The sequence below is a fragment of the Mercurialis annua genome, linkage group LG3 (assembly GCF_937616625.2).
Source record: "Mercurialis annua linkage group LG3, ddMerAnnu1.2, whole genome shotgun sequence".
Classification (NCBI taxonomy): Eukaryota; Viridiplantae; Streptophyta; class Magnoliopsida; order Malpighiales; family Euphorbiaceae; genus Mercurialis; species Mercurialis annua.
The window spans coordinates 69,062,710-69,129,967 of NC_065572.1; the positions used below are offsets into that span (position 1 = coordinate 69,062,710).

The window sequence follows — 67,258 nt, forward strand, 5'->3', positions numbered from 1 at the left end:
CGGCAAACCACTCCGACGGTCTAATTAGTAACAGCTTTACTGAGAGAAAGAATAAGAAGTGAAAAGAGGCTAAGAGTTTTAGAGAGAGAAAGAGAATTAACCTTTTTACCTACTTTTTCCTAGCCTTTTATACTATGTGTGTTGTTCCTCTTTGTCTGGCCGACAGACCTGATTTTGTTCTCTTTGTCTTGTGCAGATGTTGTCTAGAATGTCAGGGTACGTTCTGACAAGTTTGTCGTTGTGTCTGGTTGAGGGTAAACTCGGATGGCACCGAGGCGGTGTACATGGTGTTCGGTTCGGCCGAGATGGTACCTTTACGTGTGGCGTTCGGTGACCGAGATGGTATATATGGTGTTCAGTTCGGCCGATATGGTACTTTTACGTATGGCGTTCGGTGACCGAGATGGTATGTATGGTGCTCGGTATGACCGAGGTGGTAACTTTACATATCTTGTTCGGTGGCCGAGATGGTATATGGTGTTCTGGTTGATTTAGTTGGATTGGTTTCTTGTCGTGATCTGCCCGGTTTGTGTGCTATTTCGGGTTTGTTCCTTTGTGTTGTTATCACAAGTCCCCCCCTGCTTGTTCGGATATTTATGTCCGAGACTGGTATGGGTTAGTTGGGTCTTTTTGGTTTGCTTTCTTCCTTAGTACGCTTTTTGGACACGTGTCCTCTCTTTAATGACGTTGCTTGACATCTGGTATCCACTAGCACATTTATTGAGGTGTCGTTTCAGTTGCCCTGTTTCGGTTCTTATAAAAAGCCTTTTCTTTTATTTGCTGATTTTCTTTTCTCTCCTTTTGCTCTCGTTTGTCTTTCCTTCGTTGGTGTCTACTTTCGTGTTTTTGAAGATATTCATTAGTAAGTTGCCTATTTTCTTTGGTTTTGATCTTGTTTATTGCTATTTCTTCATCTTTTTTCTGTTTGTTCTTCGCGTTCTTGAGTGTTCTTTCTTCTGGGTTAGTATAGGTGGGTTGTTGATTGTTTGATTTTGTGTTTATACTTTTTCAAATAATGTCTTCTGTGGAGGATTCCCAGAATGATTTTGTGGAGATTGTTGATGAGGAGTGTAACTCGGACGGGTGTACTTCGGGGGGAAATAAATCAGAGGCCGAGCCTTCTGACTCGGCCAAGGAGGAGTCCGTTGAGATCCTTCGTAAGGTAGAGGATGTAGGTTGTTCGGAAGCGACCTCCTTTGTTAAACCGAGACGAGCTAGGCCTAGGAGTAGTAAGACTGCTGAGTCTCGGAGAGTTAGGATGGAAAATGCTTTTGCCGAGCTGAACCAGGGGTATTTAGATTATCTCGTTTCTCAAATAAACCTTCGTGAGGGGTATCGGTTTGAACTGTCCCCTCCTGGTCTAACAATAAATGATCTGGCTGGGCCAGATTATATAGTGGTGAGTGTGGAACACCTTCATTCGGGTGTTCGTATTCCTCTTCAAACCGATTTAGTGGCCTTTTTAAAATTTTATAATATGCCTCTTAGTCAGTTTCACCCGAATGGTATTAGGCATTTCTTGTGTCTTCGTCGGTTATGCCGACGTCGTAGGATTCCTTTCTCGGTAGAGCTGTTTGCCAGTATTTATGGTCTTATTTTTGGCGGTGCCTATGATTTTTCTACTTTCAAGATTCTTAAATCGGAACCTAGGCATGTAATAGAGAAAGTGTCTACTTCGGTTAAGAGGATTAGGGAGGATTGGTTTCGGATCTATCATCCCACCGCCTTTGCCGACTTGCCGCAGCGGTGGTTATGTGCCTCTCCCGTGACTCTGTTGAGGCGGGATGCTGCGGGGAATGAGAACCATAGGCTTCTCCAGGACGTTTTGAAGACGACTGGTCCCATAAATACTTACTCCCTTATACCGAAACTGCCTATTGTTAAATTTGACCCGAAGCGGGAAGGTTGTTCTCGGTTTTCTGTCTTGCTTTATTTTGGTGTGTTGTTTTTTATTGGTGTGCTAATACTTGTATATATTTTTTGTGTTTGCCAGTGTTTAACATGAGTGCTTTTAACGCTGCTCGGCGGAAGGGTGGTGGTGCTGCTGCTAAAGGTTCTACTGCTAAAGGCAAGGATGAGCCAAAACCGGTGGGAAAAACCATAACCCCGGCTATTCCTTTGGCTTCCGTGCCTCCTCCTGCCAAACCGCTGAAGCGAAAAATTTTGGATAAGGGGAAGGGGCCCTCCTTGGCTGTGCCAGTGAAGGATGATGTGGCCTTCGTCGGCGGCACTGACGTTGTTGTGGGTTTGAGTGCACCCGAGAAGGAGAAGACGCTGTCTCCTTCGAATAAAAAAGCCAAACTGGTTGAATCGGGGGCTACTCCTGCTGCTCAGGATGAAGTGAGGCTGTCTCCTCGGTTTCTTGCCCGTTATCTGAAGTCTAAGTCGATGGAAGATTCTGTTGATTCTTTATCGACTTCGGTTTTTCTGGGGAAGATGGTATCTCTTCCTCGGGACCGGGAGGCGCTGGCGGCCACTTCGCCCAAGGATTTTCTTGACACCAGCGTGTCCCTTTCTTTTCAGGTATGTCTTTTCTGATAATAATTTTGGGTTTTATTTTAAGAAATTTTATTAACTTTTTGGTCGGTTTATGTAGTTGATAAACCATCTTCTGGGCGCACGGTCCTTTCAAGAAGACTTGACTGCTCAAGCTTCCTTGGATCGGGAGAAGCTGACCACGGCTGTTGCTGATTTGGAGAAAGAGCAGATTCAGAGGGCTAATGTTGAGTCCGTCTTGACGAGCAACACCGAGAACTTCAATGCTAAGATTGAGAAGCTGAGCGAGGAGGTCTCTCTTTTGAAGAAGGAAAAAGCCGAGCTTGCTCTTGCGAAGGAGGCTTTTGATAAGGAGAAAGAGCAGCTTCGGGAGCAGCTAACCGAGGCTTTTGACAAGGAGAAGGCTGCCTTTCAGGAAACGATAGAGGGTCATCATAAAAGTTACATGCGTTTGCATGACATTCTCGATGATACCACCAAAATCGTGGAAACTCAACGGGACGATATGATGAGGGAGTTTGCTCATCTAACAGATGCCATGGAGGATGACCTGAAGGAGCGTGTTGGGCCGCTTCTCCGAGCTGATGTTGATCCTATTTGCCTGTATCTTGACATGGAGGGCATGTATCAGAAGATTCAGGATGAACGAAATCTTGCGAAGGCAAATGAGGTGGCTGATGCCGAACGATGTGCTGAAGAGTTTGCTGCTGAGCTGAGGAGAGAGCTTGAAGATGGTGCCCCTCTTGTTAGGGATGATTTGCCGACTCGTGGTGCTGATGATGGTCTGACCGAGAAGACAGATGTTGTTTTGATTGAGTCGGCTGATGTTGTTGTTCCGCAGAGGGATGCTGAGAAAAATGATGATGTTGTTATTACCTCGTCTCCGACTGTGCAGCTTGAAGTTCGTCATTATGAGGAAGCTGGTTTAAGCGAGAATGATGGGACTTCCTCCGGGGCTGGCTTGTCGGTTCCGGAGCATGTTAGTAATGCTGTAATAGATTAGGATCTTTGTTTTGTAACGAATTTTTGCAAAGTAATATATCGGTTTATTTTTTGTGAAGTGTGGTGTTTCTTTTCTTGACAAGTAATAGATCGGTTTCCCTGTTTGTTTTGAGTTGTGTCTTAGTCTGGTTTTAAGCACTATCCTTTAAAATATGGTCCTACTCGGTTTTGATTTATAGTTTTGAATTTTGTTAAACTGTGATCTAATTCGGTTTTAAGCGATAGCTTTGAATTTTGTTAAGTTATGACTTAACTCGGTTTTAAGCCATAGCTTTGAATTCTGTTAAGTTATGACTTAACTCGGTTTTAAGCCATAGCTTTGAATTCTGTTAAGTTATGACTTAACTCGGTTTTAAGCAATAGCTTTGAATTCTGTTAAGTTATGACTTAACTCGGTTTTAAGCAATAGCTTTGAATTCTGTTAAGTTATGACTTAACTCGGTTTTAAGCAATAGCTTTGAATTCTGTTAAGTTATGACTTAACTCGGTTTTAAGCAATAGCTTTGAATTCTGTTAAGTTATGACTTAACTCGGTTTTAAGCAATAGCTTTGAATTTTGTTAAGTTATGACTTAACTCGGTTTTAAGCAATAGCTTTGAATTCTGTTAAGTTATGACTTAACTCGGTTTTATGCAATAGCTTTGAATTTTGTTAAGTTATGACTTAACTCGGTTTTAAGCAATAGCTTTGAATTCTGTTAAGTTATGACTTAACTCGGTTTTAAGCAATAGCTTTGAATTTTGTTAAGTTATGCTATGGTTTGACTCAGCTTTTTCTTTTCTTTTTTGTTTTTTATTAATAGGGGAAAAACTTGCATTTTGGGCCTACAGCCGACTTTGACCTAAATGCAAGTGAAAAAACCCCTGACAGACTCGATTAACTGAATGTTGTCTACTGGTAGAATCTTTTGAGAACTCTGGCATTCCAGGTTCTTGGTAGGTCTCTTCCGGACATGTAGGTTAAGTGATAGGCTCCACCTTTTCCCACTTTCTTTACTTGGTAAGGCCCTTCCCAATTAGCTCCGAGCTTGGAGATGCCTGCGTTTCCTTTTGCTATATCAGCTCGTCGTAGTACCAGGTCGCCTACTTCGAATGTCAAAGGTTTGACTCGTTTGTTATGATATGTTGCCATCCTTTGTTTGTATGCTTCGATGTGCATTAATGCTTGATCTCTTCTTTCTTCTAGCAGATCGAGGCAAATTTTGGTGTTTTCTTCGTTTTGTTGTTCATCGAAGTATTGTACTCTGATGGTGGGCATGCCGATTTCGACTGGTACCATTGCTTCGCACCCATAGGTCAAACTGTATGGTGTTCTTCCTGTCCCAGCTTTTGGGGTGGTTCTGTATGACCATAGTACATTGTGTAGCTCGTCGGCCCATCGACCTTTAGCTTCGTCGAGGCGTTTTTTCAGGCCATTAACAATGGTCCGATTGGTGACTTCTGTCATTCCGTTGCTTTGTGGGTGGGTGACCGAAGTGAACCTTAGGTCAATTCCTTTTTCCTTGCAGAACTCTCTGAAGTTTTTGTTGTCGAACTGCTTTCCATTGTCGGTTATGATGGTTTTTGGGATCCCAAAACGACAGACGATTTCTCTTCGGACGAAGCTTCGAACTCGCGCTTCTGTTATGGTGGACACAGCTTCGGCCTCTACCCATTTTGAGAAGTGGTCAACTGCTACTATCAGGAATTTTCGTTGTCCACTTGCCGTTGGAAAAGGCCCGACAATGTCTATTCCCCACATGCTGAATGGCCAAGGGCTTACTATTGGGTTTTGTTCCGCTGTTGGCTGATGGTGGACGTTTTGGTGGTACTGACATTTTTCGCATTTTTGTACCAGGTTTGCTGCGTCTTGTGCCAGTGTCGGCCAGTAGTAACCTTGTAAAACAGCTTTTCGGCAGAGAGCTAGATGCGAGATGTGACTCCCACATATACCTTCGTGTATCTCAGCCAATACATATTTCCCTTCTTCTACTGTGAGGCATCTGGACCAGGGGTGTGAGAAGGATTTTTTGTACAGAGTCCCGTCTCGGTATGAGAAGTGTGGTGCTTGGCGTTTTACTTTCTTTGCTGCTTTGTTATCTTCGGGCAGATTCCCATTCTCGATGTATGAAATGATGTGTTCCATCCACTGATCTAAAGGGTTTATGAGGAATGTGGCTTCAGGATTTTGGATACTGCTGAAGTTTTGAACTGAGCATGGTATGCTCGGCATTATCTCTCTGGATGCTCCTGCCTTTGCTAGTGTGTCTGCTTCGGTGTTTTCTTCCCTGGGGATTTGCTCCAACTCCCATTTCCCGCCTTCTTCGGTAATTTTTGTAAGTAGCTCTTTCACCCGGTCTACGTATTTTTTCATTTCTGGGTCCTTCACCTCGTATGTCCCGAGTACCTGATTAACCACTAGCTGAGAGTCACTCTGGATTTTGACATATTCAGTCTTCACTACTGTAGCCATCCTTAGCCCATTTATCAAAGCCTCATACTCTGCTGCATTGTTGGTTGCTGGGAAATTTAGGTGGATTGAGTGTTGCATTTTGATTTTGTGTGGTCCTCTTAGTATTATGCCTGCTCCGGCTCCGGTTATATTTGATGCCCCATCGACCTGTAGTGTCCAGCTGGTAAGACCCTTGTCTACTTCGGTGGGTTGGTCGTGTGTTGTTGTTTCGGCTACAAAGTCGGCTAAGATCTGGGCTTTCATTGCTGTTCGCGGCTCGTATTTGATGTCGTACGATCCTATCATGACTGACCAATTGATTAGCCGTCCTGATGTTTCCGGTCTTGCCAGTGCTTTTCGTAGGGGTTGGTTTGTTCGGACTACGACAGTGTGAGCTTGAAAGTATCTTTTTAGCTTTTCCACTGTTAGAACCAATGCGAGTGCAAACTTCTCAATTTTACTGTATCGGATCTCGGGACCTTTCAACACCTTGCTCGTGTAGTATACCGGCTTTTGCTCAGTCAATTCCTCCTTCACCAGTACCGATGCCACTGTTTCATTAGTGACACTTAAGTATAGGTATAGTACTTCTCCGGTTTCCGGCCTTCCGAGCAATGGTGGTGAACTCAGGAATTTCTTGAGTTCTTCGAAAGATTGTTGACATTCATCGGTCCACTCGAACTTTTTTGCATTTCTCAATGTTTTAAAGAATGGGAGACATCTTTTGGCCGAGTTGGACACGAATCGACCAAGGGCTGTGATTTTTCCATTTAGCTTCTGAACTTCTTTAGCTGATTTTGGCGCCTTCATATCTAGGATTGCTTTTGTTTTTTCTGGGTTTACCTCGATACCCTTCTGGGAGATGAGATATCCTAGGAATTTTCCTGCTGGGACTCCGAAGGCGCACTTGTCTGGATTTAGCTTGAGTTTGTATTTTTTTAGCTTTGTAAAGACTTCTTCCAAGTCTCTCGCATGATCTTCTACTTTTTTGGACTTGACGATGATGTCGTCTACGTAAACTTCCATATTGCGACCGATCTGGTCTTTGAACACGAAATTCATTAGACGCTGATAAGTTGCCCCTGCATTTTTTAGTCCGAATGGCATTTGTTTGTAGCAGTATGTGCCGTTGTCGGTAACAAAGCTTGTTTTTTCTTCATCGTCTTTGTGCATCGGGATTTGGTGGTATCCTTGGGCTGCGTCTATGAACGAGTACACTTCGTAGCCGCTGGTTGAGTCGACCAACTGGTCGATGTTTGGCAAGGGGTAGCTGTCTTTTGGGCATGCTCGGTTTAGATCTGTGAAATCTATGCACAGTCTCCACTTTCCGTTCGGCTTTTTTATGAGCACGACATTGGATAGCCACTCCGGATAGTATACTCTTCTGATGAAACCTGCCGCTAGCAGTTTGTCTACCTCGGCTCTGATGGCGATCTATCTGTCTATTGCGAAAGCTCTTTTCTTTTGTTTGACTGGTTTGTGTTTTGGGTCGACATTGAGTTTATGTGATATTATGGCCGGGTCGACTCCCTCTATTTCGCCTGGCGTATTGACAAATTCGACTTCGTTTCTGATCAGCATGTCGGTTATCTCCTGTTTTACTGGCTTAGGTAGTTCTGCGCCTAATTGGACCGATCTTGGTGTTATACCTGCCAGGCTAACTCTTTCTATCTTTCCGTGTGGTTCGAGCTTTCCTTCATCCGAGTCTGGTATCTCCATTGTTTCAATGGCTAGTGTCTCTGATACTGCTTCCATCGATACCAAGTAACACTGCTTGGCTATGTCCTGCCTTCCCCTGACTGTTACCACTCCTTCCTCGGTTGGTATCTTCATACACAAGTATTTAATGCATGTGACCGCTCCTGTGCTGTACAACATAGGTCGGCCGAGTATGATGTTGTAAGCAAGTGGCATGTCAACAACCATGAACAGTGTTTTAAATTTCTTAGTGATGCCGACCAGGCCTCCTTCTTTGGATCCGTTTTCTTTCCCCAGCTCTACCGTTAATTCTGCTACTCCTTCGGCTTGTACCGGTGTTCCCCCTAGGCCAACTAAGGGGGTTTTGACTGGTTTAAGATTCAGTATTGAGCAGCCGATTCCGAGGTATGCCTGTTTCGTGATTAGGTTAACTGAGCTTCCTTCGTCTACCAATTGTCTCATCACCCAAAAATTTTCTATCAAACCCGAGATTACCAGCGGGTCCTGGTGAGGAAAATCTATTCCTTCCCCGTCAGTTGGACCGAAGCTCACTTCTGGCATAGTTTTCGCCATTGATATGTTCATTACCATCTTCTGCCTTTTTCGTCTTCCTCGTTTATATTCTGGGTCCGTCATTCCGCCTGCTATTGTGTTGATTATTCCTGACACGTTTTGTCTTTTTGGTGGCGGTGCTTCCTCTCTTTTTCCATTGTTATCCCTTTGGTTTCTTCCTCCCGAGTTGTAATTTTTGCTCTGTGCTACAAAGTCTTTTAACCGACCGACTTGTACCAAACGGTCGATTTCTTTTTTCAAGCTTCCGCATTCGTCGGTAACATGGCCGTGACCGTCATGGAACTGACAATATTTTTTCCTGTCTCCTTCATATTGTAGTTTGGGTGGGTATCTCACTGGCTCATTGTTATTTTGTATCCACATCAAGATGTGTGATCTCGGGGTATTGAGTGGAATGAAAGCTTGGTCTTCTACTTTTACTGGTCGGTGTGGGTCTGCTCGCGGCGGACCGGCTTGTTGTTGGTTCCTTGGTCCGAATCTATCGTGCCTGGCACTTTGATCGAAGTTAGGCCTCGGTGTTCGGAACGATGTTGTAGTTTGTGCGGCTTTTCGCCGCTGTTCTTCGTCTAAATTTATGTAGTTCCAGGCTCGGTCCATCAGCTGGGAGTAAGTTTGTACCGGGTTTGTTATCAGGTTATCCCTGAAGGCCATCATTGTTGTGTTGTCTTTCATTGCGTCTATCACAGTATCATCATTCAAATTTCCCACTTCGACCGCTTCTGCGTTGAATCGGCCGATGTAACTCTGCAGACTTTCTCCTGGCTTCTGGTAGCAGAGTTTTAAGTCACTGGACTTTTTCTTTCGTTGTATGCTCGGTGCGAAATGTGTTCGGAAAGCTCTTGCCAGCTCGTCGAAGCTTCGGATGGAGCCTTCTTTTAGGCTTTGATACCAGATGGCAGCTGGTCCTTTTAGGGTAGTCGGGAAAAGTTTGCAGACAGCCGCTTCGGACAAACATTGTACCATCATGACCACTTGGAAACAACTCAAGTGCGTGATCGGGTCCCCTGTTCCATTGTAATCGTCTAACTGCGGTGTTTTGTAGTTTAAGGGGAAGGGTTCTTCTCGTATTTCTGCCGACAGAGGGTTTCCGATGTTCAGGAAGCTTGTGTTTCTCGGCTCTTTTCTTCTAAATTTCTCCATCTCGGTTCTGACCCTTTCGGTGATTTCCTGCTCCAGGTTCTTTTTCTTTGGGGAATCAGCACCCGAGCTGTGCACGCTCTCCTCGATCTCCACCCGTTTTAGTGTTTTTTTATGCCCCTCTGGAGTTTTATGTCCGGTCTGTGTTGGTTCTGGGTTTTGTTCTCGTGGATTTTTCTCGCGGTTTGCTTCCTCGGGTGTTTTTTGGCCTTGGTAGAATTCCTGTGGGTAAGGTGGTGCGGTTGGTATGTACGGCGGAGTGGTAGTGTTATCCTGGGTTGCAGTTGGGGCTGTTGGTCGAGTATGGACCTGTTGTACCTGTTGAAGGAAAGCTAGCTGCCGCGTATGAAATTCGATGTATTCTTGGATTTGTGCTGGCGTAGGATTTTGGACTTCTGGGGTGGTTTGCCCAGGTGTGGGGGTGGCGTTTGGGGTGAATGTGAGGTTGATGGGGGTTACGCCTGGTCGTAAGAAGGTTTGAGTGGTTTGGTGCGTAGGGGTGGAGTATGATGTTGGAGGAACGTTACTCGACGATGGCATTCCCCACGGATAATAAGTGGTAATCCCCGACACAGGGCTCGGGTGAACGCCCGCCATCGATGTAGTGACTGGGCAAAACGAGCTTTCGCCACCAGCTCTTCTCGGTGGAGCGTTGAGTCCCTCTCCCGTTCTACTGCTTTGCGTATTATTATCTCCGACTGCAGGATCATCTCCTTCTACTCTACTCATCCTATTAGTTTCCAAAAGGATAGAAAGGGGTAAGCTTTCTTATTTTCTTTCCCACAGACGGCGCCAAATGATAACTTGTAACCTTGAATCGTAGCTATCTCTGATGAACACTTCTAGGCCGTACCTACAAGGTACAAAACAACCGTGAGAAGGGTGCCGGAAGGGGATTCCGGCAAACCACTCCGACGGTCTAATTAGTAACAGCTTTAGTGAGAGAAAGAATAAGAAGTGAAAAGAGGCTAAGAGTTTTAGAGAGAGAAAGAGAATTAACCTTTTTACCTACTTTTTCCTAGCCTTTTATACTATGTGTGTTGTTCCTCTTTGTCTGACCGACAGACCTGATTTTGTTCTCTTTGTCTTGTGCAGATGTTGTCTAGAATGTCAGGGTACGTTCTGACAAGTTTGTCGTTGTGTCTGGTTGAGGGTAAACTCGGATGGCACCGAGGCGGTGTACATGGTGTTCGGTTCGGCCGAGATGGTACCTTTACGTGTGGCGTTCGGTGACCGAGATGGTATATATGGTGTTCAGTTCGGCCGATATGGTACTTTTACGTATGGCGTTCGGTGACCGAGATGGTATGTATGGTGCTCGGTATGACCGAGGTGGTAACTTTACATATCTTGTTCGGTGGCCGAGATGGTATATGGTGTTCTGGTTGATTTAGTTGGATTGGTTTCTTGTCGTGATCTGCCCGGTTTGTGTGCTATTTCGGGTTTGTTCCTTTGTGTTGTTATCAGATATCTTATTTTACTATCTGAGGAAGAAAGGCGAATATAACAGTAGCATACAAATGAAGTTCACAACAACCGACAATTATTTCGATCAAACTTTTCAATCTTTTGTGAGGCTTTTCATGGATACCGGAGACCGAGACCTGATTTATGAAGATCATCCAATTTCTCAGTATATACGTGGCAAACGTATGCTTGCGAATACTCCATGGGTTGAGTGTGAATTTGTGCTGATCCCTTTCCATGTGTCTTCAAATAATCATTGGGCCCTTGCATTACTGGATTTTAAGCTCAGGACGATCACAATCTATATAATTCCATGCGTTCAACTTTGAGTGCTTCGTCAACTAGACTGATTGGGATGAATTATGCCTCTTATCTTTCTTTATTTCTTTCCAAGTTTGATGTATTCAAAGATAATCCCTTTTATGATTTGCATTCACCGTTCTATACAAGTCAAGGATTAGAAGATTCTTTTCAGTTGATTGTTAAATATGACCTGCCAGAACAACAGTTCAAGTAAGTATAGTTTTTGTAATCTTATTTATTTTACATATATGTTGTATCTGACATGTATTTTATGTTTTTTTATGCAGTGATTGTGGAGTTTTTGCATTCTCTTTTGCTGAATATATTGTGCATGGGAGAGAGCAGGAGCTTACAAAAGAATTTGATGTGAATTCCCATCGAAAGCGTTTCTCTTTTGGTCTTTATAAGTATGGAAAATGGAAGAATATGTTTAATGTTGTCAGTGAATCAAGAGTTATCAGGACAAGGACCAGATGGAAGGGAATGTGAAAGCAAAAAGATACAAGATTCGAGCTGGAAAACTGAAACTGTAGTTGTTATTTTGAATGAACAATGTTTTTTTATGCTTTTTGTGTGTTTATTTTTTTAGGTTTGTTTGAACACTGTTTTTTGTTTGAATTAATGAAGTAAACAATGTTTTTTGTTTGAATTAATGAAGTAATCTTTTACTTTAATTATTCCTTTTTATTCACACTTGCATTTTTTTTAAGTTGAATGTATCATTTATGTATCTTACAGGTATAATATATGTATCTGAATTTAACATGCTACCAGATATACATATGTAATTGTTTTTGTGATGCTGTATGTAATATTTTGTGTATTATGTATGTATCAAACCTGTATAATATATGTATCTGACATTTAATATAATATCAGATATGTATGTTCTACGCAATTAGAAATTGACATACATCACTCTTTAATGTATCAGAATTGTATATAATACTTGGAAGTTTAAAATAGAATAAAAAACACTGAAAGAAATGAATAATCTAGGTATCTTTTGGCCTGTTTCGGCATGTCTTTCTATTATGTCCAGCGTGTCCTCATTTTTCACATTGCCCTTGATTCGGATCGTTTTTCGGATTTTCCCACTTTGACTGGTACCTACCCTTTTTAGGCCTTCCAGTTCGTGTTCTATGTTGGGGTGGTTTGACAATCATGTTCTTGATATGTTCTGGAATAATCCATTCTTCTTCTTTCTCCAATGGATATACAGTTTCAGAATATGTCGCTAACATAGCTGCATTTGTATAGTATCTTGAGCAGTACGCATAAGGTTCAATCTTCTTGTCGGCTAGAAATGTTATGGCATGTTTACAAGGAATTTCATCGATATCAAACTTTTTGCATGTACATGTTCTCTCGACTATGTTGACTGTGTACTTTTTACCATTCTCGAGAACTGTTATGATATCATCTGAAGATGGTTTCACCTAGTATAATAAAAACAATAGCAAGATACCGTTTATATACATATTTGATACATTGAAAAAGACAGAAATTTATGAACTTCACAGAAAAGCAGATATATAATATATACAACATAAAATAGTGTTGTACTTTCTAATATGAGTTTTACATACCTGTAGTTTCAGTGAATTAATGTAATTTTGCAGAAGTAAATCTTCATGGATGATTGAAAGTGTTGTGACTGTATCGACAGCGATTTTTCTGTGTTTGTATGAGTACTCTTGTTGGAGGTCATGTAGGTGCATAAATAAGGCTGTGATCGGGAGTTCTCTTACATGTAGTATTGCTGCGTTTAATGATTCAGCTAAATTAGATGTCATAGTTTTATACCTGTTTTTGAGAGAATGTACCCTTGACCACCTTTCATATTTGATTTGCTGAAGAAATGGTCTTACTCGAGCATTTAAGCTGTCCAACACTTTCATGTGGTAGTCAAATTCAACCTCGGTGTATGCTCTTGTTGCTGCAAAGAAAGGTTCTTTAAGTTTCTTGGCATTTCTCTTGAAATTTGTCTTGAGGTTATTGAGAAGGTGAAACGTGCATACGCCATGAGTAGCTTCAGGATAAATCCTTTTAATAGCTGACTCTATGCTGAGATGTCTATCTGATACAATGCAGATACCTTCTCTTGTTTGAAAGGCCTGTTTTATTTTAGTGAAGAAATAATGCCATGAGTCATCATTTTCTGAATCCACAACAGAAAATGCTAGAGGAAACAGCTTTCCAGCTGCATCTTGAGCTGTTGCAACAAGAAGTGTGCCACCAAATGTTGCCTTCAAGAATGTAGCATCAACTACAATTACTGGTTTGCAATACTGCCATCCTGTAATTGAAGCTTTTAATGCTGTAAATACATACAAAAATGTGTTGTCATCTCTCAATTGTATGTCTATGCTAAATCTCGGGTTTCTAGTTCCAAGCATATATAAAAAGGTAGGCAGCGATTTGTAAGATTCACAAGGCTTTCCTCTTAACATTTCAAATGCCAATTCTCTTGATCTCCAAGCCATCATATAACTGATCTTGACTCCATGTAAAATCTGCATATCATTCCTTATATCTACTAGTGTGTATGTTGCTTTGACATTGAGATACTTCATTTTGATGGATGCCGCTATGTGTGATGCTGATGCTTGTTTTTGATTGCTGAATCTGGTCTCTATCGGGCATGTGTGGTTCATGTCTTGTTTATGAATGATGAACTGTTTTGTATGCACATTAATTGACGCTTTCAGATACCATTGACATGTATCATCGATACATTTTACAAAAATGTTCTTTTGGCATGATTTAACTGTCTTTTGTTGGTAGTGATTATTGATTGCATGAAGTCGTAAGCATGCTTGAAGAGTAGCTTTATCTTTGAAAGATTTTCCAACTGTCAGATCTATATCTTATAGTGGATCTGATACTGATTCTTGATTTTGATCATCGTTACAGTCTATTGTATCAATTGCAAGAAGTTTTGTATACTGACCTATTTCGTCGAATGTATCAGACATGTATCTATCGTGTATCGATATGGTATCTTGGTCTCTGTTTGATTCTGAAATAGCTGTTGAAATACTTGCTGATGCATCTGGAAGAATTGTCTGTATCTGGCTAGTATCACTGATAACTACTATGCAGAGAGGATACATAGTGAAGTCGATTTCCTTTTTCTTGATTTCTAAGTAAAATCTGAAGCTTGAATCATCACTGATTTTGAGTGGTAGATACTGAATCTTTACTTGATATTTTATCTCAATATTCTGTTTTTCTAAATTTACTTGTATTTCTTGTGCTATTATATGTAAAATATCCAAATATGTAGAATTTTGAGGAATCATGACACCAATAACTTCAAAATCTGCATATTGATTTGCTTCAATCCAATTGCCTTTGTATTGTATCATCACTGGAATAGATTCCATGATGATATAATATTTGAGATAAAAGATGTAGAGCAATATTTTCTGGTAATTAGATTGGGGAAGAAGACGATGCTATTTTTTAGGAAGATGACGATGATATATTTTGTGTATTTGTGATGTGTTTTTGATTTGATATCTTTTAAAAAGGAAAAAATCAAGTGTTATTTGAAGCAGCTAGGAAAGAAATCCGTGTTTTAAGAGAATGCAACAATAAATAAGACGCGGATTCCGTGGTAATTATGTGATTTTCTCTTATTTTAACGGTAGTGTGAAATAAAGTTAATTAGTACTTTTTTTTTGTCAAAGAGTTAATTATTTTTATTAGTATTATTATCATTATTTTAATGATAGTGTGAATTACGATTGGCTAATGCATACCTGCCATCACCAGCTCACAGCCCGCACGTCAATGCTAATTTGCATCTCCGTGCCAAATTTTAAATAAAGTTTTCGAATACAGACAATTAAGAGTTCTTCAATGTTAACAATATACATATTGATCTCTTGAAATACAAATAATTAAGAGGTCTTGAAAATGGGTGTATCATTTCTTGTTTCTTCATTATCCCAGATCGATCAGTCCATGGTCATTATCATCATAATCCCATTTGTTTTTCTTGCAAGTTCATTGTTTTTCTACTTCATCAGCAACCCTTTGGTACGAGCAAAGAAGCTCCCACCAGGTCCCAAAAGGCTTCCAATCATTGGAAACTTGTACCAGCTACCGAATCCAATCCATAAATCACTTCACCACTTAGCAGAAAAACATGGACCTCTTATGTACCTCCAGCTTGGTTCAGTACCTACTGTAATAATTTCCTCCGCCGACATGGTCAGAGATATCTTTAGAACACATGATACTGTCTTTTCCGGCAGACCCGCTTCATACGCCGCCAAGAAATTGTGTTACAATTGTTCCGACATTGCTTTTGCTCCATACGGTCAACAGTGGAAGGAGATGAGGAAAATTGCGAGTTCAGAACTGTTAAGTACAAACAGAGTGCAATCTTTTAAGACAGTCCGAGAAGAAGAAGTGAGTCGTATGATTGATTCTATAACTAACTCGTCTGGTCCGATTAATCTGAGCGAATTAATTCTTTTGGTATCGAATAGAGTGGTATGTCGCGCCGCTTTTGGAAGGAATTATGAATCTGGAATTAGTGGAGGACGAGGACTGGATTATCTGCTTGGTGAAGCGCAGGAAATTCTTGGAGGATTTTGCATAGCGGATTTTTTTCCACGGATGGAATGGGTTTGTAAGTTCAATGGCTTAGAAGCTCGAGCGGAGAAGACTTTCGGACAACTAGACAAATTCTATGATAAAATACTAGAGGAGCATCTTGATCCGGACAGACCTGAACCTGAACATGAAGATCTTGTTGATGTACTGCTGCGACTGCAGAGAGATGATAGTCGAAACACTTCACTCAGCAACGATTCCATCAAGGGCGTTCTCAATGTAAAACTCTCATCGTCTCTAATCTTAAAATAAAAAAACTTAAAATGCTGCATATCAATTTAGAAATGTCTAGCTATGAGTCAAAATAATGGACGTATAAATTATTTTGCCTTGATTTTTCTATATTTTGTCCTTAATAAAACTAATTAATGTCAGGACATGTTTATTGCCGGAACGGACACATCGGCAGCAACTATAGTTTGGACTATGACAGAGCTAATCAGAAATCCCCAGGTAATGAAAAAAGTGCAAGAAGAAGTGAGAGAACTACTTAAATCCAAAACCAAGGTTGAAGAAAGCGATATTCCAGGACTTGGTTACCTAAAAGCAGTACTAAAAGAATCATTCAGAATCCACCCACCAACTCCATTGATGGTTCCACGAGAAACTATACAAGATTGCAGAGTCGGAGACTATGACATTCCAGCTAAAACAAGGGTGTTTATAAATGGATCGTCGATATTCATGGACCCTAAAAACTGGGAAAATCCAAGTGAATTTCGACCTGAGCGATTTCTGAATAATTCGGTTGATTTTAGCGGACAGCATTTTGAGTTAACAGCGTTTGGAGTGGGACGACGAGGATGTCCTGGAATGAATTTTGCTGTGATAGTGGTGGAGCTAGCTCTGGCTAATCTGCTGTATCACTTCGACTGGGGATTGCCTGATGGAGTTGCAGTAGATGATATTGACATGGAGGAAGCATTTGGCATTACTATGCATAAAAAATCTCATTTATACCTAGTGGCTACTCCTGCGAATAATGATGTCTAGCCTGTTTAATTAATGCCATCTTCATTAATGGATGATTTTAAGTCAATTATGAATTATGATTCATAATCTTCTGAGGTAAATTTAGTTCATTTAAATGTTTCTTCTATTGTGGAGGTTGGAATGGATCAGTTTCTTTTTCTTTAATTCGTACTCTGCATATAAGCCAATTTTAATATTTTTTTTAAAATGAATTTATCGCTTTAACAAGTTTTCTTTTGATTGATCATTAATTGAAGTAGTGACTCCTGACATAATACTTGTACTTAAATAAATCCTTCTATGTGTAACAACTAATGGGCATTGTTTGGATCGAAGAAGTTCAGTTGATCAAAATTTATAAATTTTATACAATTTATGAATTTTAACAAAATTCACATTTTGTACGATAATAAGTGACAGAAATATATGGATTTTAGATATTTATTGTCCTTCAATTAGTGTAACAATCTCATTCAATGTATATTCAAAGATTATTTGGGCAGCGTCGTTTCATTTTCTCATGGAAGCGTCGGCTGCGGGTGGGTGAAGAAGAACATGTCCGGGAGTTGTTAGTGCAGCTGCAGAACTGCCTTTCTGCTTGTTCCAGGTCTAATTAATATAGCCGTCTGGTTCGGCAAGAATGAGTTCGGACCTGCTGCAATGGTGCAGCTGCTTACCCCTATGAGCAGAGCTGAGAATTTGGAGCTTATCGACAGGTTTTGAAGACGAAAAATTCCTCCTAGTATCTTCTTCTTTATGTGGCTTTTGGTTAGAGATAGAATTTCTTCAAATGCTTTGTTGATTAGAAGGGAAGTTTTGAGTAATGACCAATTTTCTTCTTGTTTGATTTGCATCGAGGAGAAAACTAACATTCACATATTTCTTCATCGTCATTTTGCTACTCAAGCTTAGAATTCGATTCTTTGGCGATATCAACTTCCATGGGCAGCCCTTCCATCTACGCTATGTTTTCTTTGATTATTGGTGCTCTTTACCGGTTAAAAGATATCGTCGTTTATGGATAACTATTTGATTCTATGTAATTTGGAAACTTCGAAAAGCGAAAAATAGTAGAATTTTCAAGCATGAGTATATAATTCAGAGTGTGGTTTACAATGTTTTTTGCAAAGGCGGTGACATACTACAAAGACTTGAACTCAGGTTTTTATTACTCGGGCAATGATGTTTTCCATATGCATTTCTTTTGTCATTTTTTATAATCATTTTACTATTTTCTGAAAAGGTTTTTTTGTCTTCCATTTCTTCATGGTTGAGCTAATATATTGATCATTTATCAAAAAAAAAAAAAATAATGAAAAATGACAAGTGGCGTTTTGCTGACATGCACCATGACACATGTCACTTCCATCGGTGTCTAAATTAACAAAATTTTACCTAAAAATATGTTCATGTTGCTTTTAAAAAGAAATAAAAGGCTATGCCTTGAATTGACATGTTTTAAAGGTGGTATTATTTTTGAGATTTCGTGTAAAGATGGTAATTTTATATGTGCTTAACTCAATTGTTTATTTTCATTTTTTTATTCGCTAGACAAACCGAAACATCTTAATTGGAAGCATTAGATAGCTTTCTCCGTGTGTACGATATCCGGACTTCACAGTCCTATATTACGAGTGACACTGTACACTTGCATTATTTTGCCAACAATTATGAAATGGAAAAGTCATTTTTTAAAATTATTTTGAAAAAAGACTAGATAAATAAAAAGATAAAAATACAAGGGCTTCAAATTGAGTTGGTTTTTTAATATTTTTCTTTAAAATTACCATAAATGATAATCATTTTAATTTATTGTTTAATTTTAAAAAATTAATAAAAATATAATTAGAAATATAATTCCACAATATTATGTCACAAATAGATTTAAATATATATTGAAAATAAATTATTTTCTTCATCTTATAATTATATTTACTTTTTTTTTTATTTTAAAGGGTTAATCCAAATAAAATATCAAACATTTGCCGATTTTATCAGCCATGGTCGAACTTTTCAAAATCGGCTAGTTTAACTTATTTTGGGATATTTGAAACTTTTTCTAGCCATTCGTTAATCAAACCAAAAAATTAAGTCCATTTTTGGTAACATTCATCCCGAAATTTTAGGTTTGATTCACGAATGGGTAAAAAAAAATCTAAAATATACTAAACTAACTGATTTAAAGATTTGACTATATAACTGACAAAACCCGCAAGTATTTATAATTTTATTGAGATTAATCCTATTTAGAATAGTGAACATTTTCTGTTTCTAGGCTATATAATTAATTTATTCATGAACGTACTTATTTGCATTGTTATTATAAAGTAAAGATCCTTCAAGTGTACGTAAATATTCTTGCCAATTAGAATGGGACAAAACCAATATAATTTGTATTCTTTAAATTAATTATAATTCAACTTGATGAACTGAGGGGATAATTTATTTTTAAAGGATAGTTGGTATATTTTATTAAAATTTATTTGAATACTAGAAGATTTAAATATCCTTTCAGATTTAAGAAATCCCTAACACATTTAATAATAATAACATTAGAACCACTTGATTCAATTCCTGTGTATAAATAAATTGCACAATTCTCATTATTCATAACCCACCACCATTTCCATTGTGTTTAATTAAGATGTGGCTCATGAGTATCTTTGTATTTGCATTTGCAGTAACAGTATCATACGTTGCTCATTGGATTTTCAGGTGGCGGAATCCCCCTTGTAATGGAAGACTTCCTCCTGGTTCCATGGGGCTGCCGCTCATCGGAGAAACTATTCAGTTCTTTATTCCTAGCAAGTCGCTGGACATGCCTCATTTTGTGAAGAGCAGAATCAAAAAGTAAGCTTATACAAAAGTTATATTTTAAATTTCATTGGTTCGGACTGAAATTCGACTCGAGATCTTATGGTGATGTGTATTTTTGTATGATTGCAGATACGGATCAATATTTAAAACAAGCTTGGCGGGACGACCAGTAGTCGTATCATCAGACGATGATTTCAATCATTTTATTCTCCAACAAGAAGGGAAGTTGGTAGAATTATGGTATATGGATACTTTGTCTGAGCTTGTCGGACAAAATGGTTCTTTTAAAGACGGTATTAGTTTCGGACATATCTATAAGACTTTCAAGAGATTGATTACTGAGCATTTCGGTCCTGAAAGACTTAAAGAACACATTCTTCCTCAATTGGAAGACGTGGTGGACGATTACTTGCAAGCGTGGTCGAAGCAGGACTCTATTGACTTAAAACATTCTTGTTGCAGTGTACGTAGGATATAACTTAAGTTATTTTGACGATATAGATCAAATTACAGTAACTCTGTTGTTTTCAGGTGATATTGGATTTTACTGCAAAGTTGTTATTTAGCTACGATACGGACAAAAGTGGAGACAATCTAAGCAGAACATTTGCAAGCTTTGCAGAAGGGTTACTTTCTTTTCCTGTAAACATTCCAGGAACAGCCTTTCACAAGTGTATGGAGGTAACTTCAGAATTTCAGTAGAAATTAATGTCGAAATTTAATTTTTGATTAACTCCGAGCCGATTTGTTGATTTTATTTTCAGAATAAGAACAATATAGTGAAGATAATAAAGGAATCACTGGAGAAGCGAAGAGCTTTTCCTGAAACAAGTAAACGGGATTTACTTGATAGTCTGATACAACAAATGGAAGCTGATAACTTATTTACGGTTGATCTTGTTAGTTATCTTATCTTTGTACTTCTACTTGCTACGTCTGAGACAGTTCCGACAACATTAACTTTGGCCATTAGACTATTGTCTGAACATCCTCTAGTCATGCAAGAATTACTGGTATAACTTGAAACTCAGTAATTTCATCTTAAATGTCTTTAATTCATAATTTTTCTTTTAAGTATTTATTCCGGAATCAAAAATCCTACCAGAAAGAGCACGAAGAGATCATCCGAAACAGAGAAGATAAAGAAACCGGTGTGACATGGAAGGAATATAAATCCATGACTTTTACAATGAATGTAAGCCAACTTCAGCTAATAAGTATTACTTGCCACTTTTCGGGTTTTCTTTGCTGATTTGATCGTAATGACAAATGCAGGTTATTAATGAAGCACTTCGGATGAGTGGTTCGGTAGCAATGTTAAGAAGAACATTGGCCGATATTTATATAAACGGTAATCATGTTTTTATTTTCTATAAATTTTCAAAATTTCAGATTTTCTTATTACCTCAGGATCTGATGAAATAATTGTAAATTTAAAGGATATACGATTCCAAAAGGCTGGACAATCATGATAGTTCCTGCTTCTAGTCACTTGAACCCAAATAATTATAAAGATCCCACTGCTTTCAATCCATGGCGATGGAAGGTATTATATTAACTTCGAGTTTAATTAAATTAAAATTAATTCGACAACAATGAGGCTAATCAGGAATTTAATTAATCCTTAATTGACAAGCAGGATTTGGGATCAGATGAACTGTCCAAAACTTTTATCCCATTCGGTCGGGGAATGAGACCATGCAGCGGAGCAGATTTCACCAAAGTGTTTCTTGCAGTGTTTCTCCATGTTTTCGTGACCAAATACAAATACAGCACTGTGAAGACGGGAGACATTGCTAGAACTCCGATATTAAAATTTGGTAATGGACATTTCATTAAGCTATCAGAGAAGCAAGAAGTGAAATGATGAGGCTATAAAATCAAGAAAGAAAGTGAATTATGCATTGAAGGGTACAAGAAATTAATGGGTGATTTGAGTGTCATATGAAATAATTATGTCAGTGTCATTTGAGATAATTAAAGGTTATGTTTCATAAATAAATAGTTATTCCATGTTGTAAGGACAAGCAACCTTTTTTTTTGTATTTTGTAAGCAATACAACTGTGCATGCATGTGTAAGTTGGAAAATATAAAAGAAAAATCTTATTTTTCTTCTAATGTTCACCTATGAAAATCTCTCTATGTCTAGTTAAGGTTTCCAATCGAAATCATTTTCTTTCTATTCCTTTATGGATTCTTTTGAGTTTGGTTCAGGCATTGCATCGAATAGTTTTTGAGCTAGTTAGGTGTAAAAGACGGAAGTACTTGATCACAAATTACAAATTTAATCAAGTAATTATTAAAAACTTTTAATTTTTTTGCTTTATAAATGAAAAATTGATACTTTTTTAAATTTTATTACCATTTAATTTCAGTTTTAAAAATTTAAAATAACTTTAACTCAATCCTACCCAACTCGAGGTCTAACCAAAGCTTAATATATAATTTAACCTAATTATACCACCTTATTAAGTAACACTTCTAAATTGTAATTTTTTTTCCAATCGCATATTTAAATTTTATTTTTTTGCTAATTTAACTTTTTAAAAGGTTAAATTATATTTTAAGCCATAAGAAAACACATATAGTTAATAGGTGTCCTAGAATAAAATAGAGCAACTTAGAGGGTTAGAAGTGAAGTAACTAAATACATAGTTTGACCCCTGAACTTGTACCCTTTTACCCATCTAACCTCTAAACTTAACGTCTCACCTATCGAACCTCTGAACTTGTTAAATAATCCGATTTGACCCCTGAACTTGATAAAAACGTAAACATTGAACCCCTCCGTACACAATTTCTTCTAGAATGTTTCAAGTGACAGGTGGCACGGAGGGGTTCAATATTTACGTATTTATCAAGTTTAGGGGTTAAATCGGATTATTTAACAAGTTCAGAGGTTCGATAGGTGAGACGTTAAGTTTAGAGGTTAGATGGGTAAAAGGGTACAAGTTCAGGGGTCAAACTATGTATTAAGCCTTAAATATAGTGGTTTTGATTGTTTAAATCATGAACCCACTATGATTCATTTTAGAATTTTAAAACATATTTAAGAATATTTTAATAATTTAACTATGATTAATTATTTTTTAAACTTTAATGAAAGTATTATTTAATCTACTTCTCATGGGTATTATAGGATGTGTCTCTAAATTACGTACATAAAAGAGACATTTACTAACTTGCAGCCCTAACAATTAGATATTGAATTCTTTAAAAACAGAGTTGGATCGTTGACATATAGAGAGTGAAGGGTTGCTTCCAATAGTTTCTTTTATTATTTACTTTGGTATTTTAAAAAGCAACTCAACTAATCAGCACAATTTAAAATAAAAAGAGCCTATTTTTAGGTCCTTAAACTATACCTATTTTATTCATTCGGTTCTTAAACTATTTTTTATCTTTTTCTGGTCCTTCACCTTAGCGAAAAATCATTTTCAAATCCCTGAATAATAAAAATGATGTTGTTTCGTTATTTTTGGAAATGCAATTTGTTACCTAATGGCGTCGTTTTTGTCAATTAAGGACTCGAAAATAATTTTTCACTAAATTGAAAGAACAGATAAGGACAAAAAATAATTTACGGACCGGATTAACAAACCAGGTATAGTTTAAGCATCTGAAAATGGACTATTCCTTTAAAATAGATAATTAATTAGAGCTATCGGGTTTGAGTCTTATTATTTACATATTAGAAATAAAATTATGTCACTGCTTGGCAATTGGCATACTTTATTAATGGAGTTACTTACAATTCTGGTTTATTGTGTATATAATATAATCACTAGAACTCTCGGTCTCTTCAGGGTCACTTAATTCTATCCTATCCTTGTGTTTGAATTTCTTATTTTAATTAGTGAAAATATGGATTATTATGGGTGTTTTTGCTCTAGGAATTCTGGTATATGTTGCTCATCGGATTTTCAGGTGGCAGGATCATCCTTGTAATGGCAGGCTTCCTCCCGGTTCGATGGTTTTGCCACTCCTTGGAGTTCTGGAGAGACAATTCAGTTCTTTATTCACAATAAAAATATGTATATATATTCCGGCAACATAATTACACACACATATATTCATTATTAAATAAATCGAAATTTTAATTATTATAGTAATGTCCCAATGTGAAATTTTCATCACATTTGTTATTCAACAAATTAAAACCTTCTTGTTGCAAGGTACAAAATGTTATAACATTAATACCGATTATTGAATTTTTAGTAACAATTACTGTGACTGGTTCGTAATCGGATTGGTATGCACGGCGGAATCGAAACCATTTGCTAAGTATTTAATTATGAATTTGATCAACAAATAGCAATATAGTAAAATAAATATATAATACAAGATATTTATGTGATTTGGCATTAAAGCCTACATACACGAGCGAAAAAATCGAGCCATCTATTAATCATCAAAAGGAATATAAAATCGGTGGAGAATCGCCAAATAGAGAATATCTCTAATAAACATGCCCTTAGAAAAAAAACACATAAAGTGTTTAATTTTTTACAAAAAGTAACCCAAAAAAGTTATTAACTTATATTTTTCATGTCACACACACACGCCTTTTCCTCTTATTTATATCAATATTTAATAAAATTTTGTATATTCTAAAAGATGAATGAGGTAGTATATTTATAGAAAACAAATAATTTATATTGTATTAGGAGTATTAATGCTAATTGAATTATACTTCCTAATTATCAAAAATAATAAAGTTATTCTTCTGCCAAATGCTAATAAATTCCTAATACAAATAGGGATTCTAAGCATATTCCAACAATATCCATCTTAACTTGAACTCTTCAATAAACTGTGATTATCGTTTTGCCCCACTTTTTCCATTTTAAGTTCAAACTGAACTTGTTTTCAAAGAGGTATTTGAAGAGAACCATACAAATTTCAAAAACATCTTGAACTTATTGAAACTAAAATGACTTGAAGATTTACTATTTTCAAATGTATCAATCAAAATTTCACAAAACTTTGAATTTTATTGGTCTTAAACCTGATATCATAAACAAACGTCAGTAGCCTATAATGATTAAATCAAAAAACAAATATAGATGTATTCTATACGCCTGATATCGATAGCGAAATCAATCAATGTATAATGTTCATGTTATATGTATCACTCTTATATTAGTTGCTAATTTGACTTTATAAATAGGATGAGTCTTAATTCAAGTTATTACTTGAACCAAATTGACGTAGTATGTTGTAAATGAAGAAAATTTTATTATTAAATCAGTACCGAGAACAACTTTTCTTGATGAAAAATAATGTTCTTCGTCTCTTTCGTTTGAGGAGCAGATCTGCTCCCAAACAAGGAGCACAACGATATGTTCCTCGTTTGGGAGTAGATCTGCTCTCAAACAAGGAGTAGATCTGCTCTTCCTCTTGTGAGGAGCAGTGCAGCCGAGTGCAGGTGCGAGTTACAGTTTTTAGTTTACTTAATTTTTAATAAAAATAAATAAATTATATATTTAATTAAATATTTATATAAAATATTTATATAAAATTTATTTGAATTTTTTAAGTTGAATGATTTGTTTGAATTTGTACAAGAAAAAAACAATGATACGATCCTTGAATTAAATTGATTTGAATATTTTCATCTTTACAGTAATAAAATCGTCTAATCTTTTTAATTTAAGATGCTATTGAAACGTAAAAATTCAAAATAGGGTAAAATTGACGGTTTTACAAGGTGGGAGTGCTATTGAAAAAACAATATTGAAAAGTGGATAGTTTTTGAGCTCATTAGCCTAAATAAAATTAATGTTGGATTTCTTAATTATATTTTAATAATTGACGTAGAGAGGGTCATAGTGTTATTGTTTTTCCTTATAAGGCTGTAAAAAAATGCATTCATTCATTTTATCTTACAATGGACTAATTTTTTTTGATTTGATCACGAATGACTAGAAATAGTTTTAAATATCTCAAAATGGATAAATTAGCCGATTTTGAAAGATTTGGTATAACAAACAAAACCTGTAAAAGTTTGATACTTTATTGGGATTAACCCTATTTTTAATCATGCTTAATTCTTCAAATTTGATGAGAAAATACATATAAAACATATAAAAAGAGAAATAAAAATAAAGTTATAGATTTAAATTAAACTTTTGAATTCATAAAAAGCACCCAAACTAATAATAATGCGAACCTGTAGCAACACATAATAAAAATATAAATTAACAATAAACATGCATTAATCATAATATCATATTATTATGTTGATTAAAAAAATATCGTATCATTGTTATTTTGCCAATTTATCTATTTACATTTAAATTTTAAAAATATAATAATATCATTAATTCTTTAAATTTGGATCATTTCGGTCCCATGAAAAGTATTGTAGTTAATTGATTAAAAAGTTTCAAGGTGGAATAATTTAATTCTGAATTATAAATTGAAGGACCGGGTTGACCTTTTACTCTGCTTTTCTCTCAAATCTTCAATAAAGAAACTTCCAAGAACCACCCATAGAATTTGGCAAAAAAAAAAAAAAAAGAACCACCCATAGAATTGAAGGTTGCCATATCCATTACTCAACTTTTAAATTTCTTTTTCAAAAAACTTTAACAAAACAAAAAAAAAAACATTCACTTTATTTCCCAACCTCACTCACTAATCACTATCTGCTCTGTTACTCTTTGTCTTCTCCGCCCGCTGAATTTTGTTGTCACAATGTTAAAGAAATCCACTTCTTCTTGTTCATAAGGTATTCTTTTTTTCTCTCTGTAAAATTACTGACTGTTGTATTTTTGTTTGAACTTATAGTTTATAATTATCATTTCCATTATTTGGAGACAATCTTGACGTGGGCTCAATTTGAATTTGGATTTTGATGACTAGAAATGTACATAAAATTTTGCTTTAGATAAGAGGTAGTTCAAGTTGAATGTACACTGTAGACTGTAATTTTATGCTTGCAATTTATATGTTTAAATGGAATTCACTGTACAAGTATGATACATTTTCTGGTTAAGTCTTTATATGTTGGAATTAGATTTTAAGGTTAAGATTTTGCTTTGTTTCATTGACTTTAGAAAGTCTTGCTGATGGAATGGACCGCATTGGACAATTTTTTTATAGTTTCACAGATTGACCTAGTTATATTGAACAGGTCTTTATTAGGGTAAGCTTTTTTTTTGTTAATATTACGGTTCCACATTCAAACAACGATTAACTTTGAGTCATTGTCAAAAAAGAATTGACAAAATGTTTGTCATGTTCTTGAACTGTTTGATTTCCTTGTATGTAAGTTCTTGTATCATTTTAGCTTTTAGAATCATGAAGTTATATTTGAACTTTGATTCCACATGGCTACTCGATTTATGCATTATATGGCATTGTATATATTCTTCATATGATATGATGCGGAATATTGAAAGGGAAATTGATAAATGTTACTTCATCGAATCATTTCTTTATTTGTGTTTTTGTTTTTGGAGATATAATGTGTTGGTAAAGAATGTAATTTCACATAGTTGACTTGGGTTATCACTGTGTTGAATATGATTCCAATTGATGTACAATTATATTTACGTTTCAGAGTTTAATTGTGAAATTGATGGGCGGAATATTTTCAAAACAAGGAAGTCCACGACAGGCTTCTGCCCCGTATTCATGGAACTATCCACAGCCGCCATATGGTCAACCAAATCAAGAATATATGCCATACCAACAATGTGCACCTGTACCTCAAGGCTATGGTGGTCAAGCTCCAGATTCTGGGAGGAGGATGGACAGGAAATTTTCGAAGATAGATGATAACTACAATAGTCTGGAGCAGGTGAGTTAATGAACCACTGAAAGTTGTAATAGAAACATTTCTTTTTTCTGTTAGTTACTTTAAGCTCTCAGGCTAAGGAATTTTAGGATTTTTAGGCGCTAGTTAGTTACAGATCAGTCGAAGACTCAGGGATATGTGCATGAGAAGCTAACTGGAATTTGATTTCTAGTAGAGAATCATAATAGACAAGCTGTATACTTTGGTTCCTCATACCAATGAGCAGAAACTCTCAGGCATCCTGACCAAGAGAAGGATACACCACACCCATACTGTAGTGGGGTTTCTCGCTGTTGGCTAAATGTTTCCGTCAATTTCACTGCAAAAGTTACAAGTCCATTTTTTTGTCCTTTCCATATATAATAGAAATGAAGCACGTTATGATTGTTATTTATGCCACGTAACCTCAGGATTTAAAATGAAGTGGTGCTCCCAAGGTGCTCATTAGATAACTAGGGTGCTTAAAAGCCAAGCACCCTAAGAAATGTGCTTCTTCCAATTTAAGAATATGTTAAGTAATCAATTTGCCTATCAACTTATAGATTCTTTAAGAATGATATAAGATCTTATGTGACATTCAATCTTTAGTTAATCAAGACTTCTTGAATAAACAATGTTGACCATTCATTATGCTTTCTACTCAGCAATGGTATAGTTGCAGAGGAGCAAAGTGGGGCCAATTGTTTGATAAGTCGTTAACTTGAGGATTTGCTCCATTTTTTTACTTGGAAGCATTATGATGTTTTAATTTTTTAATGCTTTTCTGGTGGATTAGACTATATTATTACTGTTGATTAAAATAAGTATTGTGGAACAGTTGAGAGTGATTTCCTTCTGCTTGAGTTGACACTCAATCTGTCCTTGCAGGTTACTGATGCCCTTGCGCGCGCAGGTTTGGAGTCTTCAAATCTCATTATGGGTATTGATTTCACAAAGAGTAACGAGTGGACAGGTCTGTCCTTATCTCAGGTTTTAAAACTCATATTTTTCAAGGTATTACAAAACTTGCTTAACCTGATTAAATATTATTAGGTGCAAAGTCATTTAATCGAAGAAGTCTACATCACATCGGATATGATCAGAATCCATATGAACAGGCAATATCTATCATTGGAAAAACACTCTCTTCATTTGATGAGGATAACTTAATTCCTTGTTATGGATTTGGGGATGGTATTTACCCAAACATGTGCAGTGCCATTTATAAACTTTTTATTCCCGAATACACATAAAGTATTTTATTTTAACTGGCAGCATCGACACATGATCAAGAAGTTTTCAGTTTTAATCCGGATGAGAGTTTTTGTAATGGATTTGAGGAAGTGTTAAGTCGATACAGAGAATTGGTCCCTCATCTACGACTTGCAGGTTCCAATTTGAACCACTCGTTCTCTCACTTGTTTCTTTTTTCTCGGTTGCTTATCTGCTAATTGATTTTTCACTGGATTGTAGGGCCAACATCATTTGCTCCTGTCATTGAGATGGCCATGACTATTGTTGAGCAAAGTGGTGGACAGTACCATGTTTTAGTTATTATAGCAGATGGACAGGTACTTTCTTCCCGGTCTGTGTTTGATCATAATTCACATAATTGTTTTTAATGTGTAATGGTTTGACCTTATTATAATTTGATAGTTTCATGCATCTCATACCGTACTTATGTCATATACTGAAACCATGATATTTTGATCGAATCATGATAAATTAACGCCATGGTTAACCTTATACAGTGTGCACTAGTAAATTTCATTCCAAAATTCATTACTGATGGAAAGATAAAAGTAATGGTTGAACCAATCATTGGTTGTTATAGGTAACCAGAAGTATTGATACTGAGCATGGACAACTAAGTCCGCAAGAGAGGAGAACTGTTGAAGCAATTGTGAAAGCAAGGTAAGGTGCTTAGATTTGTTTTAGAATTAATATTTTCTCTCTAAGAACAATTTCTAATGTTTCTTTTTTGCAGTGAGTATCCCCTTTCAATAATATTAGTTGGAGTTGGTGATGGACCATGGGACATGATGAGAGAATTTGACGACAACATCCCTGCTCGTGCATTTGATAATTTCCAGGCAAGTGGATTTCATCTTTTCTTCGCGAGTACCGATGTTTCATCATTTGATAATTCTAACTTAAGTTTGAATCTTTATAGTTTGTAAATTTTACGGAAATAATGTCAAAAAACATGGATCGATCCAGAAAAGAAGCAGAATTTGCCCTTTCAGCCTTAATGGAAATACCTTCTCAGTATAAAGCAACACTTGAGCTCAATATTTTGGGGTAATGATTTAACTTGTCAATAGCAGTGGCAAGGATATATCTCTCTCTCTCTCTCGCTAATTTTTTTTTTCTCAGTTCTAAAGGGAAGGCTATAGACAGGGTTCCCCTTCCACCTCCTCAGTATAGTACAGCTTCATTTAGCAACTCAAAACCTTCACGCGCAAGCAGTTTTCGCTCCAGTCCACCTAATTCCGGTAGACGTAATGCACAGGCAGCTGGCACAGCTCCTCCTGCAAGTTCTACCTCTGATAATCAAGTAATTCACGCCATTCGCCACTTCTTGCCTTTCTCATTATACGTTGTTGATGAATAGAATGTTTAAAAGGTTATCCTTGGTGTGTTTCCAACAGCTTTGTCCTATTTGCCTTACCAACGCGAAGGATATGGCATTTGGTTGCGGACATCAGGTAATAGATTCTTGTGTTTCCCAATTGGATTTGGGAGTAAAATATTTTATGTTGATCATTTTTATACTGCAGACATGCTGTGAATGCGGACAAGATCTACAGTTATGTCCCATCTGCCGGAGCGCCATTGACACCAGAATAAAGCTCTATTGAACTCATCTAGTTGCATTTATCTTGAAGACTTAAAGAGGTAAAATTAGTGGCGCTTTGCTTACTTTTGTTTTGTGTTGTAGCTAATCTCTTTAAGATAACAAAACTGACCTGATTTTGTGCTTTGTAAATAAAACTGATTACAACACATTTGTTTAGCTACAAAGTATTTGTATTTTTGCTCATCAGTGGGTGGGTGCAATACCTTAATATCCATTGTTGATGTTGCAACTGCTTCTGTGATTTTGTTGGTGTTGTTCAGTATTTGCATTTAGTCTAGTCAATTAGGCATGTGCAGAAACAGAACAAAAATATGATCATTTTTTTATATTTTTGATTCGGTTTGTACTCAATCCACAGCTTGATTCAGTGGATCAAAATGTTAGAAATGGATTTAAAGGGGTACTAATACGCAATTTGGTCTAGAAAACAAATATGAATAATCTTTAATCCAGAAAAAAGCATAGCCACTTGAGTTCTCACCGGGCAGCTTTTTTTTCAAAATGCCTGCCATTAACAAGTCCAGCAACAAATTGCTGTTCTTAAATGCTTTCAACTAGCAAACTACATTCATTACGTAAAGGCCTAATTACTTAAAAACACCCCATCTTATAACATTTTTTCGTTTATACCTTGACCTAGAAAAAAATTCATTTGTACCCTTTATTTGATTTTTCATTTTCAACTCTACCTTAAAGCACTAAATTGAACTTTTTTTATTTAAATAAAGTTTAAAATAGTCCTTCATTTTTTAAACTATATTCTAATTAGACTTTAATGTTATTAATAGTACAAAACTACCTTCTTCTTTACAAAGTTAAACTTATAATAATTATTTAATTTATATTAACTATGAATAACTTTTAAATATAAAACCGTAATATTATATAATTTTTTTTAAAAAAAACAGATTTTATGTCCGCCGGAGGAGCACAGATATGCTCCTCCTTCTGTCAAGGAGGAGCGATCTGCTCCTTCTTGACATGGAAGGAGAAGCGATCCATGTAAAGGAGGAGCACAGATATGCTCCTCCTTCATGTGAAGGAGGAGCAGATGAGTGCTCCTTCTAGGTTTGCTCCTCCTTTCGAGGGATCCGAAAAAAAATAAAAAAAAATTATTTTTTTTGTAAAAAAATTCGTAGCGGTGTATAAATTAAAAGAGTATGGTGGTTTCTCGGAAATATTTTTTAATTTATTTAGTTTTTTAATAAAAAATTTAAATATAATTAATTTTTTGGATTTATTTAAATATTTTTAAAGTTGAAGGACTTATTTGTATTTTTTCAAATAGAAAAAAGACGATATAACCATTCTATTTAAGTATTTTTAATGTTTTCATCCTTTAATTAATTAAATTGTCAAAAAACAAAATTTTAGGATACAGTTGAAAACGAAAAATTAAAAAAAGGGTACAAATGAACTTTTTCCTAGGTCAGGGTATAAACGAAAAAATATTATAAAGTGGGATTTTTTTTTAAGTAATTAGGCCTAATAGAAATAAAGCTTTTGAAATGCTTCAAACTTATACACCGTCAATAGTCCTCAGAGTCTAATACTGCATATGATACAAAATTTGAAGGCTAAATCCACCTTGAGATCATTTATGTATTTTTTTTTCTTCAAAATACTAGTTTTTACTTTTTAATAAAAAAATTATCCAAAAATAAAATGTGCACTATATTTACCGGAAAACACATGTAAGACCAAATAAATAAAAATTCAAGAATACAAAACCTATTAAATAGAAAAAATTAACTCATTGACCTAAAGTCACTTTGTTATTTAAAATTTGGCCAAATTTGAACTAACTTTTCATTTTGCACGAGATAAGAATTTGAAATTAATACAACGAAATTTGAACAAAGATCATGAAAGATGAGAAATCTAAGAGACAAATTTGTTTTTCTTAGAAGATACTGGTCCTAGTGGAGGATGAAATCAGGACTGTTACTGTTATGTACGTTTCTGGGCAGTATGTGTTAACTACTAAAAACTAAAAAAACAATACACAGAAAAGACATAATTCATTTCTTCACAGTATTCCCATTATACACTACAAAACATACTTTGACGTGCATAGTTTTACAAGATCACGCACAAATCAGTCACAGAAGAACCATAAGCTTATGGTGAATGGTCCTAGCTACTTCATTTATTTATTTATAACTTAACCATTCAGATTAAGATTCGATGTCACAGTCCTCTTCGCTCAGCCCACAAGTAGACGGAAGGCCTCTGACCCCAGTAATCACTCTCGGCCATTGATGTCTCATCACCTCTCCCCGCATTTCCTGATAAGCAGACTCAACCGCCGGACATTGGCATTCATCTCGCACTTGCTTCAGTCGACTGCAGCACTGCTGGAGCTGCTGTTTTTCTTCGGATTTCCCTGACTTTAATTGTCTCATATACTGCACGCAGGAGTTTAAGTCCTGTCTCTCGACTTCCTCACGGCATTGCCCTTCTCTTCCTGTTGGGTTGGTTTCGTCGATCTCGACGGTGGTGATGATGGTTCTGCGGCCGGAAGATGCGTCGGCTATGACGATTAGGAGAATGCTGATGAGAGCTACTGTAGGTATGAGCTTTGCCATTTTCAGTTGATGGTGGAAGTAAATATGAGAATGTGTTTATTTATTTATAGGAGATTTTAGGAAGTGCATGTGAAGAACGTACGTGGAAGATGTTTAAAATGGCAAGTCACGTACATAAGTTCTTGAGGTGTTTACGTATGTTATTGGGGAATGGTTTGTGCTTACACCTACAATACCAAAATGCAGATTCTTGCCACATTTTTCATGAATCTGTTTAGTCATAATTCTATCAATGTTTTAAAATAGAACAGGTAACTCAATTGGTATGGTGACCTTTGCACTGTTTATTTGATTCAATCAATTTAATAAAATTAAATAGTTCAAAGTAGAATAAAGGATCACTTTCACCCATAAACTTCCGTCAAAATATCCAAAAAGTTCAAAACTGGAAAACCGGATTACTTTTACCCTGAACTTGTCAAAACCGGCTCAAAAAGCCCCTTATGCTGATGTGGCACCTTAATTGGAGAGTGGGTTTTTAATTAATATTTTTTATTCTAATTAATCTAAATTAAATCCTAATTAATTACAATTAAAATCTAATCAATCCCTAATTAATTCAGGGGTCTTTTTCATTTCTTGTCAATTTTTTTTTCATTTTTTTCCCATTCCGGCGAGGAGGAGTTTCAAGAACAGATCCTCAGCTTGAGGATCTGTTATCCTCAGCTTGAGGATCTGTGACCCACGGGTTTGGAAGAATAGACCCGCGGGTCTGTATTTTTAAAATAAAAAACAATAACTTTTTTTGTGTATATTAAAAAGTTAGGGTTAATTTGTTGATATTTTAATTTTGGGGGTTAATTAGCTAATTCAGATTTTAAAATTTGGGAATGAATTTGTTATATATTAAAAATTAGAGGGTTAATTTGTTATTTTAGATTTTAGAATAATAGGGATTAAATTGTACTTTTTTAATTATTAGGTCTTAATTTATAATGTTTAAAAAAAATTAAGATCATTTTAAATTTTTTTCTATCAAAAACCACCTTAGGCAATAAAATCACTATGCAAAACCGGAGAGTGTATTACACTCTCTTGGGTGAGAGTCGAGAGGGGATTTTTGACCCGTTTTACACAAATTCAGGGCATAAGTGATCCCTTTTTTCCAGCTTTGTACTTTTTTGATATTTTGACGCAAGTTCGGGGGGTGAAAGTGATCCTTTGTTCGATTAAAGTAAGTAAATAAAAAAATATTTATATTTTAAAAATAAGGCCTAATTACTTAAAAAAAAACCCACCTTGTAACATTTTTTCATTTATACCCTGACCTATGAAAAAGTTCATATGTACTCTTTTTTTGATTTTTGTTTACTTTTTTTTACTAAATTTTTTAACTCTGTAAATTTATAAAATACTCTGTATTAAAAACTGTATTTAAAATGGAAATAAAATGTCCTTTTAGTAACCGTTTGAAACTGTTTAAAAACAATTTCTTAAAACGGTTGCTAATTATGTTTTTAGATTCAGTTTGAAACCGTTTGAAACCTATTCAAGAAATAGTTCAAATTTTGTTTTTTATAAACCATTTGAAACTGGAGAAAACAGTAAATATTGAATCGTGTTGAGTTTGGAGGTTAAATATTAGGCTTAATGACATAAAAAATTGCAAATTTTAGCGTGTTTTGCAAATTTAACATAAACTTTTAATTTTGACAAATTAATACACAAACTTTTAATTTTGACAAATTAATACACAAACTTTTAATTTTTTACAATTTTAACACAAATCAGTTTTCCGTGAAAAAAAAAAAGCTGATGTGGACGGCGGAACAGTGGTTATTCCGGTGTACACATCAGCATTTTTCTTTATTTTTTTGAAAGAAAATTGATCGGTGTTAAAATTGCAAAAAATTAAAAGTTTGTGTATTAATTTGCCAAAATTCAAAATTTATGTTAAATTTGCAAAATACGCTAAAATTTGTGTTTTTTTACGCTATTAAGCCTAAATTTTATAAATACATTTTTGGATATAATCCCAAAAAAAATGGAGCATTGTCAAGGGAAATGAAGGCCCCTAAATAATCCGAAAATAAAAGCCCATAACCCATTCAAAGATAAAAGGCTGAAAATTGCAGGCCATTTCGGACCATCCGCGAAGAAGATGTAGTGTAGCATAGCATAGATCTTACTACTTCATAACATTATACCCGTCTCTGTCTCCTTCCTCTCTATCTCTTTAACTACTCCTGCCCAAGCCTTATCCTCAAACCCTCCTCTTCTAAACCCCTCCTCTCCACCCTCCAAACAAAATCCATGTCTGCCACACCCACCTTCAAGCCCTTATCAATGGCAGACTCCTGCCTCATATCCCTCCCTTCCCTCTTCACCTCTAAGCCACCAGCTCTCTCTCTTTTAACCCCACCCAGAGCCATTAAACTCCACTTATCCCACTCCTCCCTTTCACTTCTCTCTCTAAAACCCAAGACCAAGTTCTCTTCTTTTCTTCCCTTGGTGGCCCAGACCTCGGACTGGGCTCAGCAGGGTGAGGAGAACGAGGGCTCTGTTACTGTTGAAGAGAAGTGGGAGACTCAGGAGAGTGAGACTGAAGAGGGTACTGTTTCTGACTGGGAATCTGAAGGAGAGGGGGTTTCTGCTGCTGCTGCTGCTGCTGCTGAGGAGGATGAAGGGTCTGAGCCTGATGAGGAGGCGTTTGAGGAACCTCCTGAGGAAGCTAAGATTTTTGTGGGGAATTTGCCTTATGATGTTGATAGTCAGAAATTGGCTATGTTGTTTGAACAGGCTGGTACTGTTGAGGTTGCTGAGGTATAATTTAAATGTGTTTCTCGTTGGTTCTTGTGATTATGTTTTTGTTTCATGTGTGGTTGTTTTTGATGTGTTGGAATGTTTTTGTTGCATAGGTTATTTACAACAGGGAAACTGATACTAGCCGTGGATTTGGATTTGTGAGCATGAGTACTGTTGAGGAAGCGGATAAGGCTGTCGAGATGTTCAACCGTTATGTAAGCTTTTTTATGTTACATTGGCTGATTGACATTTTAGAACTTGTAGAATTGGCAGAAAGGAAATGAAAGAGAAAGAGCATGTGCTTTGCTTCAGATACTTTCTTGTTTTGATGCGTTTATCTTTATGTGAAGGAAGAAAGTAAATAGGTTTAGAGTTACAATGGCACCAGCTAACTAAAGCATTCTAGATACAGGAATAGATGAGAAGGAAGAAATAGTATCCCGTCTTTCGGTAGTGAGTAAATTGTCTTAGAAGAGTTCATTGATAGCTATTTACCAGTTGAAAGTCTTATGTTTTGAAAGTTGAAGTAGTTTTTGTATGCAGTGAAAATGTCGCTTAATCATGGTTAACTTATTACAGGAGTTGCTAATAACATCAAAATGTCAATGCCTGTTTATCTATTGACATAGTGGCTGCTTAAGTGCTAATTCTTCTGATAATACTTTGTTTTGTTAAACCTTCATTAAATTTGCATAGCATATAATGCCTCTTCGGTCTACCTTATTATGAACAGTTTGGAAACAAGATTTCTTTTGTTGACTGCAGATGATTTAGATGTTTTGGACGATTTAATGTGATTTTGTCTAACGGTGTTTGTTACTTTGGTTTGGATCTGAACAGGATATAAATGGAAGGTCCTTGACTGTAAACAAAGCTGCTCCTAGAGGATCAAGGCCAGAACGTACTGCTCGTGTGTTTGAACAATCTAACAGAATCTATGTAGGTAACCTGCCTTGGGATGTCGATAATGCTCAGTTGGAGCAAGTTTTTAGTGAACACGGAAAGGTGGTGGATGCTCGAGTAGTTTATGACAGGGATACTGGTCGCTCACGTGGTTTTGGCTTTGTAACCATGTCTACTGAGACTGAGTTGAATGACGCTATTGCTGCTCTTGATGGACGGGTAAGTTACTCTGCGCATTTTACTTAACAGCTATTTACAACTTCAGATTGATAATGTGGGAATCTATTTGGTTTTGCAGAGTCTGGAAGGGAGGGCAATTAGAGTTAACGTTGCTGAACAAAGGCCAAGACGCAACTTTTGATGTATTATGATTTAGATATAAGTTTCGGTCCCTGTTTTTCTTTTTTTTCCCGCATTTTCTGTCTTTTACCTGTTCTTTTGTGAGTGAAGTTCACAGTATTAATTTTTGCTAGTTAGCTCAATGGGAGATTTTCATCAAAAGATATGAAGCAATGGAATAGCTTCACATGCTCCTAAAATTTGTTGCTCAAATTGACAGCAGAATATAGATTATGCAATGCTATTTCAGAGATTTTCTTTGTGCAAGTGTATAATTGATGGCATTGAAAAGTGGCCATGTGTTTAATGACTTAAACTGCTATTACTGGTGTAGTATGCTCATACTAAGTTATTTAGAAGATAAATTAAAATTTAAACACTGCTGTTTATTATTTATTTTATAATTTAATATTATTTTTATATTTTACACATCCACACATGTCTTTATTATGTATTTTGAGTTATATTCACAACTGTACAGCCACTCCTTAGGATCTAACTGCGCCCATTGATATGAGCAAAGCAAACAACTTTCTCATATCATATTACACAACCGCCTCTCAGGATCTACTGATGACAATATACACAGTACAGCTATTTATAAGTATCTAAGTTGACATCCGCATTTCTCATCGACCTCTGGATGAAAACACCCAGAAATCAACTCTCCCCGAGTTGATCATCTCTACTTGTTAAAGGAACATAACGAACTGGAGTTTCATTCCGCGCACTAATAGAACCATCTTGCTTCTTGTCAATGATTTTCAGGTCCTGGAAAATGTTACCAACTGGAATCACCATTCTGCCACCAGGCTTCAACTGATCTAAAAGTGCTTGTGGAATTTCTGGTGCTGCTGCTCCTACATGTATGGCATCATACGGCGCAAACTCTGGCCAACCCTGTCTTCCATCTACCAGCAATAGCACATTACAGTTCAGCAAATTTGAAATTTACAAGTCCTACGATTAAATACAACTAATTGTTCAAAATAACAATCTCCCGTTTCATTAAGCTTTATTTAAAAAAACATACCGCCGACATGCATAGAGAGAAAACCTTCCTTCAACAACGGTGCTGCAGCACTTTTTTGGATATTCTTGATTGAAGAAATGACTAGTTCTGGAATATGTTCCATGCCAACAGCACGACCTTGTGGTCCGACCATAATGGCAAAGCATGCTGTCAAATACCCGGTACCTACAGGAGGGAAAAACAGGAGCTCTATGTCATTGTTTGCCCAATAGACAACCCCATGAGAACTGAAAGGATCAGCTTGGAGAGTAACAGAACCTGAGCCAACATCTAATGCATGCATGCCAGGTTTCAGATGCTCCTCCAACAACTGAAGACATGTTGCGTGCATATGAGGTGCGGAAATAGTAGCATTGTGTCCTATTGGCATTGCTCTGTCGACGTAAGCTAGAGTCGTATCTGGTACAAATAAAGCCCTGTCAATAGTTTCCATTACATCAGCCACCTTTTTGGAACTGATCACGCCATAAAGTTGTAAATTTTCCACTATCGTTTTGCTGGTATTGCTACCGCTTCCCGCCCAGGATTCCTGCAAATGTCAAAATAAGAATTTCAATGTCATGTTCGCAAGTAAGGAAACAAAGATCAGTCTGAAGACTAATGAACATCATGATATGATGCAAGAAGATCAAACCAAACAAAAGAATGAGAAAACACAAAACAAAGACCATAATTTTAAGGTGAAATTCATCTACTGTACCCCTACCCCAATAAAAATGACCAGTAGAACATAGCATGCCCGCAAAATTTGACAGGATTTCCCTAAAATTAATAAGCATACACCTATCCAAATGCGACGTTGAACGCAACAGCATACTCTTTTGTGAGGCACTGTGATAATTACAATCATGCATATGTACTAAACCTTACACCCATCAAGTTAATAGGTATCAACAAGCGAAATCGAAAAGCAATGATCACTTATTTAGAACAGCTTTCTCAGTAACTGAATTCTCTTTTGCCTATGAGCTGAATTGAAATACTAAAAGAAATACTACCATTATCAATTCATAATTTTCATAATCAAGCACAGCATATCAACCCAATTAAATTTTGTCCTATAACAACTAAAAGAAATACTACCATTATCACTTTACATAATTTTCAAAAATCAAACAACAAATTGAAAGAAAAACTTGCATAATAACTTCCAATTTTCGTTATTTTGGTCTAACCAAGAAAAAAAGCTTGTTAAAATACCTGCATCCTGAAGAAGAGAGTTCTCTCAAACAGAAATGGAAAATCTGATAATGATAAGGATGAGAGCTGATGAGAATGGCCAACTTCTTGTGTTTGTCTCTTGGTTTCGTGTTCTTTCTTCCTTACAACACTTGTCTCTCTAATCATTCACTGTCCATTTCTCCCATCATCAAAACGACAACAACAATAGAAGAACTTGTTACCGTTAATAAATCAATTTTTTACCATAGCTTTATTTTATTTTTCTATTATCATATAGTTTTAAAGATGGCTTTATGAATGAAACAAAAATAATCTTAATTTATATGAAATACTAAAAGAAAATCAAGTCAGCTCCAATTAAGAGTCGGGTTGGGTACTTGCAAAAGATTGCACTTGAAATGCTGACACTTTAAACATTTTAACGAAAATATCATGTTATCATTTACAAGTTAAGCAGAGGAGCAAAGGACTCCAGAGACAAAGATGTGCTGATGGCATTATATACAGCTCTACAACCACTTCTAAACCAGCATAACCATAAAAAGCAACCGTTTTCTCATCATCATTGACTGCTAGGCGAAAACACCATGGGAATCAATTATCCCGTAGCTGCGCATCACGGCTTGTTAGAGGAACATATCGAACAGAAGTTTCACTCCGTACGCTAATAGAACCATCCTGGGCCTTGTCGATGACCTTCAGATCCTGGAAAATGTTACCCACTGGAATCACCATTCTACCACCAGGCTTCAGCTGATCAATAAGTGCTTGTGGAATTTCTGGTGCGGCTGCTCCGACGTGTATGGCATCATAAGGTGCAAACTCCGGCCAACCTTCTCTTCCATCTACCAACATTAGAGCAACTATTAGTCACAGTTCAACAAATTTGAAATTTAGACATCATAAATTTAAGTACCACTAGATTGTTCAACAGGTAACATTGGTCAATCAAATAACAAAAATACAAATGATTGTCAATGAAATTTAGTTCCCCAAGTGAGCTTGTTGTAGAAAATCAATTGCCAACAAAGTTCTTTCTGAAAGGTGCCTACAAGATTCAAACATCCATTCGAAATTCCACGTCTGTCTGGATATGTATATATGCACATATTATAAAATCCTGATTCTAAGGAACCTATGTAAAATAACCTCAATATCAATTTACAATACTGTTTGGCGACTTAATCAACAATCTCCCATTTCCTCAAAGTTGGCAGAGAAAAAGAAACATTTAATTTCCTCTGAAAACAAATAATCCCCATTTTTTAAAATTTTAGAAGCATACCCCCAACATGCACAGAGAGGGAACCTTCCTGTAATAATGGAGCTGCTGCACTTTTCTCGATATTCTTGATAGACGAAGTAACCAGTTCTGGAATATGTTCCACACCAACAGCACGACCTTGTGGTCCTACCATAATGGCCAAGCATGCTGTCAAGTACCCCGTACCTAAGATGCAAAAAGAAAACACAGCAAAACTCTCGGTCACTTTAGCCAGCAACGAAATGTTCATCATAGCAAGGAGAACCCACAGTATATTAGCATGGATACAAGAAAGACATGGTCCAGTCATTAAGTAAGTCAATCTGGAGAGAAATAGAACCTGAGCCAACATCTAATGCATGCATGCCAGGTTTCAGATGCTCCTCCAACAGCTGAAGGCATGTTGCATGCATATGAGGTGCAGAAATAGTAGCATTGTATCCTATTGGCATGGGGCTGTCAACATAAGCTTGAGTCCGTTCTGGTACAAATAAAGCCCTGTCAATAGTTTCCATTACTTCAACCACCTTCTTGGAGCTGATCACACCGTAATGTTGCAAATGCTCTACCATTGCTTTGTTCTTATTAATGCTACTCCCAGTCCAGAATCGCTGTAAATTTGTCAAAAATCAATATCTCATTCCGAATTAACATGATATGATGCAAGTAGATCCAGCTAAAAAAAGAGCCATACTCGTGACACAAATTTTATCCTGCTCATAGCATGATTCCTAGTTAGGACAATTAAAAGGATGGTGGGACTACCATCTAACACCATAACAACAAATTGAAGTTCTCGAGTCATAGAAGACAGACCCAAATGGTGATATCTTCCACCAAAAATGCACAGCCTAACCGCTAATTTTTACAAGGGCAATAAAAAAACACAAAAACACAGTGTATTGTCTATGAGAAAACTTGAAACTACAATTGTCAAGGCAAAAAATATTTTCATGCAAGACCTCTGTCTCAAGGACAGATATTTGTAGAGTTTGGAGGTCCAGAGCTCTGAGGGTTATGGTGCAAAATTGAGGATCATTTGCAAAGCCATCAATCCCGCTAAAAAGGGCCAATAGTAGAACACAGCATGCCCACAAAACTTGGCAGAAATTCCCCTGAAATTATACACATTAAACAACCCAAAGGCACTAAATTTGCAGTGAAATGCAGTCAACATACTATTTGCTCATGCACTAGGATAAATAGAAATCATATTTATACACTAAATCTTACAGTCATCAATTGAAAAGATACTACGATCAACACAAACATTTTTATCTCCAACTCTGTTACCATTCACAAACTTGGCAAATCCAAGCTTATTGAATTTTGCTTAATTTTCTATAATTAGCTACAATAAATTGATTTCATGGCAACACTAGCCTATAGTGTCGCATATCAGAAGACAAAAAGGAAAAATTACATTATCATTCGATCAGCAATTGAAATTAAGAGTATAGTATCAAATTGACTACATGAAATCAATTTTATAAATTACCTCCATCCTGAAGAAGATTGAGTTACCCGTGAAGAGACAATTAAACTTGGGGAAGGGAGATAAAATAGAGAACTGATACAGCAAATTCTTGGGGTGACCGGTCTTGCGGAGGAGAGGTAAAAAGCGGCGGCGGCGGTGGTGGTGGTGATATGAAGAGTAGTTATAGATGAAGATGCGTTTAAGAGGAGGAATTAGAGAGTTGCGGTAATTAAACGCTACTGCACCTGTTGGTGAGATTGGCATAGGCATAATTGTGTCTGGTTTCTTCTCTTTCTTAACTCTCTTTCTCTTACACTCTTCAGCCCATTTCTTACCAGTCTCGTCATTCCTTATCCAGTTCCACCATTAATGGATATGCACTCTTTTCTTTGGGTTCTGTTTCGCTTCATAGCCCAGCCCACGTTATGATAAAGACAAAGAGTAAAAAAGTGATTATGGTCCTTGAATTTATGAGCGAGCATCATATCAGTCAAATTTAATTTGTTTTCACAATTTAATCCGTAATTTTTCATGAAATTAGGATTCTCGATTCTTCATCGTAAAATGACTTGTGTATCTTAACTTAACATAATTTGAACTCTTTTTATATCAACTGTTTGTTTTGTAACCAAGAGTGTGTATTGATTGATGTAATAAGTCATGATTGATCGACTCAGAGGATTTTTTTTTTTTCAAAGTAAAATTAATTCGATCTTTGAATTTTTAGTGTATTAAAAATAACTATGAATATCTTTATTTGATAGTTTATGTTGATATCAAAATGTTCGAATTTTTTATATAAATTTTTTACGTCAACTAATACTTTTAATATTTTTATAGAAAGAATTATGGACTAAACTAATAACATCGAATAAATTTATTGTATAGTAAGATTTCATCTCACAATTAAGAGTCCTGAGGCCATCTCCAACCCACTCTATAATTGAAACTCTATTTTTTAGAGATAGAGTAAATTTTTCTCCAACCACAAACTCTGTCTCTATCTCTAAATAAGTTTTTCTCCAACCACAAACTCTATCTCTAACTCTAAAACAATATTTTAAAACTACACTATTCTATTATTTTAACAACTTAACTCAAATCAAAACTTTTTTTACATATTCATCCTAAAAATAAAAGCATATTTTTTATTAATACTAAAACAATAAATATTTAATCATATAATAATAAATATTTTACTAAATAAAATTGAATAAAATATTAAAATTTGTAATGTGTAAATTAAAAATCATATTTAAATAACCACACATACTAAAAATTTATTAAAATAATACAAAAATTAACATAAAAAAAAATACAGCAGTAATTAAAATAAAAATATAATTATCTACTAATTCTCGGAATTAGCAAACGCTCCCATAAATGATCAATTAAATCATTACGGAGTGCAATATGGCCATTTTTATTCTTGATTTTTTTATGAAGATAGAATCTTAATGCGTGACTTGAACACTATCAATAATCCAAATATTCGTGCTCATATTGAAAGTGAACAAGAACGAATTTTAGAAAAAAGTGCTCCACAATCTCGACAATAATTTTTCGTTCCCCATTCTTCGGGTGAATATTGTGCTAATGTTACCGGAAGTGGAAGTGGTTCACACGAAAATTAAATTATTATTGTTGTTGTTATTTTTAATAATATTATTATTGTTGTTGGTGTTATTTTTATAATTAGTTACATTATTTATGAAAATATATTTTTTGTTAATTTTTTATATTATTAATTTATAATATATGCGGTTTTTAATATTTATAATTTTATTAGATGTTATATAAAAAATAGAATAATAAAGATATAAGTTTTTAATACCTGAATATATTAGGACATAATTGTATAAATTAAAGTTAATGGGTTAAATTAGTAATTTGTAAACTTGAAAAAATACAAAATAATCCTTATAGAGTTTTGAATAGTGAAACTCCACATGTAGAGTTTACTATTCAAAAACTCTAAAAAAATGGAGTTTTTAAGATTTCTAATCCACATGTTATCGAACTAACGGCGGTGGTCGAACCAAGGCGGTTATCGATACGGCTCTGAACATTGCTGCATTAGATTTCTGGTCACCTTCTTTAGCAAATACTTTTAATATTTGGTGTCTGCTTCATGTTTATTGATTAGTTTAAATAGTGGTGGTTTCTACTTCTGTAGATTCTTCTAAGCCGATGAAGAGTATTATAAATGGTTTCTCTTCTAATGTAATTGTTTGATTTGTTTTGCCTTTTCTTGCACATTTTATATTTATAATAAAGTTACCTATATATTACTGCACACTAATTGTTTGATAGAATGTCTCAGGGAAAGATTTATTAGTATTATAAAGTGAATATGATTGAATAATAAGTATACACAATATTTGTAGTTTAGTGTTATAAGTATATACAATATTTGTAGTTATATGCTCTTAACTTAACATTACAACTGTTGTTGATGCAAATTTTTTTATATATACTTCTGCAACATTTTTATTTATATATAAAATAAATAAATAAAAAAATGATAAAGTAAAAAAACCATATTCTATTTTTATTTTTTATTTCATTTTTGATATTAATAGGAGTTGAGAATTGAATTTTGGTATGTGTGACTAAATCCTAAAGCAGCAACAGCATAAAATTTAGAAGACTAATCAAATATGGAGTTCAAATTTATCCTCTTCTTTGTATAAATAGTCTACTTTTTGTTAATCATAAGTTGATAGTATTTTATTTTATTGCTGTATTTGGTTGGAGTTTCCTACTGCATATCAACCTTAAGTAAACTTAATATCAACTCAAATTTATTTAACATTTTTGACCAATTAACATTTTTGTAAGCTATTTCTTTTGTTTTAATTTTGTTTTATTATTCTTTAAATAAAAATATCTAAGATTTTTTTCGGTGATTTATATAAATTTAATATCAGTTTAATGTAAACTTAAATTTATATTAAATTTGATAGTCTATAAAACCGAAAATCAACCTGATGTGAACCGGATGTGAACCTATATCAACTGAATTAATTTAATTTAATATTTAATAAAATTTGTCTTGTCGCTCTTTACAATATCAAATGACGTTTTATATAGAGAGAATTATGATATTTAGTATAATCACAAGCTGAATCTCTTTTAAGTGAAATATATTTATAGTCTGTAAAACCAAAAATCAACATCATATAAACCGGATGTGAACCTATATTAATTGAACTATCTTAATTCATTTTTTAATAAAATTTGTCTTACTGCTCTTTACAATCTTAATGACATATTATATAGAGAGAATTTTCAGATTTAATGTAATATAAAAATTGAATATCTTTTTTAAGTGAAATGTATTTGACAGTCAAAAAAATCAAAAATCAACTTAATGTGAACCGGATGTGAACCTATATCAACTGAACCTTAATTCAATTTTTAATAGAATTTGACTTGCTTCTTTTTACAATCTTAAATGATATTTTATATAAAGAGAATTTTGAGATAATGTAATATCAAATTGAATATCTAAAGCAGCAATCTTAAATGATATTTTATATAAAGAGAATTTTGAGATAATGTAATATACAAATTGAATATCTCTTTTAAGTGAAATGTATTTAACAGTCTATAAAACCGAAAATCAACTTGATGTGAACCGGATGTGAGCCTATATTAACTGAACTATCTTAATTCAATTTTTAATAAAAATTGTCTTACTGCTCTTTACAATCGTAAATGATATTTTATATCGAGAAAATTTTGAGATAATGTAATATACAAATTGAATGTCTCTTTTAAATGAAATGTATTTGACAGACTATAAACCAAAAATCAACCTAATATGAAGCGGATGTAAACCTATACCAGCTGAATTATCTTAATTCAATTTTTAATAAAATTTGTTTTACTGCTCTTTACAATCTCCAGATCTCTTTCTTTTCACAATCTGCAACTTTAAATTTTCCTTTTAATCCTTGTTATACAAATTGTTTGAGTGTAATCAATAGGAAGCAACTCCGCAACATTATCATTGACCAGCTTGTAAAATATTCTTTCATTCCTCTCTTGCAATCCATTAAATTGTAATGTAAACTAACATATTATTCTTAAATGATATCCTTTTAGTCATTTAGTGTATACATCATTTTTCTCATAACAATGTATTAAAATCAAAAGAATTCAATGTAAACTTAATATGAATTCAATGTAAACTAATTTAAAATAAACTCTTAATAAAATAATTATAAATCTAAAATTAACTTACTCTAATCGAATTAATTTAATAAAAAATATTCCTATCAAAAATAATTTTATAAATTGACAAATAAACTAATAGTAAAGCGAAAGTGAACTTGTTAAGATTTTCTGTGATGATCGGTGTGAACATAATATCAACTAGATATAAATTTATTATATATTATACAAACGGTATATATAATACATTAAAGTAATTGCTCTTGTAAACTTCACTTCATATGAGATAGCGGGCTGCTTTGTACCACGTGATTCCCTGCTGTTGCAGGGAATCACGCACCAGCCCGCCATATGAGATGGCGGGCTGGTGCTAATTACGGTGATTAAGCTAATCACCGTAATTAGCTACCAGCCCGCCATCTCATATGGCGGGCTGATGTGCAGCCCGCTATATCAGATAGCGGGCTGGGTGGGACCAGGCACAAAATAAGAATTTTGTGTCTGGGAGGCACAAAATTAGAATTTTTGTGTCTATGAGACACAAAAATGTCAAAAACCCCTCAAAGCCCACATGTTTCTCCTTAACCAAATAAACTTCAAGTTTATTTTTCCTTAACCAAATCCACCTGCTAATTTGACATTTCTTATCTCCATTTTTTTAAAGTATTCTCGACAAATTAGCTAACAAGAGCTTTGATCTTGCTTAAAAAATAGAACAAGTGCTATAGCGCCAGCTCATACTCTACATCTAATATACAAATTGCTTTTACTGTACTTGAAAATAAAATAAATAGACAAACCCAACTTCAACCTTCTTGTAGAAATTTCATTTATCCAATCATAATTGAAACTCCTAAAAAAACAAATTAAAATTGAGATGAACAATAAAAATAAGAACCACAATATTATTATCACCAGCACCACCGTTAACACTAGTACCCCGAATCCAACTCGCTCTTTCAGCTGTTCATCTTATTTTTCTGGAATCATTTTTACAGACTAATTCAACAACACACTCAGCTCGATGAAGTGAAATCTGAAAACACGCCTAAAAAGTACCTCGTCGGGCCACCGCCGGATTGCCGCCGATCGTAAACCAACAAACGTTGAATCTCATCTGATCGCCAAAAGTTTTGTTCCTCTGTCACGTGTTTAGCATAGAAAAGGGCAAATATGTCCTATTTTATTGTAAAATTAGTTTATTTTGGGGTATGAGTGATTTATGAAAATTTTTCTATTTAATTGAGAAATTTCTGCCAAAAAAATAATTATGAGGTAAAAACAAAAAAGAGAGCACTTTTGAGGGATTTGTGTAGATTATCCGGAATTAAAGGCAGTGGATGTTGAGATGCTTATGATAATAATAATTTAGACTGCAGCAGTATTCTGTAGAATTACATTATTTCTTAAGAGTGTATTTAACGTCTGTAATGTTCAAATGCATTTATTTTATTTGATAGTATAATACAGTGTTCATCTGTGACTAGCTAGTTGGACCAAAAACATGCACCAAAGGTGTAAACGAGTTGAAAATTGAAATATTTATAAGTTATTCGACATCAACTTGAAAAATATTTGAGATCAACGTTGAGTCAAACTTAAGCCAAATTCATGGAGTAATTAATGAGACTCGTAGAGCTCGCGAGTCTAAAAAGACTTCTCATAAAATTAAAATAATATTTTATATTTTCATAAAATCAGCTTTATATACCGTTAAACTTAGATATGTATCAGAAAAATTGGTTAGTTGCATATTTTATAGTGAAAAGAAATTAAAATATATTAAAGATGTTTATTTTTTAATAATATTTTTTTATTGAAACTGAAATTGAGTCAAGTTCAAGTTAAGTAGTTCGAATAGTGTTCGAGTATAAAAATTTAAACACAGTCGAGTTTGAGTTCGAATTCGAACTTATATAATAATACATTTGAGTTCGAGTTCGAGTTCGAGCTAGGCCTAGCTTGGGCTCTGCTCGACCCATTTACACTCCTACATGCATGCACATATAAAATTATGAGTATTTATATTTGATGTATCATACTTAGAACTATTTATATGGCTAATTATGAAAGTTTTCAAGTTTGAATTCTTCTAAGATAAATTCATATATGTTTTGTTTCGGAATGAATGTGTCTTATATTATTTAAATACTATTGAATAATCGGACTTATATAATTTGAATGAAATTTACAGCCGTATTCATATTTTCTAAAAGTCTAAAATTTGAAATTTATTTGTAAAAATTCAAATTTATTATAGTTAAGGCTATGGTTGTCATTTCATATTAAAAAAATATGATATGTGGTTGTTAACGAGAGGAGTGTAAAAATCGCTACCTTAATAGTTATAGTCATTGAATTATTAAGTTGAATATAATCCTATGAAGAATTTATGGTGGGCAATTGACCATATTATTATTTAGATTCTTCAAAAAAAAAAATATGAATACATAAGTTAATATTATAATTTTTTGTCTTAAAATTTGAAGCATTATCTATTTTATATTTTATATTTTTTAATACAATCTTATCGACTTTATAAAATATTTCCGAGTCCGCTACTAATTAAATGATAGAGGAATAATAATTCAGAGTCAAGTAAACGCAAGAAGTCATTTAGGTTGATACAAAAGAAATAACTAGCATGATTTTGACCTATGCTTTTTTTTTTGTTATCATTTTATATTGATATCCACACATAGCTGTATAGTCATCAAAACTAGATGTGCTTGCAGTTGCAGCAGTTCAGATCAAATCGAATTAAAATAAAATTTTGTTTTTTAAAACATTAATACAAATTGAAATTTAAAGATATAACTTTTCAAAAATTAAACTAAATTAGATCAGTTAGTTCAATTTTTTAATTTAATTTGATTATTTTTCTTTATATTGCACTAAATTTAACCAAATGTTTTAGTATACTATTAAATTAAATTTATCTATTTAGTTTAATTATTCAATTCGGTTTAATCTTTGTCTAATCCTAGCCGTGCCCAAAGGAGACGGCAACTATTATTGATAATATATCAATCGAACGGTGAGAATTGAATGACTAGCCGAGCTCATTGGCTGTTGACTGAAGACTTCTCTTTTCATTTTTTTAATTGGCGGCGAAATTTCCTTCCCCATTCCAATTTATTTTAGTCATGGCGTGTGGGGTATACGGTCTTAATTTTAAATGATCTCATATGTATAATTCATGCTTCAAATATGAAAATGACATAGTTTTCTTTCCTATCATGTAACACATTTGAAATAGTTCTATAAAATTACAAGTTCGATTGTTGGAGAGAAAAATAAGATCTGACAATTAAATTAAATTAAATACTTATGATAGGTTATAACATTATTATAGATTTGGGGTAACTTTTTTATTAAAAATTTTCAAAAGCCACGTCTTGAGAGATAAAATAAATCATACTCACCACAAACTTGGTTACTAAAAAAGTGAAGTGTAAATTGAAAATAAAAATAAAGTTACCGGTTGAATTTCATTTTTACATTTTTATGAAAATCTATGTTTTGTGTTTGTTAAGAGAATGCGAACCATCAAACCAGACAACACATATTCTTACATAATATGCATGTTTTATGTCAAATTATCGGGAATGATCGTAAAACTATCCTGAAGTTCTAAATAATGTGCTCATTTCGAATTTGAATCACCTATACAATATTTAAGATCAGTAAATAAATAAACTTGTGTAATGCTATAAAGGATTTTCGGTCGTTGCTGGATTAATATAATAATATCTATGGAATATAATTCATAGCTTAAACTATTTGATAATTTTAAACACGACATAATAAAATAATATTAAACTATATAAAGTTAAATGAATTTGAATTTGATATAAATAAATGTGTGTCTAACGAATCAACGAACATTGATTTCGTATCTAAACGGATTAAATACATTTCATCATTTTAAACATTATTAAACATAATTAAGCATCTCTAATTAAATACTGTTTATTTTTTATTATACTAATATTTTTTGTATTGTATATGTTATTTATTTTAATAGGTCTTAAAATTCTGTTGTATTATAATAAATAATTGTGTACATTATTTAAATAATTAAATAATTTAAACGCCTCATTGTAAATAGATTGGTCCAATAGTACATGTAGCTAGAGGTAGCCACAGTTCATAATCAGACGGTTCTTGTTCGGAACCGCCAGATCGCGGTTCAAAAAAATATGAAACCGACCCGAACACGTCTAAGTAACGGTTTCATGCCGGTTCGGAACCGATGGGTTCCGGTTCCGGGTTGTGGACGGTTCAAAAAAAATTAAATTGAAATATAATTATTAAAAACCAAAAATTTATTTAAAAATAAAATAACAAGGGAGATAATATTATAAAATAAACCATTTTTTTTTAAATATTATTTTAATAAAAAATTAACTAAAATAAATTTTAATTAAACAACACTAAAATTATACATACACATAGATACTTTTTATATATTGCAAATATTGGTCATAAACTGATTGCAAAAGGGTCATTTTCTAACTGTTGTGTATATAAAATATATATATATATATATATATATAATAAATGTATGATCTAATATTTATATATATAATAACTACATAATATATTATAATAAAAATAATATATATATATAAAAAGAAATATAAGATAATGTGTGTGTGTGTGTATTATAAATTAAAACTAAATACTTTTTAATGACGGGTTCAACCTTTGAACCGCTGGTTTCGACCCAAAACCTCCGGTTACGATTTATTTTTTATTTTTGAAACTAGCCTGAAACTGATCTTTTTATGGTTCCGGGCCGAAGCCCGGATTTGACCGGTTCCGGGCCGGGTTATATCGGCCAGTTCTGGGCTGACACAGCCTATGGCCAGCTCTACATGTAGCTAAATATATTTACATGTGTTCTGATGTGTGATTTATATTATAAACATATTATGTTTTAATTAGTAAACTATATATCAAATAGTGTAAACGCTTGACAACATTTTACTAAGATCGTGAATCCAATTTTTCCCACAAACTTTTGAAACTTTTGTTTTTAAGTGAAATAGAATAACTAGAGAAGAAAGGTAAAAAGAAAGACTACAAAGTATAAACTGTAAACAAACTAAAGACTTCCAATTTCCAAATACTCTCTCTCTTAAAAAACCTTATTATCCCTTTTTTCTAAAAAAAAAACTTCTCATTTTTATCCTTTAAAAAATGGGAGGAGGTGATTATCCGATTACGATCTGAATCACCTCTTTCTGCCCATAAATACTAAAAAATTCTAGACATACTCTTTATTTCAATAAAAAAATCTCTGATGGGTAGTTTTCTGGAAAGGATCTTATCGTTTTCTTGATTGAAATTTTATGGTTTTATGTTTATTTATAGTTTGTCTTCTTATATCCATCAAAAATCTACAACGATTGTTTGGACTTTAAAGTCAATTTCTTGTAAATCTAAAATTTTGAAGGGTTATCTATCTAACTTCGTAGAATCCCATTGACAAGATGATCGGAAATATTAAACTTTAACGGATCTAGTGGTTTAAAGGTTTAATCGGAAGTGTTTCATAATCAAGACCTTTGCACATAACGGGACTTTATTCATCGTTTGTGGTTGAAGTTGGCAACCTTAACGAGATTCACGGCTTGAGTCTTCTCATTTTTAATTAATTTTACTTGATTCCTTTATTGTTTGTTAAATCTTTGATAAAATAGAGTGGAGAGATCATATTGTTAAAGTTTATTATATGATTTTTTTCATCGTACTTTAATTTTGTTTTAATGGATTCTAACTTTAGTGAAGGAATAAAAAAAAACACTCTGAATATTCTAATATCAAAAAACAAAATGGAAGTAGAAAAATCAACTCAACGTTAAACAATGGACCCTACTGTCTGAAATTGTCCACACGGGACACGCTGTATGCTTATAAAATATACTCAAGTGTAATAAAATCATTTTTCAAATGTATCTAACAACAAGAAGATAATAGTTTATACACTTTAGTCCACTCTTTACATGTTGTTATAAACCACCGCTACCATCCCATTCCTGCCGGAAACCACCGTCAGAAAATGGCTTTTCAACCTCAAAACCTATATCTCTGTTTTTTCATTTTTATCTCAACCCTGCTTATCACAACTGCAAGAGTAAATCTCGACCATTCAGACCTCAATGCATTCTCCATCATCAACAAAGACTTGGGCATCAACGGTCAAAAAAGTCCCTCTACCACCACTCCATGTAACAACCCGGGTGTGTTTTGTGAGAGGAGACTCTCTAAAAACAATACTTATGTTCTTAAAATCACTAGACTTATCTTTAAATCTCAATGTCTTGATGGGTTCTTGTCTCCGGCTATAAGCCGGTTAACCGAACTCAAAGAGCTTACGGTTTCTAACAACCAACTTATTGACCAAATCCCATCTCGGATCGTTGACTGTAAGAAGCTTGAGATTCTTGACCTTGGAAACAACAGATTTTCCGGCCAAATTCCATCTGAGTTATCAAAACTTATACGTCTTCGAGTTCTTGATCTTTCTAACAATAAGTTTTTCGGAAATCTGAGTTTCTTGAAGCAGTTCCCAAATCTTGAGCATCTCAATCTTGCTAACAATCTTTTTTCTGGGATTGTTCCACAAACTATACGTTCATTTCGCAATCTTCAGTTCTTTGATTTCTCGGGGAATGATTTTCTTGAAGGACACGTACCGGAGATGAGCAAAGCTGAATATATCAGGTCATCATCTCAGTATCCAAAACGTTACATTTTAGCTGAAAGTAGCAACAAAACATCAACTCCGGCTAGCAGAAATGCTACTTCTGCCGCCGGGCCGGTCTCTGCTCGAGCTCCAGCTCCATCATTAGTTGTCCCTCACAAGAAGAAGAAAAAAAGTACCAAGAGAAAGCTGAGTGGATGGATCTTGGGATTTCTAGCCGGAGCAGTAGCCGGAAGTCTATCTGGATTTATATTTTCAGTTTTGTTCAAGTTAGCATTAGCAGCCGTGAGAGGCGGTGGACAAGACTCTGGGCCGGTGATATTTCACCCGCATCTTATCAAAAAGGCAGAAAATTTAGCTTTCTTAGAGAAAGAAGACGGCCTTGCTAACTTCCAAATGATTGGAAAAGGTGGATGTGGAGAAGTGTATAAAGCCGAATTGCCTGGAAGTGATGGAAAAATGATTGCGATAAAGAAAGTTAATCAGCCACCAAAAGATGCAGCAGAACTAACCGAAGAAGACACCAAATCTTTAAACAAGAAAATGAGGCAAATCCGATCAGAGATCAACACCGTCGGTCAAATTCGCCACAGGAATCTTCTTCCTCTACTAGCTCATGTGTCTAGACCCGATTGTCACTATCTCATTTATGAGTTCATGAAGAATGGTAGCTTGCAAGACACGTTAACTCAAGTCGAACAGGGCAAAGCGGAATTGAATTGGCTTGCTAGGCATAGAATTGCTCTAGGAATAGCATCAGGGCTAGAATATCTCCACACCAGTCATAGTCCGCGAATCATTCATCGGGATTTAAAGCCTGCAAATATCCTTCTCGATGATGACATGGAAGCTAGAATTGCAGATTTCGGACTTGCAAAGGCAATGCCAGATGCTAATACGCATGTGACAACTTCCAATGTTGCAGGAACGGTTGGGTATATCGCACCGGAATATCATCAAACACTTAAATTCACTGACAAGTGTGACATATACAGCTTTGGCGTCATACTTGCAGTTCTGGTAATGGGGAAGCTTCCGTCTGATGAGTTCTTCCAAAATACTCGAGAAATGAGTCTGGTCAAGTGGATGAAGAACATTATGACATCTGAAGATCCAAGCCAAGCAATTGATCCAAAGCTCATGGGCAATGGATTTGAGGAGCAAATGTTGCTCGTCTTGAAAATTGCTTGCTTTTGCACTTTAGATGATCCTAAACAAAGGCCTAACAGTAAGGATATCAGGTGTATGTTGTCTCAACTCAAGCACTAGTTTAAATTTTCAACGTATTTGATAGCATTAATGAATAATGAAGCTTTCAAAAACGCTATGTTCTTAAGGTTTGTATTCTGTAAAATCCCGCACAACATGTGCAAGATGTTGTAACAGTATGTTTGCAGTGTGTAGCATATTTTTCATATTTGTGCAAGTACATAAACTTTATGTTTGCAATTAAAATCCATTCAATAAATGCCAAAAAGAGGCACTCAGATTCTCAAAATCTTGTTCCATTACTTGGTTCCAGTGGATATAGTATACAAGTAGAGAGTTGGTCCATGGTGCCATTAGTAATATCATAGGATAGATATTATCATACTTTCATGATAATAGAATTAGAATGTACAGAAAGCACTTAAATAGTGAACCTTGATTCTGGAAACAGACATGGTTAACCTATTTCACCACCTAGGATTGTGAGCTATCCATAGAAAATATGACACGCGGCAAAATTGAATGAAAGTAATAGATGGTAGATAATTCACAATTCTACATGGTGAACTAGGTTCAACTAGTCCATATTTACAGCCACCAATGAGCTTTGATACTTCAAATGGTAAATTACCTAACTAATGTAATACTATACTGAGGAGTGTTGGAAGATTGTATTCGTCTCACTAACTATAAAAGTCTATTCATAATGATGTTCTTACTTATCAGTGGCATTACCATCTCAAAAAGTAAAAGAGCTCCTTCTAAAGGAACCAACTTAATTCAGCACTACTTCTACTTCGTATCATATTTTAACATGTACAAGATTTCTGACTAGAACAACCGATCATCTGAAAACTGTTCCTTTGAACAAATCCATCTTATTAAATCAAATTTCACGAATTGTTCGTACCTTTAGCCTAAATTGCTTGAGATAATGCAGAACAAAGAGAACTGCATGTCTTTACTGCCTGCAATATTCTAAAAATCCAGAAGTAACTGAGGAAGAATCCTTTCCAAGTGAGTTGCTTCAATCTTACTGACTCCCTCTGCTTCGGCAATTGTAGCAGCACGCTGCACAGCCTCTGCATTTAAACAACTGTTTCAACAGAATGCTTCACAATGGCAAAAAATGGACCAACTTAGCTGAATATAGAATAACCTGAGACAAAAATTCGGAGAAGCTCGCTACTCAACTTCAGCGCATGATTATTAGCTGCATCAGAAGGAATGAACAAAAGAATTGAAGATCAAATTGATGGACACTTATAGCAAAAATATGAATTTATGTGAAAGAGATCAATAGAGAGCACCGTCTAGGTAAGTAAATCCCGAATAACAAAGTAAAAACGCGAAATACCAGCAGTAGGCCGAAACTTCTTAGATGTTCCAGCTCCTACCTGCAGCAAAATGTTGCATATCAAATTCAGTACTCAAGAAAAAGCATTGATACATAGACGATAAATTCAGATAAAATAAGAAAACAGCTTCTACTCTACTAGATACAATAAGCTTAATACAGGGCTTCCATGTAATCTATACTGCAAAGCACTAGAGTATGGTGGATGAATCAGATATATAAATGCGCAGAACTATAAATTGCAGATTTGAACATAGAAAAAATAACAGTTAAAAATGTAAGGAATAGACCTCGCAGTCCATTGCATTAGCTGCTTCATTTCTTTCGCGCTCTGAAAATGCAAATTATCTACTAAATTAATCAATGCAAATAAATTTATGGAAAAATATTAAAAACAACAAAGAAAACGAAAGTGTGTGAAGAATTACAAACCGAGCGATCTTCTGGTCCAAATCGTTTTGAAAATGGCCAGAATTAAATCCTGAAAAATAATCAAAGACATTAAAAGAACAAGAAATTTCATCTCAAAATCGAAGCGCCAAATGGAAATAATCACATTGCATATCAGATTAACATACAGGATCGAACGTCTCGTCCTCCATTTTCGATTCAGCGATGTTCTTTTAGCTTCTGTCTTTCAAAACCTGTTACCGTCTTATACTATGGCGTTAGAAAGCTGTTCTATTCTAAGAGAATATATAATTAAATTAGTGGTTTATGAACAAATAGCCCTTATAGCTCAGTGGTAGAGCGTCAGTCTTGTAAACTGAAGGTCCGTAGTTCGATCCTGCGTGAGGGCAATTTCATTTTTCGTTATTGATCAATTAATATTTTTTTTTAATTTGAAAAAACAGCTAATTATAGTTTAATTCAATTCATGATTCATCGTATACATTTGACTTCACTCAGTATGAAGTACTACTGGCCTTTGTTGAAAGATGTTTATGATGTATTAGCTATAAGCCTATAACAGTTGTTAAAATGAAATCTGCCTAAAATTAGTACTTTCTTTTGAGTGATACAAATATTATCATTTTCTTACTTAATTAAACAAATTTGGTAAATAAAATAAAATAGTTCATCAAATCAATCATTGTATATATTTAAAACTATGATTTTCCGTATAATTCTTTTCAAACATAGACTATAGCGAAATAGAAACTATTTACATTATAATTTAAATTTACAAACATCGCGTTGTTTACATTTTATACATTTGTAATAGCTCTTGTCATTATGATGGAAAGATGTCATAACTAACGCTTATAGAATTTCTTCAAATAAAATTTGTACAAAAATGGCTATAACAGAATTTCTCTTATTCGTATTAACAGCTACTCTAGGAAGAATGTTTTTATGCGGTGCTAACAATCTTTATATCAAATTGTCTTTCCTCATAATTTTTTAAATATCAGTTTGTTTGCTTTCACTCGTATTCAAACGTAAAACCTTAAGAATTTGAACTAGGAGGTCATTTCATTGGTCGCATATATATAAACATAACATTACTGAATTCTAAGATTACGAAAACTGTAAAATTAACTATCTGACGATTATGCTTTGTATGTTGAATAAAAATCTTCATCGGTTCGGAAACCCGTTTTGATCAGGCCTGTTTGCCTGGATCGGATTTGGACAATGATATTTTTTCCAACAGGCTCAGATTTTTTTTTATTCTTCATGTAAGGCTCAGAAACCTCATCTGAGTCGATATATAAAGTGTAAAGACGGAGTATGATTGCAAATATAAAGTCCAGACTGAATTCTAGCCAAATTTAGACTTACATAAAATAGTGTAGCCTGGCAAACACGGTCTAAGCCCGATCTTTGAACAAGTCTAATGTAGAACGGCGAGTTAATAATTTCAAATCGCGCAAGTCATTTGAGAGTTTAGTTGGAGATTTGTAACAAGTTGCAATGGTAGTACCCTTCGATTCTATTATAGCTTTCAAAATCGTTTTCAAAATTAAAATGGTGGGACATAATTATGATTGAGAATGATGTTTTTGCATAAAACAAAAAGGAAATTGGGCCACTAATGAGATTGACCCATCAATAACATCGGCGTTCCAATTAGAAGCAAGAGAAAAGGAAAAGAGGAGCAGGCTTGTACTTGATGAATAACATCACACGATCTAAGAGGTGCAAACACAAAAATAACCCTTAAATTTGGAGTGAAGATGAAGCAACAAAGGTTCATTTGAACCCTTAAATTTAATATAAAATATTAATTGAGTGCAAGTTTTGGTTTTGAAAAAAACAGCCTCATATCTAATATTCTATTTCGCTTTATCCCGTCAAATAAGATGACATAAAATGATTGAAGCGTTATATATAAATGGAAAGTCAATTGAGGTGATAAAAATTTATCGGACAACTAGAGATGTTAACTTTTTTTTATTTTTAAAACTATATTAGAGCTGTTAACTTCTTCACATAGTCTTAGACGAATTCCTGTAAAAGGAACTATCTTAGACGGAATCAGACTGAAATTTTTTAAAAATCACTTTGATAATAAAAGAGAAAATTACACCATATGACTCAATTTCAGTATTCTTTATGTTTGTGACTCATAAACTTTTTTCTTTCAACAATCTCTTATTTTTAAAAATTTGTTTCTATGACAATACCTCAATATAACTTTAGGACTATTTTACCCTCACTTAGATTAGAGCTTAGAAGTTAAGAGTTTGGGTATAGATGTTTGCTCTGCGGTGGTTGATAACGGCGATCGTGGTGATCGGTTGTCCGGCGATCGGTGGTCCAACCAACAACCAATACCAACTGATTATTCAAATTTCCTCTAGTCTCGCCTCTTCTTCTTCGAACTGAGGTTAATCATCTAATACCATGATTTGATTTGATTTGAATTCATTATTGCAGAGATTGGCTCCATTGCAGAGATTGATGGAGCCGCGACTATCGAATTCGCTGATGCTACTATGGAAGACGGACACGCCGTCATGTCTGGTTGAAGAAGAAATGGAGGTCTTTCTTTTGATAAGTTTGCTGCTGTTGAGAAAGTATTCAGCCGGACGGCCCCCAAACCTCCGTTGAACCGAACCGCCGTATTTGGTATTTTGGTATAAAAATCAAAATAAAAATTATACAAATATCTTTAATTTGTCCATTGTGGTGATTGAATCTGAAATATTACTCTAAACAGAAAGCATTTTGTTTTTTTAAAAATTACTCCCTCCGTCCCGTTTAAGAAGTCTCATATTCCATTTTGGGATGTCCCATTTAAAATGTCCCATTACTATTTTTAGAATGTTTTTTCAATGAATACCCTATTTTACCCTTCTTTTAGTTATCTTAAAAGAGCTCTATGGAAAATTCCACTATCATTAATAGGGGCAAAACATGAAAAAACATATAAAGACAAGAATAATTAATGTTTTCTTAATCTGTGTGTAAAGTCAAACGGGACTTTTAAAATGGGACGGAGGGAGTATAAAACATTCAATTGTAACTGAGATTATGCCCAGAGAATGAAAGAGGAGGAGAAGATGGTTAGAAGTAATAGGAATTCGGGAAAAGAGAGTGGTTAAAGGTTATTGAATAACAAAAATGTACACTGAAAGTTGAAATTACATAAATATTGGAAGTGGTCAAAAAAATTACTTCATTGTACATTAGAATAAATTTTATTAAATTAATTATAAATTTAAAATTGAATTAGTGTAATTAAATTAATATTATTGTAAAATAAAATGTAAAGTGAATTTAAATTTAAATATAAACTTAATATCAACTTAAAATAAATGAATTTATATGAAAATGTAGTATATTTTTTACGGTGATCTATATGAATTTAATGTAAATTTGATATAAATACAATATAATTTTAAAAGAATTCAACACCAACTCAATGTCAACTCAATATATTGCATAATATAAATCTTTAATAAATTTATTATAACTTTAAAATTAATTTATTCTAATAAAATTAATTTATTAATAATTAAAAAAATCTAAAAATGACTAATAAAATAATAATAATTAAACTGAAAATAAACTATCTATTTTTCCGTGGTGGTCTGTAAATTTAATGTCAACTTAATGTGAACCTTTTTTATAAATTGTTATAGATTAAAAATTAATTTGGTGTAATCAAATTAATTTATAAATAATTCAAAAATAAATTTATAAAGTGACAAATAAACTAATATTAAATTAAAAGTAAAGCTTCTAAAGTTTTCCGTAGTGGTCGATCAAATTTAATATAAACTCAATATGAACATAACGTAAACTTAATATCAACTCAATATAAACTAATTTAAAATAAATTTTTAGTAAACTGATTGTAGATCTAAAATTAATTTACTCTTATCAAATTAACTTATTAAAAATTTATACTATCAAAAATAAAATTATAAAAAGAATTTTGAAATTACCTGTAATATACAAACTAAATATCTCTTTTAAGTGTAACGTATTTGACATTCTATAAAACCGGAAATTAACCTGATGATAACCTGATGTGAACCTATATCAACTAAACTACCTTAATTCAATTTTTAATAAAAATTATTTTACTGCACTTTACAATCTTAACTGGCATTTTATATAGAAAACAATTTTCAGATTTAATGTAACATACAAATTAAATCTCTTTTAAGTGAAATGTATTTGACAGTCTATAAAACCAAAAATCAACCTGATGTGAACCTGATGTGAACCAATATCAACTTGACTGTCATAATTAAATTTTTAATAAAACTTATCTTGCTGCTTTTTATAATCTCGTCTAATATTTTATATAAAGAGATTTTTGAGATTTAGTGTAATTAACAAATTGAATCTCTTTTAAGTGAAATGTATTTGACATTTTATAAAACTAAAAATCAACTTTATATGAACCTGATATGAACCTATATCAAATGAACTATCTTAATTCAATTTTTAATAAAATTTATCTTGCTGCTTTTACAATATTATCTGATATTTTATATAGAGATAATTTTGAGATTTAGTGTAATATACAAGTTAAATCTCTTTTAAGTGAAATGTATTCGACAGTCTATAAAACCGAAAATCAATCTGATATGAACATGATATGAACCTATATCAAATGAACTACCTTAATTCAATTTTAATAAAATTTATCTTACTGCTCTTTACAATCTTATCTGATATTTTGTAGTAAATTATTATAATTTTAAAAATTAACTTAATATCAACTTAATGTAAACTTAATATCGACTCAATATAAACTCGATTTAAGGTAAGCTAAACGTCAATCCGAAATAATTTTTTAATAAATTATAATTTTTCGATTACTATTTGTTTATTTGTCCCTCCATAAACTATTTTTAATATTATAAATAATTTATAAATTAAATTAATTAAAGTAAGTTAATTTTAAAATTACAATTAGCTTATTACTAATTTATTTTATACAATATATTTTGAGTTTACATTGAGTTGACATTAAGTTGATATGTTTTCAATATATTATTTTTAAAAAGACCCCACAAAAAATATTTAGATAATTTATTTTTAATTTTTTAATTGTTTAGATATCATTTTATATACTGATTCGCAATAATATAAATTTTTCAATTGTCTAATTTATTAAAATTAAATTAATTTTAAAACAAAATGAATACAATTGTTTAGTTCTTAACCTCCATTAAAAATTTGTTCACGCATGTGCATCTTATTGTAGGAAAAATTACACAAATATGCCAATTACGCTGATTTATTTCAAAAATGCTAAGTTTTCTAATTATTTTCATTGACTGCTAATATGTCATTAACAACAAATGCTTAAAAACGGCAACTTATTATAATTAATACCTACTTAATCCTAATCCTACACGTTGCATCTGATTATTTGTTTTTTCAAAATCATCATTTATTTCTTCCATTAATTGTTGAAAACCCATGGCTCTTTCTCCTGTTCTATTTGTGGTGGCTGATTCTTATTTTTATTTGATTCGATTTTTAGGAGATGATGATCGGCGGGTGAAGGACGTTAAAGGGAGGTGTTGGACTGTTGGTGACGGAAGTGTTGGGGTGTGATTGCTTCGGTGGTGTTTGTTTTTTTTTTCTCTGAGATTTAAATTTGGAGATATGTGTGGTGGAGGTTGAAGAAGACCCATGATATGGATAAAAGACCAGTTTCATTCCAAAGTGGTTGAACTCTTACTTTATCCACTCAAAATTGTATTTTATGTAAAACATACATTTTTAACCCATGAACCTTCATAAGAATACATTTTTAATTTAAAAAAATATCTGATTAGCCTAAATAAATTAATAACTTTTTAAATCAATTTTTGTATTTTAATATTATTAAATTGATTAAATATTAAAAAATGTATTAAAAAGTAATAAAATAAAAATAGATCACGTCTTTTAAATTTTATTTTGTAAAAGTTAAACAAATCAACATCAGCTAAATTAACATGTTTTAAATTAAAGAATAACTAATATAAAATATAAAATACAAAGTTGTAAATATTTACTTTTTTTATATAAACTCAAAGATTAACTTCAATTTCTGATAAAAATTTAGGCTTAATACATAGTTTGACTACTGAACTTGTACCTTTTTACCCATCTAACCCTTAAATTTAACGTCTCACCTATCGAACCTCTGAACTTGTTAAATAATCCGATTTGACCCTTGAACTTGATAAATACGTAAATATTGAACCCCTCTATGTCCACATGCCACTTGAAACATTCTAAAAGAAATTGTGCACGAAGGGGTCTAATGTTTACGTATTTATCAAGTTCATGGGTCAAATTGGGTTATTTAACAAGTTCAGAGGTTCGATAGGTGAGACGTTAAGTTTAGGGGTTAGATGGATAAATGGGTACAAGTTCAGGGATCAAACTATGTATTCAACCATAAATGTTATGATGACATTATATTGTTATTGGTTCATCTATTTTTATTTATATATCATGTATATACATATTAGATAATGATACATTATAGATACATCACCTGATACGTCATAGATGTACCACCGGTACACTGTATATACATTATTGATACATCATAAATGCATCAATAACACATTACTGATATATCTTTAATACATCGTAGATACATCAAACGATTTTTAAACTAGTGAAGTAGCTCATACAAGTGATAATTATATGCTAACGCTAGTTCATCTTTGATCACAAAGTCAATTTAATTATTACGCTCGAGAGAGTGTTAGAAAATGAGACCATGAGTAAAGCATTCCCTCTTATGATACATTGCAGATACATGTTTGATGTATAATTTGTACATTGTAATTTTTATATTAAAATATATGGATTATTAAAAGTATATTTAATATGTATTATTTATGTATCGTAGATGTATTATTAAAATTATATTTAATATATAGTATTTGTGTATTTTGATATACATTATGTATAAATAGTGTATAAAAAACGTATTGTTTGTGTATTTCATACGCATTACATGATATCTATTGAATTTGTTTCTAATTTTTTGCTCTATTTTTTTATATAATTGATGGCACAATAGTGTATTTAATATTCTAGATTACATTAGCAGAGAGAGATATTATTTGTGTATTTAATATGTATTTTTGGTGTATTTTAAGATGTACCATTAAAGTTGTATTTAATATGTATTATTTGTGTTTAAGATGTACCATTAAATTTGTATTTAATATGAAAAGATTCTGAAGTAAATTGTGTTCGTTTGAATAGTTTTTGAGACACATAAATAATCCATATTAAAAATATAGTTTTGAGACACATAAATAATACATACAAATAATATAGTTTTGAAATAAATAAATAATATATATATTTATTATTTTTTATCAATGGTGATAGATTTGATGAAGGAGATAAATATTGTTATTAGTTTTTTTTATATATCACATATATATAAAAATGTTATATTGCTATTATTTGATGCGTGAATTTTAATTAAAGCATGTGATACATATATCTTTTAATTTAATATATATTATACATACTGCTTAGAGACACATAAATAATACATATTAATAATTTATTTATTTATTTATTTATTTATTTTTGTTTTAAAAATATGAAAAAATAATTTAAATATGTCCTCGATACATATCTGATACATAACAGATACATATCTGATACATGTGTGAATAGTTTTGACAAACTGACGCGTGACTGACGCACGTGTAAGACGCGCGTCAGACGCGCTTCAGACGCGTTTTGACAGCTGTTTGACGCGTTTTGACAGCTATTTGGCACGTTTTTTTTTGCTTTTTTTTGCTATTTGAGTAAAACATGTGTCTCTTATTTAGTGGTTAGGTATAAAATGTAAACTTTTTAATTTTTTAGGTGCTAGTGTAATAAATGAGTATAACTAGCATTTTTGTAAACTTTATTAATTTTTTGTGTAGTTTTGTAATCTTCTCCTTATTGTACCACTCAATAATTTTACTAATCTTAATCATAAGTTCATAACACAAGTTTACACGTGTTTAATGCTAAGACCAGGGACGGAACTAGCTTTTGTGAAATGGGGGGACGAAATCATACAAATTTTATTTTGAGGGGGCGAAATACATAAAAATTACTATATTTTTTAAAAAAATAAAAATAAATTCAAGGGTATTTTTTTTAAAAAAAAAAATTTGCAGGAGCGGTCGCTACCTCAGCCATAAGGCTGGTTCCGCCCCTGTCTAAGACCCATTTACATTTCGCAATTCAGATCCAAACTTTGGTTTTTTTCACTAAAAGAAAAAAAACCCAAAAAATTAAGAAGCAAAACATGTCAAATTTTTCATCTGCATATATCATCATCATCATCATCATTACCGAAATGGATAAACAAATCTGATTTGATTACTAGCTATAAATCAAAAATCTTCGCAAAACAATAAAAGAAATGAATAAATCGAACAAAAAACAATAATCTTAAACTACCAATTCTTCATTTAGTTTTTCTTTCTCGAGATTAACAATGATCATCAAATCAGTGATACAATTCCAAACAACAACCACATAAAGAGCAAAATAATTTGCGATTGATTTTATAACAATGGGTAGAAAATAAAAACTCTATTTTCGTTCGACATCCATGGCTTCTACTTTGCCTCTGCAGTACGTACATGAGCCTACTTGTTGCCGCCCCAGTTCTCTTTCTTCTTGGTCGCACATAAATAACGTATCCGGTGTCTTTTTATAAAGGGGCAAACCTGTCCTAATTTATTATAGAGATATCTTATTTTGGGTTATGGGGTATTTATAAAAACTTTTTTATTTTTTTAGAGATTATTGTCAAAATAAAAATGCTAAAGTAAAAATATAATACTATAGCACTTTTAGGGGATTTGTGTAAAAAACCCATAATAAAATCAGATTCAGATCACCGAAATAAAAAATAAATATAACGTAAGTGTTTAGTGTTTAGAAATGATTAACATATGAATGATAATTCTGTCCAATTATTTACAATCCTCTATTGAGAAAAATTAATTTCAACTATATTAACCACACGTTTAACGCTTTTTTTGAAGATAACTTTCAACATCACAATATGATGCATTATTTCGATGTAAGATTGCCTATGCGCAATTGTGTTTAGGCGACCTTACACCCGGTAGATAATATAATTCGGTTCGATTTTACTCGGTCGAGTATCAATGCTGAAGGGGTAAAACAAACAAACAAAATTAATTTTAATTGTTTTTCCTTTTAATGCATTAGATTTTATTTGTTCTATACCGAATTTAAAGGGAAAAAATTATGGTTGGAAGATGAGGTGGGTAGCAAGTGGCGACCCATACAAGGAAGACATGTGGGTAAACTCTGTTTCTCGAGGATGTTGTCTCAGCCGTCACCAACATATTACTCTTTCACATTCTCTAGCTTACCAATAATCTTAGGTTTCCTCAAATACCATTTAAATTTCCTCACATTCTCCACTTTCCTAGAACAGCAAATAAGTATTTCTCCGTTCTAAAATAATAGTCCACTTTATTTTTTCACACAGTTTAAAAAATACAATTAATGCTCTAATTTTTCACAATTATATTTTTATTTTTTCTATCAATACCCTTATTAAATGTTATGACTGTAAGCTAATAATAATAAATGATACGTTTTAAATAAAGACAATATAATAGATAAACATTTTAAAATGTGATTTATAAAAAAAATGGACTATTATTTTGAGATAAAAAAAATAAGTAAAATGTACTATTGTTTTGGGACGGAGGGAGTACCATATTTCTCATCTCATATTTCTTTCATACATTTTCAATAGTATTTTTTTATGGAAGATTAAAGAGCTTCACTTTTATCTTCGCGGTAATTCGAACTCAAAGTTTAGTAATATTAGGTGAAACATTTTCTCGATTTAAATTTTTAAATTAATCTGTCCCGTCCAAAAATACTCAATTCACTCTTAAAATTAAAATTTTCGTTTGTCTCAAATTCTGGACATTTAATCTAAAATATTCTCTATTAATTTGACTAGAATAAAGGGTGTCGTGGAGGTAATTAATTTATGAGTAGTGCTATTTAACCCTACTTGTTGCATCACCCGACGTGCCAACAAACGAGTTGATCAATTTAAAGACAACAATCAATATATATATTTTTGGATAGAAATTGAACAAATAAAAACATATCACGTAAAACGGTACAATAAAATACGTTAAAATAGATGAGTTAAATAGCATTTTTATTAAGTTATATGGAAAATATTGTTTATTGTGAAAACATGATGCATAGCCCATCTTTTCTCCTTAGCTTCTCTATTCACATTCTCTTTTTAATTGCCTTTCTCTGTTTCTCCATTTATATGGAAGCAGGCACACCATACATGAACATTTTACCTTCAAAATATTGCACAAATTATGCTGGATTAGTCAATTATTTCGTCTGTTGCAGGCTTGTACCACCCACTTAATCTCATAAATCTCATTTTTTTTATTGATATCCGGTTAGATTTGAATATATCATTGGATAAATAATTAATCTTTACATTTGATTAATAAAAATTAGCAAGTGTTTAAGTATGCACGAATATTATTATTTTTGATAATAGTGGTTTTTTTTATACCACAAGCCAATCCCATTAATTCGATGTTTATTTTGAGATGGGTCCGATTGCTTTTAAATGTGGACATTAACTAGAAACTATTTTGACCTGTTTTTTTTTTTCTTTTCAGGCCAGTAGATTGCATTAATCACACTCATATCTAATTAAAGATATGGTTGTTCATGAATTCACACATTTAATCTCCTTAATTTGGACTAAAATGCTCAAATCAATAGAGACATGTTTTCTGCTGACATGTTACCTTTGTTTACCATCAAATCATATATATATATATTGACATCTGTTGGATCGGACGATATCTAAGTTGTTGTTGTGGCCACATTAAGCGTTAGGATTCATTGGTTGCATTAGGTGTGTGTTGCACCTGAAAATAGCCCATAACGCTGAGGAGAGTTGTTTTCCGTTGATAAATTATAGAGACACGTGTAAGAAAATGGGACAACCTGGACACCTTGTGCGAGTGCAGATTAAAAAGGACGCTTTTGCAGTGATGTCCTTTCATTTTTAATTTATTACAAATTTCATAATTTTTTCATAGGAATCAGGATCTCTAAACTCTTTAAATTATTTTAGATTTATGCTAAATTAATCATAAAATTATAGAATTACACATTGTTTATTCAAATATATATAGATACTTTATTTAAAAACCAAATTCTAAATGTATTCTAACAAAAAGTTTTCTATTTGAAAGGACCTAATTCTAATAAAATTTATTTTCACAAGATCATTGGCAGATCAGAGGGTCGACCCTCCTCATCGAATAAAATTTTAAAAGTATAAATTCTTTTGTAGGGGCATTTTTTTATAAGAGCTAATTACTACAAATAAACTCCATTTTCTATCGTTTGATTATTCTAAATAGCCGAATGCGAAAATTAGGACCCTCCTAAATTGGATTAGAGTTCCCATGCATAAGATTATGAGCATGATCATAGCAAGTGATTAATAATTATTACTATAAAATACTTTTATTACAAATTTTAAACAATTTAATTATAATTAAATAGATTATAAATTCTCAAAACCACACTGTATACTGTCCGTCAAATTGTAATTTTTTT

At 33.6% G+C, this 67,258-nt stretch overlaps 11 protein-coding genes and 1 non-coding gene across 14 annotated transcripts; 6 read left to right on the forward strand and 6 right to left on the reverse strand.

Annotated features, from left to right (window-relative positions):
* Nucleotides 1–4,389: 4,389 nt before the first annotated feature.
* On the reverse strand, nucleotides 4,390–7,101 carry LOC126672919 (uncharacterized). Its single transcript, XM_050366869.1, has one exon. It carries the CDS (start codon nucleotides 7,099–7,101, stop codon nucleotides 4,390–4,392), a length of 2,712 nt encoding a protein of 903 aa, XP_050222826.1.
* A 5,054-nt stretch (nucleotides 7,102–12,155) lies between these two features.
* Nucleotides 12,156–14,495, reverse strand: LOC126672920 (uncharacterized). The gene is made up of 4 exons (XM_050366870.1): nucleotides 14,060–14,495; nucleotides 13,541–13,942; nucleotides 12,696–13,426; nucleotides 12,156–12,545 (listed from the first exon to the last, which is right to left on the reverse strand). Exons 1-4 carry the CDS (start codon nucleotides 14,493–14,495, stop codon nucleotides 12,156–12,158), a joined length of 1,959 nt encoding a protein of 652 aa, XP_050222827.1.
* A 460-nt stretch (nucleotides 14,496–14,955) lies between these two features.
* LOC126671590 (cytochrome P450 71A9-like) lies at nucleotides 14,956–16,872 on the forward strand. Its single transcript, XM_050365373.2, has 2 exons — nucleotides 14,956–15,954; nucleotides 16,111–16,872. Exons 1-2 carry the CDS (start codon nucleotides 15,031–15,033, stop codon nucleotides 16,726–16,728), a joined length of 1,542 nt encoding a protein of 513 aa, XP_050221330.1. The 5' UTR covers nucleotides 14,956–15,030; the 3' UTR covers nucleotides 16,729–16,872.
* Nucleotides 16,873–19,261: 2,389 nt separating this feature from the next.
* LOC126671650 (cytochrome P450 87A3-like) lies at nucleotides 19,262–21,643 on the forward strand. The gene is made up of 8 exons (XM_050365435.2): nucleotides 19,262–19,557; nucleotides 19,654–19,987; nucleotides 20,056–20,205; nucleotides 20,289–20,537; nucleotides 20,630–20,719; nucleotides 20,800–20,875; nucleotides 20,964–21,070; nucleotides 21,164–21,643. The coding sequence occupies exons 1-8, from the start codon at nucleotides 19,352–19,354 to the stop codon at nucleotides 21,389–21,391; spliced, it is 1,440 nt and encodes a 479-aa protein (XP_050221392.1). The 5' UTR covers nucleotides 19,262–19,351; the 3' UTR covers nucleotides 21,392–21,643.
* A 4,420-nt stretch (nucleotides 21,644–26,063) lies between these two features.
* LOC126674886 (E3 ubiquitin-protein ligase RGLG2-like) lies at nucleotides 26,064–30,397 on the forward strand. 2 transcript variants are annotated; one of them, XM_050369413.2, is made up of 12 exons: nucleotides 26,064–26,258; nucleotides 27,093–27,332; nucleotides 28,197–28,281; nucleotides 28,362–28,502; nucleotides 28,584–28,697; nucleotides 28,782–28,879; nucleotides 29,143–29,222; nucleotides 29,296–29,401; nucleotides 29,482–29,609; nucleotides 29,685–29,865; nucleotides 29,960–30,016; nucleotides 30,089–30,397. In XM_050369413.2, exons 2-12 carry the CDS (start codon nucleotides 27,111–27,113, stop codon nucleotides 30,167–30,169), a joined length of 1,293 nt encoding a protein of 430 aa, XP_050225370.1. In that variant the 5' UTR covers nucleotides 26,064–26,258; nucleotides 27,093–27,110; the 3' UTR covers nucleotides 30,170–30,397. The 2 variants fall into 2 exon arrangements, with proteins under 2 accessions (XP_050225370.1, XP_050225369.1); XM_050369412.2 differs by lacking the exon at nucleotides 26,064–26,258 and adding an exon at nucleotides 26,744–26,797.
* A 1,690-nt stretch (nucleotides 30,398–32,087) lies between these two features.
* On the reverse strand, nucleotides 32,088–32,773 carry LOC126674647 (2S seed storage albumin protein-like). The gene has a single exon (XM_050369129.2). It carries the CDS (start codon nucleotides 32,754–32,756, stop codon nucleotides 32,346–32,348), a length of 411 nt encoding a protein of 136 aa, XP_050225086.1. The 5' UTR covers nucleotides 32,757–32,773; the 3' UTR covers nucleotides 32,088–32,345.
* A 2,097-nt stretch (nucleotides 32,774–34,870) lies between these two features.
* Nucleotides 34,871–37,003, forward strand: LOC126671178 (28 kDa ribonucleoprotein, chloroplastic-like). Its single transcript, XM_050364907.2, has 4 exons — nucleotides 34,871–35,519; nucleotides 35,615–35,716; nucleotides 36,342–36,623; nucleotides 36,703–37,003. Exons 1-4 carry the CDS (start codon nucleotides 35,010–35,012, stop codon nucleotides 36,763–36,765), a joined length of 957 nt encoding a protein of 318 aa, XP_050220864.1. The 5' UTR covers nucleotides 34,871–35,009; the 3' UTR covers nucleotides 36,766–37,003.
* Nucleotides 37,004–37,108: 105 nt separating this feature from the next.
* On the reverse strand, nucleotides 37,109–39,251 carry LOC130014456 (protein-L-isoaspartate O-methyltransferase 1-like). Of its 2 annotated transcripts, none has more exons than XM_050364910.2 (4): nucleotides 38,977–39,251; nucleotides 38,035–38,305; nucleotides 37,777–37,941; nucleotides 37,109–37,654 (listed from the first exon to the last, which is right to left on the reverse strand). In XM_050364910.2, exons 1-4 carry the CDS (start codon nucleotides 39,121–39,123, stop codon nucleotides 37,404–37,406), a joined length of 834 nt encoding a protein of 277 aa, XP_050220867.1. In that variant the 5' UTR covers nucleotides 39,124–39,251; the 3' UTR covers nucleotides 37,109–37,403. The 2 variants fall into 2 exon arrangements, with proteins under 2 accessions (XP_050220867.1, XP_055961231.1); XM_056105256.1 differs by lacking the exon at nucleotides 38,977–39,251 and adding an exon at nucleotides 38,860–38,881.
* Nucleotides 39,252–39,345: 94 nt separating this feature from the next.
* LOC126671179 (protein-L-isoaspartate O-methyltransferase 1-like) lies at nucleotides 39,346–42,041 on the reverse strand. Its single transcript, XM_050364908.2, has 4 exons — nucleotides 41,721–42,041; nucleotides 40,563–40,833; nucleotides 40,244–40,408; nucleotides 39,346–39,803 (listed from the first exon to the last, which is right to left on the reverse strand). The coding sequence occupies exons 1-4, from the start codon at nucleotides 41,967–41,969 to the stop codon at nucleotides 39,553–39,555; spliced, it is 936 nt and encodes a 311-aa protein (XP_050220865.1). The 5' UTR covers nucleotides 41,970–42,041; the 3' UTR covers nucleotides 39,346–39,552.
* Nucleotides 42,042–51,831: 9,790 nt separating this feature from the next.
* LOC126673420 (leucine-rich repeat receptor-like serine/threonine/tyrosine-protein kinase SOBIR1) lies at nucleotides 51,832–54,005 on the forward strand. The gene has a single exon (XM_050367559.2). The coding sequence runs from the start codon at nucleotides 51,946–51,948 to the stop codon at nucleotides 53,857–53,859; it is 1,914 nt and encodes a 637-aa protein (XP_050223516.1). The 5' UTR covers nucleotides 51,832–51,945; the 3' UTR covers nucleotides 53,860–54,005.
* A 446-nt stretch (nucleotides 54,006–54,451) lies between these two features.
* LOC126673421 (protein MHF2 homolog) lies at nucleotides 54,452–55,826 on the reverse strand. Its single transcript, XM_050367560.2, has 6 exons — nucleotides 55,735–55,826; nucleotides 55,589–55,637; nucleotides 55,447–55,487; nucleotides 55,157–55,196; nucleotides 54,959–55,012; nucleotides 54,452–54,881 (listed from the first exon to the last, which is right to left on the reverse strand). The coding sequence occupies exons 1-6, from the start codon at nucleotides 55,756–55,758 to the stop codon at nucleotides 54,778–54,780; spliced, it is 312 nt and encodes a 103-aa protein (XP_050223517.1). The 5' UTR covers nucleotides 55,759–55,826; the 3' UTR covers nucleotides 54,452–54,777.
* Nucleotides 55,827–55,884: 58 nt separating this feature from the next.
* Nucleotides 55,885–55,956, forward strand: TRNAT-UGU (transfer RNA threonine (anticodon UGU)). The gene has a single exon. It is a non-coding gene; the product is annotated as a tRNA-Thr (tRNA).
* The last annotated feature ends 11,302 nt before the right edge of the window (nucleotides 55,957–67,258 follow it).

Bases quoted from the DNA above. Each gene is read 5' to 3' on its own strand.
- LOC126671178 (XM_050364907.2), top strand. From the start codon at position 35,010: ATGTCTGCCACACCCACCTTCAAGCCCTTATCAATGGCAGACTCCTGC. The intron at 35,520-35,614 runs GTATAATTTAAA...TTTGTTGCATAG, and splicing joins GTACTGTTGAGGTTGCTGAG to GTTATTTACAACAGGGAAAC. The intron at 36,624-36,702 runs GTAAGTTACTCT...TTGGTTTTGCAG, and splicing joins TTGCTGCTCTTGATGGACGG to AGTCTGGAAGGGAGGGCAAT.
- LOC126673420 (XM_050367559.2), top strand. From the start codon at position 51,946: ATGGCTTTTCAACCTCAAAACCTATATCTCTGTTTTTTCATTTTTATC.
- LOC126672920 (XM_050366870.1), bottom strand. From the start codon at position 14,495: ATGGAATCTATTCCAGTGATGATACAATACAAAGGCAATTGGATTGAA. The intron at 13,427-13,540 runs GTGAATCTTACA...ATGTATTTACAG, and splicing joins AATGTTAAGAGGAAAGCCTT to CATTAAAAGCTTCAATTACA. The intron at 12,546-12,695 runs GTATGTAAAACT...TTATTATACTAG, and splicing joins TTAATTCACTGAAACTACAG to GTGAAACCATCTTCAGATGA.
- LOC126672919 (XM_050366869.1), bottom strand. From the start codon at position 7,101: ATGCACAAAGACGATGAAGAAAAAACAAGCTTTGTTACCGACAACGGC.
- LOC126671179 (XM_050364908.2), bottom strand. From the start codon at position 41,969: ATGCCTATGCCAATCTCACCAACAGGTGCAGTAGCGTTTAATTACCGC. The intron at 40,834-41,720 runs GTAATTTATAAA...ACAAATTTACAG, and splicing joins CAATCTTCTTCAGGATGGAG to CGATTCTGGACTGGGAGTAG. The intron at 40,409-40,562 runs GTTCTATTTCTC...TTTGCATCTTAG, and splicing joins TGCATTAGATGTTGGCTCAG to GTACGGGGTACTTGACAGCA.
- LOC126674647 (XM_050369129.2), bottom strand. From the start codon at position 32,756: ATGGCAAAGCTCATACCTACAGTAGCTCTCATCAGCATTCTCCTAATC.
- LOC126673421 (XM_050367560.2), bottom strand. From the start codon at position 55,758: ATGGAGGACGAGACGTTCGATCCT. The intron at 55,488-55,588 runs GTTTGTAATTCT...TTGCATTTTCAG, and splicing joins TTGGACCAGAAGATCGCTCG to AGCGCGAAAGAAATGAAGCA. The intron at 54,882-54,958 runs GTTATTCTATAT...GTTTAAATGCAG, and splicing joins TCTCCGAATTTTTGTCTCAG to AGGCTGTGCAGCGTGCTGCT.
- LOC126674886 (XM_050369412.2), top strand. From the start codon at position 26,759: ATGTTTGTCATGTTCTTGAACTGTTTGATTTCCTTGTAT. The intron at 27,333-28,196 runs GTGAGTTAATGA...CTGTCCTTGCAG, and splicing joins ACTACAATAGTCTGGAGCAG to GTTACTGATGCCCTTGCGCG. The intron at 29,402-29,481 runs GCAAGTGGATTT...GAATCTTTATAG, and splicing joins GTGCATTTGATAATTTCCAG to TTTGTAAATTTTACGGAAAT.
- LOC130014456 (XM_050364910.2), bottom strand. From the start codon at position 39,123: ATGATTAGAGAGACAAGTGTTGTAAGGAAGAAAGAACACGAAACCAAG. The intron at 37,942-38,034 runs GTTCTGTTACTC...TCCCTCCTGTAG, and splicing joins TGCATTAGATGTTGGCTCAG to GTACCGGGTATTTGACAGCA. The intron at 37,655-37,776 runs GTATGTTTTTTT...TATTGCTGGTAG, and splicing joins TCTCTCTATGCATGTCGGCG to ATGGAAGACAGGGTTGGCCA.
- LOC126671590 (XM_050365373.2), top strand. From the start codon at position 15,031: ATGGGTGTATCATTTCTTGTTTCTTCATTATCCCAGATCGATCAGTCC. The intron at 15,955-16,110 runs GTAAAACTCTCA...AATTAATGTCAG, and splicing joins CCATCAAGGGCGTTCTCAAT to GACATGTTTATTGCCGGAAC.
- LOC126671650 (XM_050365435.2), top strand. From the start codon at position 19,352: ATGTGGCTCATGAGTATCTTTGTATTTGCATTTGCAGTAACAGTATCA. The intron at 20,538-20,629 runs GTATAACTTGAA...AAATCCTACCAG, and splicing joins TAGTCATGCAAGAATTACTG to AAAGAGCACGAAGAGATCAT. The intron at 21,071-21,163 runs GTATTATATTAA...ATTGACAAGCAG, and splicing joins TCAATCCATGGCGATGGAAG to GATTTGGGATCAGATGAACT.